The sequence below is a fragment of the Diceros bicornis genome, chromosome 1, assembly GCF_020826845.1.
Source record: "Diceros bicornis minor isolate mBicDic1 chromosome 1, mDicBic1.mat.cur, whole genome shotgun sequence".
NCBI lineage: Eukaryota > Metazoa > Chordata > Mammalia > Perissodactyla > Rhinocerotidae > Diceros > Diceros bicornis.
The window spans coordinates 66692400-66764259 of record NC_080740.1 but is presented as its reverse complement, the minus strand read 5'-3'; the positions used below and the strand labels follow the sequence as shown (position 1 = coordinate 66764259).

The 71860-nt window shown below is 46.5% G+C and overlaps 1 protein-coding gene and 1 non-coding gene across 5 annotated transcripts; one reads left to right on the top strand and one right to left on the bottom strand.

Annotated features, from left to right (window-relative positions):
• Positions 1-15928: 15928 nt before the first annotated feature.
• ARHGEF37 (Rho guanine nucleotide exchange factor 37) lies at positions 15929-69243 on the bottom strand. Of its 4 annotated transcripts, none has more exons than XM_058543830.1 (14): positions 69191-69243; positions 52689-52885; positions 51395-51518; positions 42927-43074; positions 35637-35836; positions 34043-34173; positions 33261-33365; positions 31425-31535; positions 30420-30749; positions 27817-27945; positions 24626-24821; positions 22878-23035; positions 22662-22799; positions 15929-18897 (listed from the first exon to the last, which is right to left on the bottom strand). In XM_058543830.1, the coding sequence occupies exons 2-14, from the start codon at positions 52872-52874 to the stop codon at positions 18688-18690; spliced, it is 2166 nt and encodes a 721-aa protein (XP_058399813.1). In that variant the 5' UTR covers positions 52875-52885; positions 69191-69243; the 3' UTR covers positions 15929-18687. The 4 variants fall into 4 exon arrangements, with proteins under 4 accessions (XP_058399813.1, XP_058399793.1, XP_058399802.1 ...); XM_058543810.1 differs by lacking the exon at positions 69191-69243 and adding an exon at positions 68984-69149; XM_058543819.1 differs by lacking the exon at positions 69191-69243 and adding an exon at positions 68984-69149 and having other exon boundaries at positions 31461-31535.
• On the top strand, positions 44287-44394 carry LOC131410485 (U6 spliceosomal RNA). Its single transcript, XR_009221264.1, has one exon. It is a non-coding gene; the product is annotated as a U6 spliceosomal RNA (small nuclear RNA).
• Positions 69244-71860: the final 2617 nt, after the last annotated feature.

Here is a 71860-nt window from a genome sequence, read left to right as displayed (position 1 = left end):
CATCTGTCATGGAGTGTGCGTAAGAAATATCTTTTCACTTTCCCAAATCCCTCTGAGAAACACCTGCAGGACCAGCCAAATGGAATGTGCCTTGATCGGTAAAGTGGTTTGTTTAATGGGCAACGACTGCACCTGGGGCTGGGACTACAGTATTGTTGACAGTGTGTTTCCAGGCTCCTGCCAACTGCCTCTCAGCAACCAAGCTGCCCTTTTTTTCTTTTGGTGAGGAAGATTTGCCCTGAGCTAACATCTGCTGCCAATCTTCCTCTTTTTGCTTGAGGATGATTCGCTCTGAGCTCACATCTGTGCCAGTCTTCCTCTATTTTGTGTGTGGGTCGCCACCACAGCATGGCTGATGAGTGGAGCAGGTCACATCTGAGATCCTAACCTTCGAAGTCCAACCACTGAAGCGGAGCGTGCTGAACCCAACCACTAGGCCACCGGGGTGGGCCCCCAAGCTGTCCTTTTTAATGTTTTTTGTTGTTGTTTTTATTTATTTTTCCCCCAAAGCCCCAGTAGATAGTTGTATGTCATAGTTTCACATCCTTCTAGTTGCTGTATGTGGGACGCAGCCTCAGCATGGCTGGAGAAGCGGTGTGTCGGTGCGTGCCCAGGATCCGAACCCGGGCCACCAGCAGCAGAGCGCGCGCGCTTAACCGCTAAGCCACGGGGCCGGCCCCAAGCTGTCCTTTTTGAACAGTGCCCTCATGCGGCAGTCCCAGTAACTGCGCAATACCTAATGATCAGGCTTCCGGGTTTTTCTCCTTCAGGAGATGGGACCTAGAATTGCCCCTTTGGACTAAGGAACTGCCCTGAGAGTTATCCTGGGAAGGAAGACCTTCCAAGTAGGGAAAAAGAATCATTCTCAGAAGAAGTGGGATGGGAACTCAAGTCATTCAATTTTAGTAACAAAAATCATGTGACATAGCATCCTTCTACGTGAAAACTGATTCACCAAGATCCTTTGGGTACTAATCTCCTACTGGCTACAACCCACCCAGCCGTCCTTAAATCTGTCTCACAGTTTTCCATCCTGTATGACTGTGAGGATATCACGCACCTGCTTGCCCACTGCCTTGCTCAAGTTCAGACACACTATGTCACTGTCATTTCCTCGTCAAAGAGAGAATTTAGGGGCTCACTTATTGAAGGGAAGAGAGGAACTAAACCCCTGACCTCCAGTGTCCCTTTTGTTCCTGGGGGTGGTTTGTAGGAGACCCACATTGCACTGGGAGTCGGGAGTCTTGACCCTGCGTCCCAGCTTAGCCATTAACTTGTGTGATCTGGAGCAAGTTGCTGGAGCTCCCTGAGCCCCACATCCCTCCTCAGGTAAATTGCCTCTGCACTGCCCACCTCAGGGCCTGCTCATTGGTTCAAATAAAATTAAGGTTGTAGAAACCTACAAAAGACAGAATAAATAAATTGTCATTAACAATAAGTTAATGTGGGGAGATTTTCTGCTGCAATATTGGCTTTTCTGCGTCTGCAGAGTTGAGGAACTAGGAAATAGGGTTCTGGTGCAGAAAAACAGCTGTTAAGTGATCTTTCTGTATGTGTGCGCATGTAGGTGTGCGTGCGTGTGTCTGCATCTCTCTCTGACTCCATGTTTCTCTCTGTGTCCCTCTGTCTCTCTGTCTCTTCTTTTGCCCCACTGCTCTGTATCTCTCTGTCTCCCCCCTTCCCTGCTCTTCCTCCACGTTTTCCCAGTCTCAGCCAGGCCAGAGCCGAAGTGTTTTCACAAACGGCAGCTCAAGACTCTTTTAGACCAGGTCTGCCGTCCCCTAATGGCTGTGCTTGGCAAGATCAGACCAAGTCAAGACAGCCTCTGGGTTTTTCTGGGGCTCTGGCTCCAGGTTTGGAAGGCAGAGCATCTCAGTCTCTTGCAAGTTGCAGTCTCAAGCAACTCTTGCAAGTCTCTTGTGAAAACGGGACCTCAGTGGCAGATCAGGGCAGAGAGGCCCCAGGGGGTGGTGGGGAGAGGGAGTCTTCCAGCACTTGGTGACTGATGGCTTCAGGCCAAGGTAGACAGCACTGAAGCCCCCAGATCTGCCCTGCTTCCTGCCTACCGATGGCCTCTGCCAGCTGTCTTGCCAGTGCAGCCTCTGGGGCTTAATCCATATGTGCCTCAGTTTCTTTTTCTATAAAATGGGAATATCGATCGTTATTATGGGTTGTTTTGAGGATTAAATGAGTTACTATCTGTAAAGCACCAGGACCAATGTCTGCACACCAGATTATGTAAAGGAACAAATGAGATCATGGAATAATTAAGCATGTATCTCGTGTTTTGGATTTATTAGAAGTAAAATCAGAAGGCATGGTGGCTTTGTCCCTGGGGCTGTCCTGGGCAACATTTTTTTTTGTCGGACACTCGAATGAAGTCCTCCGATGTAAGACGGTGGAATGCACAGAGGGTGTGCCAGGGGACAGCAGTAGCTGGGGAAGGACAGAATCTGATTCCCAGTTTAGGAAAGTGGAAGCAGTTCTCCCAAGGTGAGAGAGGGTTTGGAAGAGTTGAGGTGACCAGGGAGACATGACATCGTAGCAGCTTGTATGACGTCCATTTAAACACAGAACATAATGTGCTGCCACCAAAGTGAATGCAATCTCGGGCTGCATTAATAGAAGTAGTTCTTATAGAAAGAGGAAGGTGATGTCCTTCCCTCTACTCTGGTCAGCCTATGTCCTATTCTGGGCAATTTAAGAGGGATGTGGACACGTTTGGTGGTATCCCCAGATCTTCTCATCAATTGCACTGGGTCTCTCCCCTCCCTCATTATCCCTGACCGTCAGGAGCTGTTGAGAAATGCCAGTAGCTCCTGCCTTCCAAACATTCTCAGTTACGCAGAACTCGCAGAATTCACCCAACTCTCCTCTGGTGAAAGCATGCCTGGAGCATGAGTCCTGCTGTAGGTCAAGAATTCTGCTTTATCAGTAGCTACAAAAACATTACCCTGATCCCAGGGGCAAAGTTTAGCCCGTTTGGCAACTCCTCGTATCACCTGGTCTCAGGAGATCCTGTGTCTGGGTGGTCTCAGAGACTAGGTGGCCCATCTCAAAGTCTTCAAGGCCCCCTGCCACCTTTCTGCAGCCTAATTTCCCAAGCTGATCTCCCATTACTCCTCTTTATACGTATACAACTCAGCCAAAGAAGAACACAGTTCAGCTTTTTCAAAAGCACATGCTATATTAGTTGTTTTTGATTGCAAGGGGCAGAATGTTAACTCCGACTGGGTTGACCAAGAAAGGAAAATTTATTGGCTCATGTGACTGAGATGTACAGGGTTGTCTGGCATCAGGCCCAGTTGGATCCAGCACCTTAGGGTCTCTGTGTCTTGATCCCTTGGCTCTGTGTTAACTTCATTCTCAGACTAGCTTTCTCCTAGGAAGCTGCAAAATGGTTGTTGAAAGCTCCAGACTCAAATCTTGCGGCTCATCAACCCTAGTAGAAATAGAATCTCTCTCCTGCAAGAGTTTGAGCCCAAGGCCCAGGAATTGACAATCATAGAACAGACTAAGTTTATCGTCCTTCTCAAATCAAGTCTTGTGGCAAAAGGCATTGAACACGGTGATTGAACAGGCCCAAGGCACATGCCCCAGGATGCAGGGGAAGAGACCCCATAAGAGTTGAGGCTACCATGAGGGTCAGTGTTGCTAACAGCACATGGCTTGAGAGTGGGAAAGGGTGGGTCCCTAAGGCACAAGGTTCATTCTGTAATTAGATGCAGGGAAAGTGGGTGATGGGCAGACCACAGCATATGCCCACCACCATGCATGCTGTATCAGTCCTCCCAGCAACCCGGTGAACTGGTATCAGTCCAACCGAGAACAAAGGAAGTAAAGCCAGGAAGGGCACCTCTGGATGTTGAAGGGAAAGTCCCGCAATTCTTCAGGATGCCTTACTGGCTATGGGAGAGGACTGGAAGAAAAGACGAGGGAGCCATGAAGAGGATTTTGAACTTTGAAAGTTGACCTTCCTGCAAGGATCATGCCTAATGAAAAGAGAGATGCCTCTGGAACCTGGGCCCAGAATCAGGGAGGGAGACCCAGGGAGCAGGAGAGGAATCATGCGCAGACACTACCCAACACCCTTTGTTCCCTTCCTTCCTTCTTGAAGAGCCCTGCACTGTTCAGGTGTCCACTCAGCCCAGCCTCAGGGTGAATCGTGATTGGTCCAAGCCCATCACAATACTCACACCCCTCTTGCCAACCACTGGACTAGGTGTAAACATGTGATGTGATTCTGACCAATAATATGCAGGGGGCTTTTCAGAACCATTTTCTTCACTGATAAAAAGAAACACACAAGAAGAAACAGACCATCCTCCTATGCTGGACGTTGTCATGTCTGGAAGTGCAGCAGCCACCTTGTAACCAAGAAGAGAGCCAGCCTGAGGGCCAGTTGACACTCAAGGAGGATAGAGCAGAAAAATGGAAAGAATCTGAGCCCTTGGTTATGATGCTAACCCACTGAATTAACCAACCCTGAAGCCATCCTACTTCAGGACTTCTTAGAAAGTATTGTAATAAATTTCCCTTATTGTCTAGGCCAATCACATTGGAGTTTTCTCTCCAAGGGTCTCAAATAGGCTTTGCTTATTGAGAGGGTCCCTGAAGAGAGAGGACGTTGTCAACACCAGGTGTTGAGGCTCTAGGCAAACCGCATGGCCATTCTGGGAAGTGTAGAATGATGGAAAGAGGATGACCTTCAGAGTCATAATCCTAGATCCATCACTTACTAGCTGTGTGCCCTTGAACACATTAATTCACCTCTCTAGACCTCGGTGTTTTCATCTGTAAAACGGGAAGAATAACCTGTGCTTCATCAAGTTGTCGTGAGGATTGAGACCATGTACAGAGTCCTGACATACAGTTATAACGGTCATTCATGGAAGGGTCACTTTTATCCGTACATCAGGATCAGGATCTCAATGATGACCAAACAATGATTTACAAAGTGGTGACATTTTATCAGAATTTCCTCAGAAGCTTTTTGAAAAATCCAGATTCCTGGACTCCATCCATGGAGATCATGATTCAATAGATCTGAGATAGAGGTCTAGGTATTAGTCAGAATTCTCTCTGAGTTGCAAGTAGCAGAAACTCAACTCAAACTGGCTGAAGCAAAAAAAATAAATAGCAATTTATTGGCTCCTGTAACAGAATAGCCCAAGGGGATAAACTTCAGACCTGGCTGGATCGAGGTGCTCATAACATGTCACAAGGTGTGTCTGTCTATCTCTCTCTCTCTCTCATCCCTTGTCATGGTTTGCCTCTGTGTTGGCTTCATTCTGAACCAGCAGTTCCAAGCTGACAGCTCCAGCCTAGGACCTCCAAGAAAAGAGAGCATGTCTTCCTCTACAGCTCTGCCAAAATCCTGGGGCTGCTGCTCCAGCCTAGCTTTGGCCCTGGGCTGATCACTCTGTCTGTTATTGGCCAGGACTGGGGAACATGCTTGCCCCTGGAGACTGAGTGAGCGGGGTTTCCATCCAAACCACATGGGTTGTGTTCGGGCCAGGGATGGCTCTCTAAGGTAACACAGGGGCTATCCTCAGGGGAAGAGGAAATGGGTGCTGAGCAGGCAAACACACTACAGGGCTTAGAATCCGTATTTCTTACCAAGTCGCTCAGCTGATTCTGATGCACAGGCAGCTTTGGGAATGACTACCAGAGAGATCACTGGTTTCAGGACGTCTTAGAGTCATGGAATCCCTTTCTTCCTAGGAAATCTTAAACAGAAGCAAATAAACAAAATAGATCCAAAAATGGCCCTGCCCTGGTGGAGGGAGGGGTTTGGGGGCTTCCCGTATCCCCCAAGCAACCCCTAAGGCCCCCAGGGGCTCCCTGAGCTCCCCGATTTCATTGGTCTCTGAGGTCCCTTTCGCTCTGACGCTCCAACCTTGCATTTGGTGCAATGGGCAGGGCGGGGTGGCTGGGGAGTCTGAAAGAGCTCACCTAATGCTTTTTCCCCCTCCAGCCCACGCCCCTGCCTTAGAAGCCAGTGCCAGAGCAGTAAATAGGGACGGGAGGGGCCAGCGGCTGGCTTAGAAGGTGCGTCAGACATGCCACATGAGATGCTTCTGGCTTTGAAAGCCCATCCTGGCCTGAGGCCAAACAGCTTCCTGGGCTCTGCAGAGCGCTGGGCCCTGGGGCCGCGTAGGCGGTGATGATCCGCCTGTCTGCCAGTGACAGAGGGGATGGCGGCAGTGCTGCATCATTGTAGAAGAGGGAGATGCTACGGGGACACACTGGCTGGGAGACGTGGTGGAGGGTGAAGTCAATTTCACACTTTATTAGTCAGTCCGGGGCCAATTGAGGCCATCCTGAGACTGGGCTGAGGCCCCGACTCTCCCTCCTCCCTTCTCCAGCAGGAAAGGCCTCTGTCGCCTGAAACTCTTCTTGTCGAAGGAGCAGTATTTTTTTCTACTCAAAACCCCACAGCATTCAAACAAGGAGTTGGGATCCCTTTCGTTCTGCAAGAGACTGCTGCAGCTGAGAGGTAGACAAATCAGATGGGGGTGGGGGGCGGTGTTGAGCCACGTTGTTTATTTATTCATTTATTCATCCATCATCCATTCAACAGACAATGTAATGGGAGCCTACTGTGTGCCAGCAAACTGAGTTTGGTGCTGTGTAATAAAACATAACGCCCTCAGGGAACCCTCATTCCTTCACCAGCTTTCCACTGAGCACCTACCATATACCAGACACCATGCCAGGCCCTGGGGATGCAGTGCGAATAGGCAGACACGGCCTCTGCCCTCACGGAGCTAACTCGGTGGGAGAGATCCTCCAGTAAAAAGGCAATTTCAACAGAGAGGGAGAAGGATCCGAGCAGAGGCATACCCAAGAAGAGTACTTGAACCAAGCAAGGAAGGCTTCCTGGAGGAAGTGACATGTCACTGAGACTTGAAGGATGACTTAGCAGGGATGAAGGAGGAGTGGGGAAGGATGTACCACCCTGATGAAAGAGCAAGTGTGAAGGAGACCAGAGAGAGCCATGTGGAAGATTCAACTCAGTCAGAACACAGCGTTCAAGGAGGGGGAGGGATAAACAGGGGCCAGACCGTGAAGCCATGACCAGGAGCCCTGGGTTCGGATCTGTATTTCTGAAAGCTGACCTTGGTGGGGGCCTTGTGAAGAACACAGGGAAGGCGGGAGGAACTGGAGGCAGCATATGCGGTCAGAAGCTGTTGCAAGATGGCAGGTGAGTGCTCATGGAGCCCCAACCTGGGTTCACTGGCAGTGGGGATGGTGAAAAGTGCGTGTCTTTGGGAGAGCTGAGGGATGTCATGCTCTGTGGGGGTTCTCTGTAGGTCAGAGTTTGGGTACAAAAGATAGAGACTGGACTGGGAGTCAGATGAAGCTGGGTTCAGAATCTGCTCTATTCCTAAGACCAATGTGGCCCTCGGCAAGTCCTGAACCTCTCTGGGCCTCCTTCATAAAATGAGACTCTGTGCCCATCTAGTGAGATAACAGTGCATGGAAAGGCGTGCACACGGGTCATCCGTAAGGGACATTAAGGAGCTTGTGAAGAGAACGGGAAGAACTCAAAACTCAGTGCACAGGAAAACATCTCAATGCAATCCGTCCGCTTCCCTCAGGGAACGCTCATTAACCTTTCATTAATGCCAACAAACACAGATCCAGTGTCCTCTCTTCATAAACTGGGGGTGAGATCCTAGCTCTGGCCCTCTCTCTGTGGCCTTTCTGTCACATGACTTCTTGGAGCCTCAGTTTTCTCATCTGTAAAATGGGGATAACAATACCATCATGGCAGGGCTGTTGTGGGGATTGACTGAGAAGCTGTGTGCAAGGTGCTCAGCACAGTGCCTGGTACATAGTAGGTGTTGATAAATGGTGGTTAGGACTCTCATTAATATTCTCCAGTTTTATCACCACCAGGTACCATGAGCACTTCCTTTGTGCCAAATCTGATGCCTTGCTGGGCATCAGTGATGAGCAGAAAATAATAAAAATGTCTGTAAATATTTATTAAACGCTTACCCGATCTAAGTGCTTTTTGGGTGCGTGTGTGTGTACGTTAATTAATTCCCCATGGCAGCCCCATGATGTAGCTCCTATTATTATCAACTCCGTTTTACAGTAGAGGAGGCTGAGGCTCAGAGAAGGTGAAGAACTTTCCCAAAGTCACACCATGGTTAAGGAGGAATTGGATTTGATCCTGATCACACATATGATGCCATCAGCCTCTTAAAGTCTGGGGTCAGCAGTCCAGCGTCGAGCTGGTCTTTCTGCTGAATCTGCTCTACTGGAGAGCCACTCAGGACCTCCTTGATTCTGAATGACAGTGACTCCACGTAGTGGTCGAGCACTCTGGTGTCCGACAGCCTGGGTTCAAATCCCAGCTCTGCTGCTTGGAGTCTGTGTGACCTTGAGCACATTACTTAACTTCTCTGTTCCTCAGTTCTTCCTAACACCTCATAGAATCATTGTGAGGTAACAGCATAAATGAGATCGTGCATCCAAAGTGCTTGGCCCAGTGCCTGGCACACACAAGTGCCCAAGAAAGGTTGGCTATTATTTTGAAGTGAAAGGGGAATTTATTGGTGCCTGTAAGCCTACGAAGTATAGGAGGGACAAGGGTGGAGCCGACCTTGGATCACTGAGCTGCAGGCCTTGAACACTCAGAGGGCGTCTACCTGTGTCTGTGACTCTTTCTATTTGTCTCGTTCTGTCTCTAGCAGACTCTCTCCCTCTCTGTCTCTCTCTCTTGTTCACTCATTCTCTATTGCTATCTTGTCCTTTCTCTGTCACTCCTCCTTGTGTCTGTCTGTCTGTCTGTGTCTCTCTGTCTCTCTCTGTCTCTCTCTCTCTTTCCGTTATCTCATTTTCTCTCTTCTCTCCTTCTCTTCACATGCTGGCTTCATTCTCTTGGCCCACGTTCCCAAGATGTGGAACCATGGGCCTCAAGTAGGTTTGCTAGCTAAAATACAGGGCACCTAGTTACATTTGAATTTCCGATAAACCATGAATAATTTCTCAGTACAAGCATGTCCCATTTGGGAATACAGAAGATTATTTGAATTTGGCTTTGAATAAGAGGGATAAAATCCCAGCTTTGAGGAGCCTGCTTTCCAATGGGGGAATCAGACAACAAACTAACCAGAAAATGAGAGCTAGTGGGCCGGCCCCGTGGCTTAGCGGTTAAGTGCTCGCGCTCTGCTGCTGGCGGCCCGGGTTTGGATCCCGGGCACGCACCGACGCACCGCTTGTTCAGCCATGCTGAGGCCGCGTCCCGCATGCAGCAACTAGAAGGATGTGCAGCTATGACATACAACTATCTACTGGGGCTTTGGGGGAAAAATAAATAAATAAAATTATTAAAAAAAAAAAAAGAAAATGAGAGCTAGAGATCCCATCGGTAATGGCAGTAAGACAGGGTGATGCAGAGTGAGGGATGGGGTCAGTCAGGGAGGAGTGGAGGTTACCCAGATGGAGTGGTCAGCCGAGGCATCGCTGAGGAGCTGACCCGTGTGGCAGGAAGCCAGCCGTGGGCAGATCTGGCGGAAGAGCATCCCAGGGAACGGAGGGCCAGTGCAGAGTCCCTGCGTCAGGGACGAGCTTGGAGTACCTGAGGAAGGGAAAGAGAGCGAGCAAGCGTGGCTGCAGGACAGTGATGGTGGGGGGGCTTGACACAGTGGGAGGGAGGCGGGGGCCCGCCACACGGGGCCTTTTAGGTCCGAGTAAGGATTTTGAGTTTTGTTCAGTTTTAAGCAGAGGGTGACATTCTCTAATTTACTCTTCCGAAAAATCACTCTGCTCTATGGACAGTGAGCTGAGGGAGGACAAGAGTGGAACAGAGTGACCATCAGGAGGGCCCTGCAGGGCCAGGTGAGAGATGCTGCTGCTTTGCCTGGAGTGGAGGTAGTGGAAACCTGGAGAAATGGACGGATTTCAGGAAGGTTTGGGAGGTAAAGTTGACAGGCCTCGCCAGAGGACTGAATGTGAGGGGCTGAGAGGAAGAGAGGAATCAGAGTGAATCCCAGGTTTTTGGCATGAACAACTGAGTGGATGATGGTGCCATTCACCGAGAGGAGATTGCAGGAAGAGTGGCTTTGGGGTCGCGGTTGCAGGCTAGATATTTGTTGGCTCTGTACCTTACAGGAGGTGAAGAAGTGTGACACACTCTTGTGGGAGGAAGTGATATAATTCAAATTCCATATTCAATTTTATTAAAAATAATGTTAACTGCCTATTGAAATACATTAAGAAAAACAACAAGCCCATTATCATTGCAATACAAACTACAGAAAGTAAATCTGGACCAAGTGTTTTAGGCTGGAAGCTGTGATTCTCCACATGGGGGTGGGGGACACATGACTCCTAAGGGGAGTGCCATATCTTGGACTCTCTGGCCTGGGAGGTGGCCAGGGGGTGGTGTGAAGGGGCAGGAGATGAATGTTGAGATTTTTCCAATTGTGTGTGTGTCATTGTGTTTGTGTCTTCATTTAGGCTTGCTGTTCTGCCACATAGCTTTTGGAGGGGGCGATGAAAAACGAGTTTGAGATATTTAGAAATTAAAAAAAAAAAAAGTAGGGAGAAGGTATGCTCACAAACACCAGCCACAGCGGCAGGCTATCTACAACTGCTCTGGGCTGATGGGGAAGCGCCTTGAGAGAGCGCGGTAATTCAAGACGGCGGACTCGACTCACCAGAGAGTATCTGAGGACGTGGTCACAGTTAGGTTCCCAGGGGAATAACTTTGGCCTCTTAAGACATCCGCTTGCTTTCAGTTTTGAAAGAGCTCACATAGTGAGGGGGTATTTTTCGGAGTCTGAGGTGGTGAAGGGTCAGGAACACAGACATTAGAGGAAAGGTTGAAAGAACGTGGCGTGTTGGCCCAGAGAAGAGAAAACTCGGGTGCGGGGTCGCTGTCTGCCAAGTTTGGAAGAAATACCTCAGCGGGGGAAGGAGGGAGCAAAATTGGCTTGTGTGATCAAGGATCAATCCTTTATTAAGCACTCATACGTCCCAGATACAGTGACAAACGCTTCCATGCCTTATCCCATTTCGCCATCCCAATCCCTTGAGGTAGGACTATTTCTTGGTTTACCCACAAAGAGGGAAGCGAGGTTTTCGAGGGATGAAGTAACTTGTGCAAAGAGGTCACGCAGCTGGTAAGTGTGGAGCTCGGACATTTTGCAGTGTGAGGTCTGGGCTCCTGACCACCACCGCCTCGTCATCCCTGACCTCTCCCAGGTCCCGCCCACCTTGCTTCCTAGGTGCAGTCCTGCCCTCAGATGGGAGGGTTTCAAGCAGCTCTAGGCAGCCCCCAGGGCTCAATACGAAGTCCCTTGTGCTGAAAGCTGGACCCTAACCTTGTGCCCAGCTCTCAATTCTGCCTCCTGCCAGGATTTCCGTGTTGTAAGCGGGCCTGATCCCTGAGTCCCCAGGGCCTGGTACTTGAACCTCAACCCAAAGACTGGGACCCTACTGCCCACTCTCTGCCCTGGCCTTGATCTCTGTCCTGCCTGGACACTGGGAGATACCTGTCCTCAAACGTCCCCCTGGGGCACCGACCACCTGCTGGACACCTGCTGCCTCCCCCCACATCCCTGGGGAGTGTGCCCTGAGATCACCATGCCCTCCCAACCTCACAGCTCCTTACCTGACTCGACCCTCTTCCTAGCCCTGGCAGCTGGATCTGCGTTCCCAGCCCTGGCGCCGCCCAGGGGAGAAACCATCCTAACTGCGACATCAGCTTGTCCTGTGAGATGTCTATGGGATGAAGTCCACAGTGACGGGCTGCTGTTGAGATTCGTGTTTGTTTTGTAGCTCGCAGCTCTTAGAGCTCCTATATGCCAAGCACTGGGTTGATCATGTAAAATGGATTCCCTCACGTAGCCTCAAACAGCCCTGTGAGTCGTGGATAGAAGCTGCGCTGATTGCGGTTAACGCACAGGTCTTTCAGAAGGATATGCAACTATGACATACAACTATCTACTGGGGCTTTGGGTGGGGTGGGAAGGAGGAGGATTGGCAATAGATGTTAGCTCAGAGCCGGTCTTCCTCAGCAAAAAGAGGAGGATTAGCATGGATGTTAGCTCAGGGCTGATCTTCCTCACAAAAAATAAAATAATTTGGGAGGAGGTTACACAGGTGAAAGAAGATCTGAGAAGCACCCCAGAGATTCACAACAGCAAACAGACACTCCGATCCTTAGGCTGGAAGAACTAGAGAAGAAGTAGTGTTATTAGCGTCCAGGATCTGAAGCTACGTGACAGAAACTGGAAGCACACCCAGGCCAGCCCTATAGGACCTGACACCACCAGGGAGGGGCTGTCTGGTGGGACTGGAACCATGGAGAAGACCAGCACAGGCAGAGATGCTGCCTGAATGAGAGAGGGAGAAATACCTTGGGTTCTCCTCTCCTCCCTCCTGCCAGTGCCTCCTGTTGGCCAAACTCACCAGGAAATCAGAGAGCAAAGGAGCCTGGGAAGGAGTTCCCTGCAGTATGAGCAGAGCAGGGCAGGGAATGAATGTGAGAGCAAGCAAGCAACTAACCAACCTCTGGTGATGTGAGCTGCTCAGAAGGGGTGGCTGCAACTCCCACACCCGCTCTGGCCCAACCTTCTGGAGCTCAGGGCTGTCCCAAACCCGCAGCCACTGTGTAGAGCTCTCTTTTCATTCACAGGCCCTAAGGATGTCCAGACCCCTGATGACAGGCAGATGGGCCTGAGACGGGGAACCCAGAGCCACCCTGAGATGTTCTGGAAACATGAGGACTGCCTGAGATCTCAGTGTTAACTGAACAGGGGCAGCTGGTGCTCCTGAGCCCAGCTGTGTTAGAGCCCATGATGACAAATCTGGTGCCCTCTTCTCTTTGTTCCCCAATCTGCTACTGGAGCCTCCAGCAAGGAACCTTGGTCCCCAAAGCTGCTGGGTCCCCTAGGAACACGCCGAGAAGATGTTCCTGGCTACAAAGGGCCCTGAGCCTAGGACCAGAGTTGCTGCCCCGGCAGTATCAGTGTGTCTGAGTACATGCCCCACTTGTCTGTGTGCCGTGGAGAAAGCCCTACAGCTGGAGAGAGGCTGGAGAATCTGGGCCTCTCGTGCCCATGAGCATTACCCTGGATGGAAACCTGCCCACCCTGACCCAGTGGGCAGCACCAGGGATGGCAGAGAAGGGAAAGTCCCAGGAATGCTTTGGGGTGTGACAGGAGCCTCTGAGGGAAGGGCTGTAGCCAACCTCAGCCAGGCCCTCAGGGGCCGGGACCAGGGGGCTTCATCTACATAGGGGAGTGGCCAGGCCTTGTCCCCATCCCATATACAGGGAGAAAGACAGGCCCTGCAAACCCTCCTCCAGATTTCATGCCATCTCTTCTAAAGTCCCGATAATAATGATGACTGAGCACTAATGATCTGGGTGCTGGGCTAAGTGAATTTATATCAGTAGCTCATTTAATCCTCAAAAGAACCTTGTGAGATAGGGACTATGGAGATCCTCAGGGTTGGGTCAGAAAGTATGGCCCACACTCCAACAAAAGTTTGAAGACAACAATGACAGTAACAATAGCATAAAAGGAAACAGTGCTTCCCGGAGATCTAAGGAAGTAGTGAGAAAGTGGAGACACACGAAGGCATTTCACAGGAAATACAAAGATATGAAACTACAGCCTTCCCTCAGTATCCCCAGGCGATTGGTTCCAGGCCCCCTGCAGATACCAAAATCCCAGGAGCTCAAATCACTTACATAAAACGGTGCAGTATTTGCATATAACCTATGCACATCCTCCCTTGTGCTTTAATCATCTCTGGATTACTTATAATACCTAATACGGTGTAGGTGCTATGTAAATAGTTGTTGTATTGTTTAGAGAATAATGACAAGAAAAAAAGTCTGTACGTGTTCAGTACAGACGCAACCATCGTAGGCCTTTCTATCCGCGGTTGGTTGAATCCACGGATGCGGAACCCATGGATATGGAGGGCCAACTAATTCTTCAGAGGAGATTCTCCACCCACGACAGTCAACCCACTCAGGCAGAAGATGCAAACAGGAGGCCTGTCGTGGCCCGCACAATCTCCACATAGATTTCACATCAAAAAATAAAACAAACATACAAAAACCCTGATTTCTGGCTTCTCTTAAAAAATCAGAATGTCCGGCACCACTGGGCCCTCATTCTGATGTGGCAGCACGGGTTGGAGCCAAGAAGCTGCAAGCTCCTTGAGACCGAGCATGTATGCTCGGTCCAACACAGTCCCCACCACTCCCTAATGTCTTGCACCTGGCCCTCCCTCTCATTTGCACCACCTGCCCAGCACCACTGAGCATTTCAGTTTGACCCCATGGCATCTCCCAGTCCTACCTCAGCTAATCGGTAGAGCCCTGCTGCCACCTGGTGGTCACAGTTCACATGTTCTACCTGCACAGCAGTGATGCTGCCGATGTCATCCACGACTATTCACGCCGATTGTTTCATTTAATCCTCTCACCCGCTCTGAGAGAACAATTGTACCCATTTTAGAGAGGAGAAAACAGAAAAGGTAAGTTCAGAACATACCAATAAGAAAACAGATGAGCAAGGTTAAATGAATGGATTGTTCAGGATCCCAGCTCCTCTGGATGTTGCCAGGAGTAGAATCCCATTCTTTCCTTAACTCTAGTCCAGGGTATTTTAGTGTCTGCCCTACCACAACAGGCCCTAAAATGACCCTTCCTCGCTGGAAGTTAGGTCCTGGTGGAGGGAGTCAGGGGCTCCTTGATAAGCCAGAACTCTACAGTGAGTACTTTTGAGGACAAGCACAGGGCAGGCTGGGGGCCCTCATCAAACTCCTTCACATGCAGAAATCATGAGAAGTGCATTTGCTAAGTTCAAGTAGACCTTGAACTCAGGTGTTCTAAGTCCCAGTGCTGGGCACTTTTCACGCCACCTGCCTCCCGGGCCTGAGCAGCCTCTCGTTCCCTTTTGCTTTCCCAATCCTACTTATCCCACAAGGCCAGCACCTGCCCCACCTCCTCCAGGAAGCCTCCCTGACCACCTCAGCGACCCCAAAGCTCCCCCTTGTCTGAGCACCTACGAGCCTGGTCCATAGCCCTCCTCTGGGTCTGATGGCATCCTGCCCTGTGGTGCCAGGTAACTGCCTAATGCTCATGTCGTCTCTACAGCTGACCAGGAGATTCCTTGGAGGCAGGCTTCAGTGTTCCCATCCCCTCGGGGATGTTTCTCTGAGCAATATGTATTGCACATCTATTCCTTGAAACACGTGACAGATGCCTAGGGAGATTCTGGGATGAACCAGGGCTTGCATCCTAAAATACAACCCTGGGCGTGTCACTCCTATGCTTCAAACCTTTCAGTGGCCCCCACTGCCCTCAGAATAAAACCCAAAGCTCCTCACCATGCTGACCTCTCTAAGCCCTCTCTCACTGCACCCACCACCGCTTCACACACCTGTCTCCTAGCTCTACAGCATTCCAGTTCTCCGATGAACGGTGCTCGCTCTCACCTGAGGGCCTTTGCATGTGTCCTCTGTCCCACCTTCACCTAACCTAGTTACCCATTGGGCCTCGGCTTGGGTACCACTTCTTCCAGGAAGACTTCCTTAGCCGCCAAGTCTGAGTCAGGGGCAGCCCCTGTCCCAGGCTCCAGTAGCATCTGTTATTGCTCTATCCTAACACACTGTCTGCAACTGACTAATCTGCCTCCCTCACCAGACTGTGGGCTCTGAGAGGTCAGGGCCCCCATCTGCCTGATTTCTCACTGTATCCCCAGCAGCTAAGGCCAACTCCGGGAGGCCCCAAAGGTGTGCATTAAGTGAATGTGCTCGTTAAGTGAACATCCGAATGAATGAGGTGCCATTTTTATGCACAGCAAGCGTCCAGTGAACAGATGTCACACTGGGGCATCTGATTATCCAACGGTCAGAGTCACACCAATTCCAGAGACAATTTCATCTTTGAAGTCCTTTATTCCCAGTAGTTCACATCAGTCATTCACCAAGCTAGAGCTTGTTATATTAACCAGGAATTCGCCTTCTTTCCTTTGAGAGTGTGATCTCGGCCTCACGTCCAATACTGGGTTGGGGCCCAAAAGGGTTAAAGAGCTCTCACTCCATTGCAGGAAGCAAGGGGCGCACTTGTGAATCAGTCTTCATCTCCTGGAAGTCCCATTTGGTTCAAAGGTAAATATCTTAGCAAGTTTAATACATGACAGCTCAACAGCAAAATAAATAAGACATAGTGCAATGGTTCTAGGCATTTGAGGGGAAAAAAGGCACATTACACAGAGTACCCTGGAGAAAATTCAGGCCATTCTCCATCTTCTCAATATGCATTTCCTCACCCTTCAGTGACTTTTAATCTCATCCCTTGGTCTACGAGAAACCATAACCCATGTGCTACTGAATCCATTTTTATTTTCCCTTCATGAGACAGATTTGGTTCCAAGTGTATTTCGGTTTTCTCCCTTATGCCTACAAAAACATCCAATTTTGTTCACGTCCCTTTTAATGGCACTTAATAAATATACATTCTGGGACCTGACAGAACAGGCTGTCCTCTTCCAAACCACCTCTAAAGCTGCCTGTTTAAAACATCGGAGCTCGTACAAAGCTCAGACGGGCACATCTTCGCTCACAGCTTGTGGCCACTTCTAACCCCAGGTCTATCTCGTCCACCATTGTGTGGGTAGGGCAGAGGTCCCCAACCCTGGCCACACACTAGAAGCACCTGGGGACCTTTCTGAACTCCTGAGGCCCAGGCCACACCCCAGACCAATTACATCAGAATCTCTGGGTGGGATGCTGGCATCACTCATAGCTGAAAGCTGCCCAGGTGACTGCAGGGAGAGGCCACGTTGAGAAGCCCTGAGCTCGAGTTCCTGCACACAGAAGCTCTCATGAGCATTGTGGAACCCACCAATGGGTTCCCTGTTTTATCATCTGCTCCCCAGTGCTTCCTATTCGTATCAGAAATCGGAGCAGGAAAGAGGAAGGAAAATGAGTCAAGAGGATCTTGTACAGTGAATCTGGTGCTGGGAAGGGATGGTGGGGACTGAGTTTCTCTTGCATTACGTGGTCTTCACGGTTTCACAAGCCCAGAGGAGGTAAGTTACGGACTGTCTGACACAGACATGTATATATTTCTTAAAAGCTCTCCAAAAACCAGAGCTCACAGCTTTAGCACTACAGTTATAACACAGAGATGTTCTTAGAAAAAAGTCTAAACTGCCACCTGCTTTTACACACACTCTAACTTGGGCTGGTTCCAAAATTTGTAATTCATATTAAAGATCAGGCTGGATCACCTTTTCCCTCTTCTATGAATCTTGCAACTTATCGTACCCCAAAGTGACAACCTAGAGGTGATGATCCAACAGAAGCTGCTCCCAAAACTGCCCCAAAGGGTCAGTCTTCCTTGAACAGGAACTGCTTTTCAATTTCCAGGTTCCAGAAAGAGATGACCATAGGTTTGATCTCACCAAGTTCAAGAGATTGGCCACCTAGAATGCGGTATTGAGAAGGATGCCATGTTGATTAACAATGTCGGCCGGGGGCCTGGGCATGGGGCATGGCAGCAGGAATGCTTCCCGTGCAGCCTGGGCCGGTGGATGCTGGGGCCATCCTGAGACCACTTCTGGCACATCCTGCTACCAATGGCAATTTACCTTTATATCACACTTCATGATTCGCAAGGAGCTTCCACATCCTTAGCCTCATGTCATTCTCACCACAACCCTGCGAGTTAGGGCTTTATGGATGGGAAACTGAGGTTGTGTCCCATGTCTAAGGTCCCACAGCAAACTGACATCATGTCCACTGTTGCCTCTAGGACTCAGCAGCCTCCTAAAACCACCGGAGGTTCCCCTGCTTCCAGAAACAGGAAATCAAGCCACTACCTAACCTCCCCCACCCACCACGCCTTTAAAGCCATCTGCTTCACAGTTTCCTCTGTGATTTGCACGCCCCTCTGTCCCCTAGTCCAGAGAACACAGCAGCAGTGCACAAATGCCGCCAGCAGCCTCACACACCCCACCTAACACACCTCCAAAGTCCCTTCTTCCCTGGAACAGCCTCTGAATTTGCCTACACACATTCCAGAACCGTGACTTGGTCACACCCACTCCCAGGCACAGCCAAGAGTCTCTGGGAACCTCTCCACTGCCCCGACAAGCCCTCACTCCCCCGCCAGAGAGGGCTCCCAGTGGTTCACTACCCAAGATAACTCAGCTGCCAGCACGGAGAAATAAAAGGTGCCAGGTCAGCTATGTATCTCCTGATACACATGTGGGAAGGGAACCGTCGGCCAGGCATTTCTGGACTTCTCCTGTGCCCCTCCCTGCAACCACACAGCACACAGGTATCATTCATCCAGCATTCATCCTATGGGTGGGCCCAGATGGGGGCACAAGTAGTTGGCCATTAGCTATGACAAGTCTTTATCAACTTGACCTGCCATCCAGGGTGTATGACTCCAGGTTGGAACGACTTCTTAAGCAGACATAATGAGGGGTCCTGGCTGAAGCCTTTCATGCCCACCCACGCCAGGCAGTCTGCAAGGCCCCCCTCCTCTTCTGGCTGCCTTCTGGCTGCCCTTCACCCCACCCTCGCCTGATCTCCCCTTCCACCCCTGCCTTCTCTTTGCTTCTCTTCCCACCTGGGGTCACAATCTCTAAGCCTCCTCCATCCCTTGGCAACATGGACTCCAAAGAGGGCACCCTAAGAGGGCAGACTCCAGCCCCACGGAGCCGGGCCTGGTGCCCTGGCCAGGAAGCTGGAGGGCACATATCCCCGCTGTCCGTTCACTTCCACAAGGCTCCACTCCGGGTTCCCCTTCTTGTCCTGGGCCTCCAGGACAGTCACCGGCTGGCCTGCCTGCAGACTCACTTCATGGCTGCTTCTGGCCACAAAGGGGTACACTGCCACCACCTGAAACACATGAGGAGCGACACAGAAATGGTCAGGGAGGGAAGACAGATAAACCCCACCAGAGAGGCTGTTTATCCTGTTCCCTCCCACCTGACTCAGCCCCGTTGTGGCGCAGTCATCGCCTCCCAAGCACATCCTTTCTGCTAAAGACACGGCTACTTCTGCTACTACCTACTACGTGGCAGGCTCTGTTCCAGCACTTTGATCTTGATTTTCACAATTCTATTATTCTCTTTGCCTCATTTTTCAGAGAAGGAAATTGAGACTCAGAGAAGTCAAGAAACTTACTCAAAATCACACAGCAGTGAAGCTAGGCCTCTCTGGCCTCAGAACTGGCGCTCTCAGGCCACGGCAGCCATCTCACTGAGCAGAGGACTCAGCACCCTCTCCCTTCCCACTCCCCCAGATCTAAGGGCATCATCTGCTCAGGCCAGTTTCCCAGCTTGGAGTAGAGACAGGAGGTTCGATGACTTGGTTATTTTTTAGGGAAAAGCATCAAACTGGAGAAAAAAATTGGAGGGGAGGGTATTTATTAGGCTAATATTTCATGTTTCATCATCTGCAAAACGGAAGCAATGATATCCTCCTCTCCAGGTAATTGTGGGAATTGAATGAATGAATGCCTGTGTCTGGTACACAGTAAGGGTTCAATAAATGCAGGCTGCTTTGATTATTTTTACCATTACTGTTATTACTGTGGGCCAAGCCTCAGGAACAATCAAGAGCAAAGGAGGATGGCATGACGCCATGTGAGGCCCACTGAGCAGCCCCACAAACAAAGAGGAAGCAGCTGATGTGTCTGGGCACATGGACAGCTGAGCTCACCCACCTGAGCCCCCCGGGGGGGAAGAGGTGTTCTCAGAGACACTGCCCACACTGGTCGGGGATGGGCGCGAGTAGGGTGGCCAGGCCCTCTAGTGGGATCCTTGAGGGTCCTTTGCTGATAGGTGGGAATGTCCAGCAGGAGCCAAACCTGGTGCACGACTTCTGGCTAATGCTCCAGGATCTCGGCCTGAGAGCCTTCCTGGGGGCGTGCCATAAGCGGTACTCCACAGCTCCTGCAGGCTTCTATGCAGCCCTCACGCAGCCCCGTTCAGGCTCCTCCGGCTGCCCTGGCCCAAGGCATCCCATGGGTATTCACTGCGAGCCTGTCCTCAGTGCCTCTGGACTCCCGTCCCGCAGTCTGGGTCCTCTCTGTCACCTGCAAAGCTCCTCCTTTATGCTGATGGTAACCGTGAGTGCAGCCTCCATTCACTGAGGTTCACACAGGCCCAGCCCGGCTTTACTACCTCATCCATCCTCACAGCGACCCCACTCAGCTTCTTCCACCTTGAGGATTCCGTCCCTGCAAAGCCAAACTCTTAAATGGCTTCCCATCACTTTTTTAAAATTTTTTATTTATTTATTTTTATATTTTTTGCAGGGAAAGATTCACCCTGAGCTAACATCTGTTGCCAATCTTCCTTCCCTCCCCAAAGCCCCAGTGCATGGTTGTACATCCTAGCTGTAAGTCCTTCTGGTTCTTCTATGCGAGCCACCACCACAGCACGGCAACTGACAGGTGGGTGGTGTGCTTCCGTGACCAGGAAGCACACCTAGGTCACCGAAGCGGAGCGTGCCGAACTTGAACCACTAGGCCATCAGGGCCGGCTCCTCGTCACTTTTTTTCTGTTTTGTTTTGAGATATGAGTCACATACCATAACATTCACCTTTTCAAGTGAGCACTTCAGTTTTTAACATTTTCACAAGGTTGTGCAACCATCACCACTATCTAATTCCAGAACATCTTCATCACCACAGAAAGAAATCCCATACCCTTTAGCAGTCATTTCCCATTCCTCCTTCCCACAGCCCCTGACAACCACTGATCTACTTTCTGCCTCCAATGCATTTGCCTATTCTGGACATTTCACATAAACAGTATCATACAATACCTGGCCTTCTGTATCTAACTACATGTACGTGCCCTTCATTTTTTATGGCTGAAGAATACTTGATTATATGGATATGCTACATTTTGTTTATCTATTCATCAGCGGATGGACATCTGGGTTATTTCCACTTTTTGGCTAATATGAATAATGCTGCTATGAACATGCATGTACATGTTTCCATTACTTTTAAGAGAAGGACTGACACCCTTGCCAAGGCCACAAGGCCCTGCTGGCCTGGCCCTGCCCACCTCTCCAGCAGCACCTCACTCCCCCTGCCCCTCACTCTTCCACGGCCACACTGGCTTCACTAAGTTCCTCAGGGACCCCTGTCTCTCCCTGTCTCTGGGCCTTTGCATTCTCTGCGTACGCTTTCTGGAGAGCTCTCCCCATCCACAACCCAGCACACCCCTTTTATCCAATTAATTCCTACTCACCCTTCAAATCTGAGAAAAAGCATCATTCTTCTCAGAAGAAAACTTTCCTGAACCCCTCCCACACCTAGAGCTCTGACACTTATCACTGCTGCAATATTGTGACTTATAAGAAATATGTATTGGTCATTCAGATGACAAAAATATATTTCTCGTACACATTTGGCCTTTGTCCATAGTTCCTGGCCTTCAGCTCCCAAAACCCTTTGTATTTCCAAAGTGTTGAGAGAGATAAAGGTCTCTTTGGTTATGTTACCGAGGTGACTTTTGGAAGCACAAGGATGGGGGCTGGTTGTCAGGAGAACCAACCGTGTGATCCGAGTATGGGAACTTTCTTTTTTTTTTTTTTATAATATTATTTATTTATTTATTTCTCCCCCATAGCCCCAGTAGATAGTTGTATGCCATAGCTGCACATCCTTCTAGTTGCTGTATGTGGGACGCGGCCTCAGCATGGCCGGAGAAGCAGTGCATCGGTGCGCGCCCGGGATCCGAACCCGGGCCGCCAGCAGCGGAGCGCGCGCACTTCACCGCTAAGCCACAGGGCTGGCCCAAGACTATGGGAACTTTCAATCCCATCCTCCAACCTCTGGAGAGGGGAGAGGGGCTGGAGATTGAGTTCAATCACCAATGGCAATGATTTAATCAATCATGCCTACCATGCTGCATGCCTATGCAGCCTCCATAAAAACCCAAAAGGACTGGGTTCAGAGAGCTTCCAGGTTGGTGAACACGTGGAGATTTTGGCAGAGCGGAACGTCTGAGGAGGGCATGGAAGCTCCCTGCCCTTTCCCCATGCCTTGCCCCATGCATCTCTTCCATCTGGCTGTTCCTGAGTTATATCCTTTCACAATAAACCAGAAATCTAGTATGTAAAATGCTTCTCTGAGTTCTGTGAGCCGTTCTAACAAATACATAGAAGCCAAGGAGGGGGTCGTGGGAAGCTCTGATCTAATAGCCAGTCAGTCAGAAGTACAAGTAACAGCCTGGACTTGTGAATGGTATCTGAAGTGGGGGAGGAGAGCAGTCTTATAGGACTGAGCCCTTAACCTTTGGGATCTGATGCTATTTCCAGGTAGATAGTGTCAGAATTGAGTCGAACTGAGCTGAAATCCTGGACCCCCTGCTGGTGTCCGAGAACTGTTTGTTGGTGTGGGGAACCTCCCTCCCATGTTGGAAATTGGGTCCAGGAACCTAATTTAACTGCTATAACTTTATAATTATTCATATGACTATTTTATCAATTGCTGTTTTCCTCACCCACCACCCCCATCCCCCCCCAGATTACAAATGTGAGGAAGGCCAGGACCAAGATTTACTTTTGCTCATCATTATCTCTCTCATCTACCAGTGCCTGGCAAATATTGACAAATGAGTGAATGAACGAACCCCACTCACCATGCTGTTGGAGAGCGAGGGGTTAGCTCTCTGTTGTTGATGTGGCAGGGATGGAAGGCTCCTTTCTCTGGTCCCGCCCCTGGCCAGGGCACTGGTGTGGCCACTGATCAAGGCTCTGGCCTCACAGGGTGGTGGTTCCTCCAGATAGAAGGAAAATCAAAGCTCCACTCCAGGTGGCCATGGGGAGGCAGACCCCCACCCCTCTCCCAGACTCACCTGGGTCACGGTGGGGACCGAGGGGACCGGGGCTGGGGTGGGCTCTTGTGTTAGATGACGGGAGTCCTGGTGAGGCCCCACCTGCCCTGTGAGCTCCTCCTCCCTGGGGACGACACGGTACAGCTCCAGTTTCCCAGCTGGCACGTACCCTCGGTGTCCTACAGAATGTGCAGAACGTTACCTGGCTGCAGACCACCTTCCCCATCCCTTTTGCTGGGAGAGGCAGTCACCACAATTCATGGATGTGAATGCCTCCAACAGGGCTTCTCAGCCCTAAAAAGGACCTGAAAAGGTCATCTAGGAACCTCACAAATCCACCCCTACCCTACCCCACACTCACTGTTTTTAGCTACTGCTTGCATACCCCCAGTGACAGGGAGCTCATTCCCTACTGAGGCAGCCCACTCCATTTTGAACAGCTCTGACAGAGATAGAAAGTTTGTCCTCTGATTGGTGTGAAAACTGCTTTCCTGGTGCTGGCAGCGCTGGTCCCCTTCCCCTCTAGTGGTGGCCCAGAGTGAGGCTGCATCCAGAGCGAGACTGCGACCTCGTCCCAGGACAGCCGTCCCAGAAGGCAGAAATTGTCTTTCTCCTCCCCAAAAGCCCCCAGTTCCTTCACATGTGGCGACTACTCCATTGCTATTCTGGCTGCTATCGTTATGAATGGCCATCACTTCCCGAGAGCTTGCTAGGCGCCAGGATTGGCATTTGATTATCTAGCCTTCACATTAACTCTCCATTTTATGGCTGAGCCAACTGAGCTCAGAGAGGCTCCGTAGGCTCTCCGAGATCACGCAGTTAGTAAAGCGGCGGAGCTGATGTCCAAATCCGGTCCTCTTGACCCCAGGGGCCTTGCTTTAATCCCCACTCAGCAGTTTTTCAACTCGAGTTATGGGACTGCCCTTTCATGATTTCTGCCAGATTTGTAGTTTTCTTAATTTTTTAATAGACTCACTTTTTAAAATTTAGTCTTGCATGATACAATAATATGAATAAAATCATATTCTAATTAAAATATAACTAGTACATATAACTAGTACAATTAAAATATACTAGTACACTAGTACATGTACTAGTTATATTTTTTCTAATACACATTAAAATACTTAAGTAACAATTACAATAAACTGTCTGAAGTGGGAAAAACTGTCTGTAGATCCCCTCCCAATAGTCCTGTGTAGCCTGCATCTTGCGGGTCACATGCCCCTCTTTGGAAGACATTTTGCTGAGCCATCTCCTGCTGGGTTCACGGTGCCACCTGCCTCCTGCCAGTTACACTGGGGCACCCAGAACTGAGCAGCACACCTGAGGACGTGACCAGTGCAGAGGGGACAGGATAACACCTCCCTCATTCTGGACATCAGACATCTGTCCACGCCGCTGGGATCCAAGCATCCCTGCTCTGCGTATCTCCATCTTTCAGGGCGGTGCTGAGGTTCTCTCCATAGATCTCTGTCTACCCCAACGGGCTCTGAGGTCCCCAGGGCAGGGTCCTTGTGTCCCTTGCCTAGCACCTGGCAAACAGGTGCTTGATAACATGTTGCAATGAAAGAGTGAATTCCTCATTTTGGTATTTCACGCACCACACTAAGCCGGCTGTGCCCCAAGCCCTGCATTTTCACCTCTGCTCATTCCCATCTAGGATTTGCACAGCCAGCCTGGCCCACAGGAGTGCCCGTGTCTCCCCACCCAGTCCTGCTGGGTGGTTTTCCCAGAGGGAGGAGAAGCGCCCACGAAGTCCCACGTACCCCCAGTGTCCACCAGCCAGCGGCCGCTTTTGCCTTTGGTGTCCTTGTTTTGAAGGAGGGCCACAATTTGGCCCCGTGGCAGTGTCAGGTCCAGAGTCCCAGCCCCGCTGATGTTGCTTGTCACCTGGTACAGCTTTCCCGGGCCATACCTGCTCAGGAGAGCCTGCACCTGGCGTTCAGCCCCTGGAAGGAGCGGCTGGGGGAGGAGGGACAGAGACAGACACAGGCGTTTGAGTTGGTGTGTGAAAGCCACTCCAATGGGTACCCACATGCTGAGAGCCAGGAGCCCTGGGCCCACTCTACCTCTGCTGCTGATGGGCCCATCCCAGTCGGGGCAACAGTCTCATCACAGACGGCTGGGTTAGATGAGAAGCACACGCTCTTAGTATCCAACGGCATCTCAGAAGAAACTTCTAATTTAACCTCTAAAATCCTTCCCAAGTCTACACTTCTGGGATTTTCTAAAATTCTAATTCAGGTTCTTAAATTTCTCAGTTACAGAACTTCAGGATTGGACCCCAAATTCTGTCCAAAGCATCAAGCTAAGTTATCCCCAGGAAAAGGCCTTGCACAGGTCTTTCAACCCCAAGAAGCAAGACTGTGAGCTCCATGCAGGCACCTGGCCTTACTCGTCTGGCATCTTAAACAGCCAGCACACGGCCGACACATGCAGACCCTCACACACGTGGGAATGAAGGGAATGCTATCTTTTATTCCACAAGTTTTCAGTCCACAAATATTTATGGAGCACCTGCTGTTTACAAGGCATGGTAACCCTTGTGAATGGTGTAGTAGAAACACAGAAGCAAGTTTTGCCCTGATTGAAATTGCCATCTAGCTGGGGAGAGAGATTCAGTGGCACCTTCAGTTCATCCAAAAATCTCCTGGCATGGCCTTTGTTTTTTCATTCACTGCTTCCAGTAGAACCATCAACAAGAAGGGACTCAGGGGTGATTGTCTCCTTTTTGTAAAACAAAGAAGAAACTAAAAATGTTGAATACAGATTTACTATATACTATCTCTTCTAGATAGACAGATAGACAGATAGATAGATAGATAGGTGTATACATATTTACCATGTTCTATATGGTTATTTCGGGGTGGGAAGGTGCTGGGTGTAGGGCTGCCCTTCAGGGACATTTGGGCACAGACGCTGCCATCACCGCTACTCCAATGGGTTCATTGAATGGGTTCAGGATCAAGAACCAGGAGAACCCGATGTTTCTAAATAGGCCCTTAAACAGAAGTGTGGAGATGGGGGAGTTTTTTTTTTCAGAACAGTGGTGTCAATGTGAGTATAAAAGCCAGTGGTGTAGCCAACACTTGCCCTCTTTCTCGGGTCTGGTAGGCCTCTTCCTCCAGTTCCCTGGAGGGACCGGGGGAGGCGTGTAAAGATATCACTGGGACTGCTCCTGTCCTGGGTGGCCACCTCACTTCTGCAGGTTCTGTACCCTTAGCAAATAAGTCAGAAATCTATGAGAGGTGTGTGTGTGCGCGCACATGTGTGGTTGTGGGGAGAGGTGGGGAGGCGGGTCTCGTCTCTTCCTACCAATTTACCATACACACTGGGATTACGATGTTCCCGTTTGTTTCCTCTTTTTGTTTTTCTGTATTTTCTCTTTTTTCTACAATCAGCATGGATTGCTTTTCCAATAAGAAAAATGTTATTTTGTTTTAAGCAGAGAGGAGGTTCCCCAGACTCATGTGAGTGGCTGCTCTGTTCTTCATTTTCTGCTCCTTTCCTCTCCCCAAGTTGGAGGACCCATGCCTCACACCTCTGCTGGGGCAGCCTCAGCGTGGCGGAGGAAGTGGGGACAGCTGTGGCCGGAGGAGGCGTCAGCCCCCTCCTGGGAGCAGACATGCATCTCTGACGGTCTTTGGCGTTCCCTGCACTCTGGCTGGGCGAGAAGGCCGCCTGTATCTGCCCAGCTCTGCGGGGCTCCTTTACTTGTCTCTATGTCTCCCAGGCCCCCTTCTCCCTTCTGGGGAACCTTGGAGCTGTTTCCTGACCCCTCACTTCACACCTCCCATGGAACTCAGTACACAGGTTCAGTTTTCTCACACCCCGGTTTTGTCATGCTCTGGGAGCCCCTTCCCCTTCCGGCTACTTGAGTTACTTTTAAAATAGATATGACCTGGGTCTAGTCTTCAAGTGGACTGGAAGATACCCTTTCCTTATATTTTAGAGGAAAATACTTTACCAAAAAAAGCATTTGGCTAGCCAAAGCTATGTAAACCATAATGCTGCTGAAATACTGTCTTTTGCAATTAAAAATTCCACAGCAAAAAAAAATTTAAGTGACCTTTTCTTTTTTTTTTTTTTGAGGAAGATTGGCCCTGCGCTAACATCTGTTGCCAATCTTCTTCTTTTTTTCTTTTTTTCTTCCCAAAGCCCCAGTACACAGTTGTGTATTATAGTTGTAGAGTTGTAGCTCTTCTATGTGGGATGCCACCTCAGCATGGCTTGATCAGTGGTGAGTACCTCTGTGGGGGACCCCAGGCCACTGAAGAGAAACACGTGAACTTAACCACTACGCCACCAGGCTTGGCCCCTAAGTGACTTATTCAAACGTTTTATTCATCTTGAATGCTGGTACAGTCATGCATTGCTTAACAATGGGGCTACATTCTGAGAAATGTATTGTTAGGCGATTTTGTCGTTGTGCAAACATCATAGCGTGCACTTACACAAACCTAGATGGTATCGCCTACCGCACACCTAGGATATATGGTACTAACCTAAAGGGACCACCGTTGTACATGCGGTCTGTTGTTGACTGAAACATTGTTATGTAGCACATGACTGTATTGGAAGGAGGTTCAGTGAGAAGGTGGTGAGGAAATGGTAAATTCTGATGAATAATTTGAAGTTTCAGGTTTTTGGATGTTAACGCCACTTGCCCATTACTATGTCTAATTTCACTTAATATTAAAATGTTTGGGTTTTCTTATTCTTGACCTAAGAGTTCAGTTCTGCTCTAACGCTTACTGGCCATGAAGAGCATGTGTGTATGTGGGTGTGAACCCCACCTGATCCGTCCCCCAGCTCACCAGGAGAAAGGAGAGAGGGAAAGGGGAAATGTTTCTGCGGGTAACAGGAAACCCCGGGAGACGAAAAGGCAAAGGACTGGGCCTCACCCCACCAGCAGGTGAAGGATGGACAGTCTTTGTGGGGAAGGAGGGACACTTACTTGCATGGTGGGGGGTGGCTGCACTTTCTCGAAGTTCTTTTGAAAGGAGTGAAGCTGGTGACTGCTCTGTCCTAGTGCATCCTCCACCAGCTTCCTGAAGGCCGGCTCAGGGATGTGGTGGTGGGGCAGCTGGCGGGGGGACAGACACCATCAGCAGAGCCTTCTTTGGACAAGAGTGGACAGGGAGACCCTGGCAGTCCATACTCTAGCTCCAGGTACGTTAAGACGGGCCTTTTTGTGAAGGTCATCTGTTGTTTCTGTCTGCCCACTGCCCCACTCTCCTTTAAGAAAGCATCCCTCTAGGGGGTCCAGTAGTATTGCCCATCCTGGTGCTCCAGCCTGGAGCTCCAGCTCCATGGAATCCCTTCTCCTAGCCAACGTGATCAGTCCGAGGATTGGACAATGGACTCGAGCAAGGCCAATCGGAATCCTCCCATCAGATTTAGAATATGAAGGCTGGGAACGAGAGGGTCACTCTTCCTTTGGATCCTGAGATGCAAAGGCAAATGCTTGCAGCTATTGGGAGTCAGTTCTCAGGCAGGAAAAAGTCTGCCTGAGAATAAAGCCAACCCAGAGAGGGAAACAGAGCCAGTGAAAGTCAGAGTCCTGACAACATTATTAGTACTGAATGCAGACGGGCCTGAGGCTGGATCCCCTCATGGCCTCCCATTTATGCAAGTCAGCACATTCTTCTTTATGTTTGAGCTGGTTTGGAAGCCACGGAGTTCTGAGTAATGCTCCATCCTGAGACCTTGGTGCTGTTAGGCATCTCCTATATTCTCATCAGACAACCTAGGGGTGAGAGAGACCCCACAGCTAACAGAGACGTGTCCTCTCTGCTTGTCACCAAACTCACTGCTCTTGGTTCCGTCTTAGAGGCCCCTGTCCACTCCCAGGATGCAGGGAGACTGAGATTCTACCATGCAGGCCCTTCCCAGGCTCCACAGGACTCGTCCAGGTGAACGGGCCATGGGACACAGACAAGGAAGGCGGCATCAATCACCGACAGGCCCTCACATTCTATACTACAGGAGCAACCAAGAAATGCCCTCTTTCTGCTTTTATAAAGTTGACCTCCCCACTACTGGCATCCTCTAACACTCCCAGTCCTGCACATCCCCTCTAAATAAAAAGGGGTCTGGCAGCCCTGGAGAGAAAACCAGAGGGTGGAGGGAGAATGAAAGAATCATCTAATCAGATTTACCCTCTGCCTTCAGGAAAGAGAAACGCTTCTTTCTGCAGATGGCTCAGGCATAATTCAATTCAAAAACAGTGTCTGAGACAGAACTCTGGACTAAATGCTGTGAGGGCTAAAAGAAGAAGCCCACAGTTCCAGCCCTCCCCAATGGGGAGAAACAGCTTCATCCATCACCCTAGCAGTAGGCAGGCTCTGATAAATGCTCAGCAGAAGCACATCCTAAGGGCTGCTGGAGGATAGAGCATGGGGATACAGGTTCTCTCACCTGGGGGAAGGGGATTCTGAGAGCTTCATGGAGAGACTCCTTCATCCGTCACATATTTGCCTACACACTGTGAAAGGCATAGCAGACAATGGGGAGGGGCATTCCAGGCTGAGGAAGGAGTCTGTGCAAAGGGACTAGGGTCACACTCAGAGGTGGTGTGCTGGAAGTGGGGCCTACAGGCATAGAGTGGGACTATGGGCTGGAAAGGTAGTGGGGGGGCTGCAAATTTTACAGGAATCTTCACGCAACAAACTAGATAGGAAAGCTGAGCTGGGCAACGGGAAGCACAGGAGACAGCATGTGGTATGAGGAGTACTGAAATTGCTCTGGAGGTTGGACCCACAGGCCATTCAGCTCTGATGTTGATATCAGAGAGATGTGAAAGCAGTTGAGTACTCTTTCCTATATCAACCCCAGTCTCCAGAATTCTAAAATCAAAGTTTGCACTTGGAGGTTTGTCCAAACCTCTCTGTGACTTATTTATGCTTTCAGCAGACAGCCCCTCTTTCACAGGCTGTCGAGTGTCGTGGTTCAGAGCCCATGGTCTGGAGTTTAACTGCCAGGGTTCAAATCCTGCTATTGGCTGTGTGGCCTTGGGCAAGCTGCTTAAGTTCTCTGTGCCTCGGCTTCCTTTTGAAAGGAGGAACCCAACTCTACAGGGCTATTGTGAGGATAAGAGAGAGAATACACAGAAGGTACTCCAAACAGGTACACAGTAAGTACTCTCGAGGAGGCAGCTGCTAGAAGTAGTGATAGTGGCAGGAACACCAGCTTGAGATATTTACTTCTGATGGTATAGAAGGGACCTTGCCTCTGTCACCAACTCCTGATACACTCCAGGGACCGGCCTCAAGCTCTGTTATTTTCCCAGCATAGCCTCCTCTGCTTCTGAGTCCCAGAACCAGGGAATGGCCTGGAGTCCCAGTTCTGTCCTTGCTTTTTCATGCTCTGATGCCATTAATGGAGGGAGAACAGGCTTGAGAGAGATCCAGAAGGTCCCAGGGCTCCTCCCAAGCACCTGATGGCCTGTTTGGAAGGCCCAACCTGACTCCACCCCAGCCCCCACAAACAGCTGGCTGAAGGGGCTACGAGGCCTTGCCTGGCTCTTCCCCAGAGGCACCCCAGTCCCAGAGGCCTTACCTGAGCCAAGGTACCCTCTGCCCTCTGCAGCACTTGCTGTGCAAGGTCCCTCTGGAGGGCCACGAATGTGCACAGGATCTGGCCCAGCCACTGCACGGCCAGCTGGTTAAACTGGGGGAGCTCGGTCACCAGCAGGGAGTTGAGCGCCTGGTACGTGTGCCGGGCCGCCTCCTCCTCATAGGACACGCTGCCCACCTCCAACAGCTTCTCTTCCACCCGCTCAAAGTCCAGTAGTTTGTCCAGACGCTTCTTGATCAGGTTCTGAGGGCCAGCCAGGGCTTTGGCCAGGCTGCACAGTGGCTGCCACACCAGGCCTTCCAGCCGCTGCTTCTGTGGGGACAGGTGAGCTTCGGAGTCGGGGAAGGAAGCGGCAGAGGGAGGCACTGGGAGAAGGGGCTCTGGAGGTAGGCACGACTAGGCTCCAGTCCCACCCCCACTGACTAGCTGTGGCCTCTGGCATGTTATCTAACCTTTCTGGGCCTCAATGTACCCTTCTGAAAAATGGGACAATACATGTAAGGAGCTTAGCAGAGTGCCTCACAGAACAGGTATTCAGTATATGTCACTTCTTAATATCATTCCCCCGCACAGATCTTGAAAAAGATTTTGTATAGAGTGGCGTCAAAAGCATAGTCTTTGGGGCTCAGATCCCAGTTTACCAGTGACCACCTGAATAACAGAGAGGTCACCATCTCTGAGCCTGAAGCTGTCGTCTGCAGAATGCAGCTATTAATAGTATCTGCCTCGTAAGCCATGTTGTGAGGATTAAATGAGGTGAAGAATGTAAAGGGCTTAGCACGGTGCCTGGTGGATAGAGAGGCTCAGTAAACTTTAGCTGGGGCTATTTTTATCAGGAAAATGCACTGATAATAATCTCCGCCCTGCTGACTATCCAGGGCAGTTATGGATGTGACAATCGTGTGAAGTGCCTGACATCTAAATATTATTCCTACAGGCTCTGCCACCTGCCCGCCAAAGAAAGGAGAGAGGAGAAGGTCCACTCACAAACTCCGGGAAGGCCTGGAGCTGGAGGTCTCTCACCAGGTGGCAGTACTGCACCACAGGTCCCCCACAGATGTCCAGATCGTACTCCTGTAGCCGGAAGCGGAGGAAAGCCTGGACCCAGGGCAAATGGGGGACAGCCAATCACAGCCCATCATGGCCTTCTCACACCTGAATCCCCTCCACCATAGCCCCAAAGAGGTTGTCCAGGCTGTCTGCATACCCGCAGTGACAGGGAAGCACACAGCCTATTCTGTCCTTGCGCAACTTGGGTGATGAGGAGGTTCTTCCTTAGACTGAACCAACATCTTTCAACATCAGTGCTTCCTAAACTTCACACATTTGCACACCACCTTTGTGATTTCTTTTTGCCATGTCCATGTTCCATATGTTCTAGTAATTCTTTTCTTTAAATCAACTAACTGTTCCTATTTAAATCAATGCATTAAGAAAAGAAAACACCTTATGACACTACCATAAGGGGAAAACCAGTAATAATCACCATAAATAGGCATGTATGAATAACTGCTATAAAAACAAACACTGTTATTAAGCTCTGTCTGGATGTCATTGCCTACTGAAGGCTCGCTCTGCCTGTGTTAGACACGCCAGCGGAAGAGGCTTTTCTCAGTCTTGGAGGATTGAAAGAGGGAGTCACTTTCTGGCTATGGGATTCCACGTCAACACTGTATCTGTCGTGTCAAGTGCTGCATCTGAGGAAATGCTGCCTTAACGTTCCCAGATATCTGATACTCTGCAAAGCCAGATGTGTCTCTCGTGTGCCTCTGGTTTCTCTCTCTCAGGCCACACGATTCTTTCTCATGACACGGCTCTGAATGCCTTTCCCTTCTGGTTCACTGTGCTGTTCAGATCCTTCCACTGGGGGCCCAGGATGGAGCAGGAACGAGCAGCGGGATCTCCCCACGCAGAGGAGCATGGAACTACGACCTCCCTCCTTCCGCGTACTTCCGACAAGGCCACCCCAAATCCCATTGTCTAAAGAGCGTGTTATCATCTGACCGAGCTGGTCTGCACAAACAGATGTGACTGACAACAAAACCACATAAAAGGGACAGAGTGGACGAAATGAGTCAGCATCGATGACAAGAATGAAGGGGGATTTTGGCACAAGGAAAAGGATGGGCTGGATGGGCGTGCAAACTGGTGTTCCTGTGGGCTGAATGCAGTTTGTAGAAATATATTTTCTTGGGCCTGTATAGCATTTATGTTTTTATTTAATTAGTTGCTCATGTGGACACATCATGAGATTTCACCTGAAAGTCTGAATTTCCAGTTTTTTTCCTTAAAATCAGAAGAACTGGCTACACTGAGCCTACATTCCCACACAGAACGTAGCCAAGTAATAGTTGCCCCTTTAGATTTTATTCATTCAGTCATTCAAATTCCAAATATTATAAGTTTAACTCTACTGAAAAGTCTTATAAACAGCCTGTTAGACATTCAGCCTCACACACACACACACACTTCACTCAATGATATTACCTGCCGGGCCCCTTCAGGCACCTGAGTTTGCCACCTGCTCTAGGTGCTGGTCTGGCAGGGTCCCTCTGGAGGACTCTAAGCCCAGTGAATTTTGACCCTGCCTAGTGAGAACCTCACCCTCTGAGAACTCGATGGGCTGCTCAGAGCTCAGTGCCCTACTCAGATGATCTGGGGTCTGAGGAGCGCTTGCCCGTAGCCCTGCTTCTGGTGACTGGATGCCCACTTCATTGGGCTCCTGCAGCTGGTGCCTTTGCCAGTTTGTCCAGTGAGCCCTGCGTACCTCCTGCCTTGGGAACCCAGCCCAGCCCCGCCTATTATTAACTGCAGGATCCTCACCTCCAGATTAGCCAGGTAAGCAGCCACGTTGTTCTTCATCTCGTTTACGCACAGCGACACCCAGTGGAACCTCTCTTCTAAATCATCAAATTCCTTGTCTTCCGTCTGAGAGTACAGTTACGCTTGTGAGGGCTGAGAATATCCACATGGGGGCAACGTACGTCCCGCACCCCTGTCCTAAGTCCTCACTGGGCATCACCTTTCAACAGACCAGCCCGTCAGAGCCAGTACCTCCAGCCCCAGAGCTGCGGCGGACAGTTAGAGGCAGTGAGTGCAGCTTAGTGGTTTTGAATTCAGACCATGGGATGAGACACAGGAGCATATGAGTTCTGGTTCATTTGTTTCCTAGCTGTGTGACCTTGGGCAAGTGTTTTACCCTCTCTGGGCCCATTTTCTCATCTGCAAAATGGGGTAATAAGAACACCTACTTCACTGTGTGGATCAAGTAATACCTGGTTTAGAGTAAGTACTCAAGCAACCTGAGCTGCTACTAGCAGCTCCTCAAGGCTGGCTCCTTGCCCAGACCCAGAGATTAGCTCTCCTATCTGTATAAAGAGATACTCAGAGAAAGAGCAGCACCAGATGCAGTGGAGAAAGCCCTACTCTGGCTCTTCAGAATCAAGTGGCGGTGCCAGCTCTGCCTCTTCCTGGCTGTGCAATGCTGGGAAGTCACTCCACCCCCTTAGCCTCATCTTCACAAGGAGTCTAAGCCCCCGCCCCGCCCACTGCACAGTCTTGCCTCTTGGGACAGCTGGGACGTGACCCTTCCCGCCCAAGCTCACCCTGGGCACGAGCCCCGCCTCCTGCTTCAGCAGCTGGCTCAGCCGGGTGGTCTTCTTGGAGAGGCTGTGCGTGTTGATGCGGGCCAGCCGCTCCCGCAGGGTCAGCTGCTCCACCTTGGTGTACTTGGAGGCTGCACCGACAGAGGAGGGGAGGCCACGGGGACCAACGCTGACCCAGGAAAGCAAGCATCCTGACACACCTGGCTAGGCACCCGCTTGCGCCCACTTCTCCACCATCAGGGTCACGCCCATTAGAAGGCGGGCGGCAGAGGAAAAGCACAGGGCTCAGTCTCCCACTCGAGCAGGAGCCCTGGCTGAGGAGCTTTCCGCCTGCTGGACGCTGGCAAGTCACCACGTCTTGAGCCTCAGTTTCCCCATCTGTGAACGAGGTTAGCCACCTCACAGGACTGCTGGGGGATCACATAAGATGATGGGTCAGAATGTACTTTCTAAAGAAGAACCACAGCCAGGGACGATCTGCCTGAGGTCCCTCAGCCAGTGTGCGCCAGGCCAGGCTGGAACCACTTTCCCACCGCTGGCTCAGGCTTTGCACCGATCTGCCACCTCCTGACCTGGATGGGGAAGCAAGTGGGGGGGAAAGGCGAGACTACCAGATGCAGTACAGTGTGGGAGTGAAGACCCCAGGCCTGAGTGTGGACCCTGGCTCTGCCCGTCACCAGCTCTGCTACCTGGAGCAGATGACTTAAGCTCTCATTGTGCCCAAGTGTGAAATGGTGCTCACAGTGCCAACTCCAGAGGGCTACTGTAAGGATCAAACAAGATTACCAATAAAAAATGTGTCATAGCTAGCCCTTAGTAAACGTTAGGTAAATTATCATTATTATATGCCTCACTGAGCACATATAACAATGTGCAACTGAGTTTCTGTCTACTTGGGACATGGCTTCATTTTCCAAATCTTTCTGTTTTCACAACCTGACAGGCAGAGTTCCCCATCTCCCTGTGGCCCCCCACCCCGGCCTGGTATATACACAGCTCTTTGCCTCCCCGGTATTCATTTCTCCTCCACAGTATAGCAGCCATGTGGTTTGGATAGGACTAATCTCACTTTAGTTCAAGGAGTGGGTGCTGACTGGTATAAGCCAATCCATATAATCCCATCCCCTGGACACAGTGATTGGTTCAAACAAGGGTACATAACCCAAGCCTAAGCCAATCAGGTAATGGCATTCCCCTAACCATGGTAATTGGTTCAGGGTGAGCACACGATCCAAATGAATCCTATCAGAGTGATGCTCCAATTTAATTTTTACTGCTAAGGATAGAAAGGTCCTGTCTTATCCTGGAGGGTGTGGTGTGCAGATGTGAGTCTTGGAATAGCAACAGACATTTACTACTAAGAGGTAGGCTAGCCTGAAGAGGAAGGTGACATACAGTAAAGAGCAGAGACAAGAGAATTACAGGGAAATGAAACCAGCACCCCGATCAAACCCCACCTAAAGCCCACATTACCTCTGGACTTGTGTTAACATGAGCTACTATATTTCCTTTATTGGTGAAGTTAGTTTGAAATGAGTTTTTTGCAACTAGAAGCATTCTCACCGATCTATCCCCTAAGAGCCCCAGTTCTTACCCACTTCTTTGCGTCTCTTATATTCATTGATGTTGGTGTTCACGTCCTGGAGGGCAGAGGTAGCCCTCTGAAGGACAGGGTAGGCACTGGCATCAGGGAGTGTGTTCTCCAGGATTTTCTGCAGCAGCAATGGGTACTTGGTAATCCTTTGCAGAGGGATTACCAGTAAGAAACTGAGGCCTGAGGATCCAGCTTGCGGCCTGAGGGAGAAGGCTGGTGTTAGGTACGTAAAGCTCATCCTTGGGGGCACCAGAGGGCCTGGGGTCTAGTCCCAGCTCTGCCAACTGTGTGATCTCAGGCAAGTCCCCCTCCTTCTGTGGTCCTCAGTTTCCTCATTTGTAATTTGTGAGGTCTAGATGTGAGACGGGTGCTGCTAGTTCTCACTTTTCCCCTTTCTGGGCCTTGGTTCCCTGTCTGTACCAAACGCAATGGTATAAAGTTCTTTGCCCTCAGCTCACTCGTCCCGCAACAGCAGACACAACTGACCACTCCCTCTTTCTTGAAACACTTTGCTCTTTTGGCCCCAGAGACATCATTCATCCCGCTTCTCATCCTCCACAGGCCTTCCTCTTGGCCTCCTCTGCTGGCCTCTCTCCAACGCCAGAGTGCCCTGGGGCCTCCTCTCCGCCCTCTCCTCGCTCTCTCTTACTGACCTCACTTAGTCCCGTGGCTTTAAACACATCCCAAACCCAGATGGCCCCTTCCAACTTCTGCCCAGAGCTCCAGACTCACAAGGTCAACTGCCTGCTTCACATCTCCACTTGGATGCGTCCCAAGCACAACTCTACATGTTGGACATCCACCTGATATTTCATTTAATAAAATGGTTCTGCTGCTTTGAAAAAGAAAAGTTTTCGGGGCCGGCCCGGTGGCGCAAGCGGTTAAGTGCGCGCGCTCCGCTGCGGCGGCCCGGGGTTCGCTGGTTCGGATCCCGGGCGCGCACCGAAGTACTGCTTGGTAAGCCATGCTGTGGCGGCCTCCCATATAAAGTGGAGGAAGATAGGCACCGATGTTAGCCCAGGGCCGTCTTCCTCAGCAAAAAAAGAGGAGGATTGGCGGATGTTAGCTCAGGGCTGATCTCACAAAAAAAAAAAAAAAAAAGAAAAGTTTTCAAAATCACAGGAATTTAATGTTTAGATGTGCATCTAAGGTATTTAAGGGTAAAAAGTCATAATATCTGTATTTTCCCTTAAATAGTTTAGCATAAAAATAGATGAAGCAAACAGCAAAACATTAACACTGTTAATTTCAGGTAGCAGGTATGGGAGTGTTCATTACATTCTTCTACAGGTTTGAAAATTTTCATTAAAAAAAGTAAGGAATAAAACAAAACACAGGAACTAATAGTGTCAAGGTCCCTTCCAGATGCACCATTTGATGCACAGATGACTATGTGTAGTCCCCTTCTTGATGACGTCTGGAATTTGCAGAAAGAGTACCTAAGTCAATGGCATCTCAGAAGAGGCTGCAATAGTCCTGCCTTGATCAAGACCAGACCCATCTTCTGAGAAACCCAAGAGGGCTTCAAATCTCAATGTCCGAGCACCCCTCCTCCAAGAAGACTCACAAATGCTGCTCAGGACTGTTCTCTGGCCCCCTCTCCAGGGCACTCTCGCCTCTTGTTCATCTTCCCACGGAAAAATCTCCACACCAAATGTCCAGGAAAGATCAGCCACGAGGCTAAGAATAGGTAGAGCAGGTGGGAGCCCCCTCATTAGCTGCAGGGGTGGGATTATCTGTCAGGACACGCCTATACCAACCATCTGCTCTCACCAAGGGTTTTCTAGCGCTTGGCTGACCGTGGGCAGGGGAGGTGGAAACAGTTGCCAGATACTTACAAAACTGTCCTCTGGGCTTACTTTGCGTGGGAAAGGGCCAACTACCTCCTGGGGACAGCTGTCACCTCACAAATCAGAAGGCAGGGGGTCTTCAAATAGATGATCACAGCTCTTCTCCACAATCATCAAGGAGTCACTACAGAATTACAGCAGCCTCTTACATCTACAGCCTTTTTAAGGTAATCTGGAGAAAATGTTTGCTGCAGCCTTTCAGATAGGCAACAAAAATTGAAAGACAATCCCCAGAGCTGGGTGAGTGCTGGGAAACAGGCCCTCCTACATTCTCCTGGTGGTAGTATCTATTGGTGAGATCTTTTTGGAGAGCAGTTTGGCAATTTGCGAAAGGTACAAACCCTTTGTTTCATCAATCCTACTCAGAAATCTACCCTCAGAAATATCAACTCAAGCGAGCAAGGACAAAGGTAGAAGTTATTCTGCAACTCTATTTATAACAGTAAAACACTGGAAACAACCCAAAGATCCATCAATAGGGGAACGGTCAATTAAACCTATGAGTTGCCATGGAAAGTTTAATGCATTCATTAAAAAGAACATGGTAGAACTATTCATACTGTCATAAAAAGATATTCATGACCATGGTTAAGTGAAAAAGAAAGTTCTAGAACAGGATTTATAGTAGGAACCCCTTTAAAAATTCATTCTATTTATCCATCCATCTGACCATCTAGACTTTCCTGTGGAATGTCTGTTTCCTGTCTGACTGTCTGTCTGCCGGGTCTGCCTGTAAATATACAGAAGAAAATTTGGATGGAAAATGTTAACTACTAGAGGGAAGGATGGGGAAACAGGAGGCCAAGAAGGAATGGACTTTTACTTTTTACTTTATGTACCTGTGTATTGTTTGAATTTTCCTTTTTTCAATAAGCATATATTACTTTTATATTTAAAACAAACAAAAGGGCCGGCCCCATGGCTTAGCGGTTGGGCGCGCACTCTGCTGCTGGCGGCCCGGATTCGGATCCCGGGCGCGCACCGACGCACCGCTTCTCTGGCCATGCTGGGGCCGCGTCCCACATACAGCAACTAGAAGGATGTGCAGCTATGACACGCAACTATCTACTGGGGCTTTGGGGGAAAAAAATAAAAATTAAATTAAATTAAATTAAAACAAACAAAAACTGCCAATAAAGAAAAACAAAGGAAGTTATTTGCCTTCTCCAAACACTCTGCCTCAGCCATCATTCCGGAACTGCAAGTGCTTTGTGCTGGACTGATCTGCCTCTGCAGGGCAGCCACACACACACACACACCCGCCCCGACAGCTACACCATTAGAATGCTCCTACCTAAGGCAGCACTTCCCGCCCGCTGCAAGGACGAACCTTTGATCCCCTCGGCCCTCAGGTGGGAAGCTCTGCCTTAAGAGACAGGATAAACTGAACACCCCACCCACTCACCCACCCACATAAAGGGTAGCAAGAAGCATGCGTTTTGCAATCACTAAGAATCTAATTAGATGGTGCCATTTATCCTAACTGGCTGAGAAAGAAGCATTTATGGCAGATGTGGTGATTCTAGTGGCCAAGTTCCAGAAACAGTCCCATGATCATCAGCACAAGAAAGCCAGGATTACTGTGTCAAGAGGGAGGAGAGCAGCAGTCATGCTGACAGGAAGAATGTCATTCCTGGTGAAACACTAGACCAGAGGTCCTCATGGAAGGCGTTTTGGAAACGCAGGCTCCAGGGTGCTCCAGGCATTCAGCAGGCAGGGAGCAGGGAGGCAGGAGAGTCCTGCACTGTGCAGAACCGTCTGTGTCGCATATGCCCCTCTGAGCACTCAGAGACTGAATGAAGGCCTCGAAACATGCTGCAATGTCAAGAACTGAGATATTTTTGTGACACTTCAACTCCAGCCAGTCACATATCATAATATTGGGAACTATTATGACACTACCTTCGATCAATAAGACCCAGATCACTTGCAAGAACCTCATATGTCTTCATTGCCTCTGCCTCCCAGGATGTGATATTATCCCTACTTCAACCATGTCATCTCCTTCTTTCTCTTACTATACACAAGGAAGTCAGGCTTGTTATCACCGCTAGTTGTTATTCTAGCGTACACACATTCTCTGCTGTTCCATTTTTCTGTACTTCTCATACAGAATGACTTCCGATTTTTCTTTCCTTAATCCAGACTTATTTACTATAAGTAGGTGCAAGCATCTAATTGCTCCACTATATCTTCTAGTGTAGTGGTGCCCAAGCATTTGCATGCTGAAATATAGATTACTTTATTAGAAATTATTTTCTTTTTATTTCTTCTTTTTGTTATGTTAAGCCATTATACAGATTTTTTTCCAGTTACATATATAGGTAGGAGATATGTATTTTTTCCCCAGAATATATCTTAAGATAATAAATTTATTTAATGTTTGTTATAAAAAGGAGCACCGGGACTGACAGAGCTGAGAACCACAGTGTGGTCTCAGAGAAATATAATCCCTGCCCCGCAAAGACAACTGTAATAGCTGAGATTTATTGACTGTCACTTGTGTGCAATGAGTCAATGTCCCCATGAGGTGCTGTTACGTTCTGAGATGAAATGGCTCTGCCAAGGTGAGGAAGGGGCGGAGCTAGATCCACTGCCAGGCAGCCTGTCACCAAAGCCCCTGACAAAAGCTGGACTGGCCTGGCTGGGAAAGGCCAGAGAGCAGAGGACACAACAAACAGCAGCCTGCGTGCCAACCAGAGCCCCACACAGTCTTTCTAACATGTCTGAACTAATGCCAGCATTTAATGCTTGGGAGATGTTACATCAAAGTTTCTGGCTTCACTTGAAAAATCAGAGCATCTGGCCACAGCGGACTCACATTCCTACGGCAACTGAGGCAGATGGTTTGCAAAAAATGGCTGCAATTATTCCACTCTCTGTATCCACACCCTTTAAATATGGCTTTGTCTATAAAAAATTGAATAATGTACACCTGAAATTACAAAATGTTATAAACCATTATGATCTCAATAAAATAAGTGAAAAAATATATGACTTCGAAGCTCCTCCCATCAAGAAGTGGGGTCTATTTCTCCACCCCTTGAGTCTAGTACAGCATGCCAATTCCCAGCCGAGACCTCCAAAGGCCTAGCCACCCCCCCTCTTTCTTTCCATGTGTCTGTCTGTCTCCTCTCAGAACCCGGTGACCACCGTGTGAACAAGTTGGGGCTACCCTGCAGGACAATGAGAGACTGAGTGGACAGAGCTGAGTCAGCTCATGTGTCCCAGATACAGAAGAGAGCCCAGCCAAGATGAGTAAAGCTGACCTCCATCACAGACATGTGAGGGTGTTCAGCCAGGACTAGAAGAATCATTTACTGAGCCCAGCTAAACTGCTAACATGCAGAAGTGTGAGTTAAATAAATGTTTGTTTTAAGCCATTATGTTTTGGGGTGGTTTGTTATATAGCAAAAGCTACCCAATATAGCAACAATCAGCTCAGGCTGGGCTGCAGCTATGCTCTATACAGGGTCTGTTGGCTGTGGTTTGCCACAGTCTCCACTACTCCCTTTTGTCCCACATCTAGCATCTTGCTCCCCCCATTTCGGTTATCCGAAATGTATTTAGTGATCCTTGCTAAAGCCTAAGTTTGTAAGATGCATGAAGGGATGAATCAAAGGGGAAAATGAATGTAGTTTTTCTGGAGGCAGGGAGTGGCTAGGACACGGGTACTTGGAAAAGAGGCTTCAGAGGGTTAAGGGGTGAGGATACGATAATGGAGAGGAGGAGGGGAGGTCTCAGCAGGCTCCATATGAGATAATGTCATCTTCAAGAACCTAAATCCACACTGTCTTTCTCTTGGGTGTAAAGGGAATGTTTGAGTCAGATAAAACAATAGTAATAATAACCTCTGTTCCTCCAACACTATTCTAATTCTCAGAAAACGACCTTCATCTATCTCCATTTGGTGAGCTTGTCCTGGGGAAGATACAAGCCTTTTTAAAACAGAAAAGAAGCAGAATAATTCACAGGGAAGGAAATCCAGATGACTCTTAAATATACAAAAAGATGATCAATTTTAATCGTAAGAAGACACATGCAAAGTGAAACCATATCAAGACACCATTTTTTACCTCTCTCAGTAGCCAATTCTCTAAAGTTTAATAACACACTCTGCTGGTGAGGCTGTGGGGAAACTGACATCCTCATGTGTTGCTCATGGGAATGTAAACTGGTTATAACCTTTACAGAGGAAAAGTTTGCAATATTTATCAAAATTATCAATACATACTTCCTCTGACTTAGCAATTTCATGTCTGGAAATTTACCTAACAGATATATTTGCACTTGATTGAAATGATATACGTTCATGAATAACCACTGTAGCACTGCCTGTAACATCAAAAGAACAGACACAAACCAAATACACATTAATAGAGACCAGTTAAATAAACAGTGCAACAGCCACATAGTGGAAGAATACGCAGCCATTGAAAGGATCATGCATTTATGTATGGAAATGGAAAGACCTCCAAAATACAATGTAAGCGAAAAAAAATACAAACTTTCATCAACAAGGTGGGAAAGTAAGAGTACACCTTTGTATTTGCTTGCATATGCGTAAAGGAACAGTGCAAAGATCCATAAGTAATTTTAAATGGTTCCCTTAACTTTGGGTGTGGGAGTAGTAATTGGGTAGATGAAGGGACACGGTTGGGAAGATTTTTTTACCGCATAAATTTGGATGTTTTAAAGCTTTAGAGCCATGTACCTATGTTACCCATTCAAAATTTTAGTTTAAAAAATTAAATTTCTCTACATATCTCTACCTGGAGCTTCCACTCACTGGTGCCAGCTCTGGGCTGTGATGCCACCCAGGGAAGTTCTGGTCCTATTACATGGGGCAGGAGTTGAGCCATCTGTAGAAGGCCTCCCCAGACACACAGCTGCTTCCCACCACTGTAGCTCACAGCACGTGGTCCCCACCATCTCACTGCCCTTCCGATGGTGGTCATGAGTGCTGTTCACCAAATGTTTCTGCTTTTCCACCTCTGGACACATGGCAAGAGAGCATGCCCTGGCCTCCTGGTAGTTGGACGAAGCCATGTGATGAGATCTGGCCAATGAATTATGAGAAGCAATGGATAGCATTTCTGGACTGGGGCATTTGATTACCAGCATTAGACGCTCCAGAGCTCTTTTTCCCTTTGCTACAGTTCCTGGCAATATTCCAGATGTGGCTGCTGCTGGCTTGGGTCCCAGAGTGAGGAGATGCAAAGAGCCCAAGTCAACCTGCAATGGAGCTTAAGGAAGGTATAAGCCTTTGCTGTTTGAGCCATCAGGAGTCCGGAGTTGTTCGCCTCTGTAGCCCAGCCTATCCTGACTGGGACGCTCCTGAAGCGGCATGAGCAGCACCAAGTCGGGGTGAGACCGTAACAGCCCCTGCCCTCGGGGCCAACGGCAGCAGGAGCGAGTGCTCACTGGTCATTCTACTCACACCACTGCCTCAACGATGCCCTGGATCTCCCGCTGCAGCTCTGGCTCCTTCCGGTAAGCGTCCACCAGCAGCAAGGCCTGGTCGTAGCTGGCACAGTAGACCTTGTAGACTTGCTCCAATTCCTCTTGGAATTCCAGGAATATGTTACCTGGCCGTGAGAAAGTAACAAGGAGTTCTCAAAGGCATGTCTGTATGTCCCCTTGCTTGAGACAGGGAGGCGGTGAGGGAGACGGCTAAGCACTCCAGCTCTGCAGTGACTGCCAGCCTCAACCAGCCTCGTCACCTTGGGCAAGTTACCTCATTTTCCTGAGTTTCCATTTTTTTCACCACACTTTCAAAAGGCTGCTGCAAGGATTAAGTGACAGAATGATGTAGAGCTCAGGCTGGCTCACTGTAAGTACTTAATAAATGGTAGCCATAATTATGGCAATAATATTGATAATTCTCATATTTGTACAGTGCTTTACAGTTTACAAACACACTCATGTTCTATCTCTACAATTGTATCCTTACAATTATCATGTGTGGCAAGTACCACTCCAAGCCCCCTGGATGACAAGGACATGCTCTCACACAGCACAGGCAGTCACAGCACGGCCTTGGAGTCAGAGAGACTGAGGGCCAGACCTCCTGTCGACCTTTCCCAGTTGTGTAACCTGGGGCAAGCACTTAACCCCTCTAACCCTCCGTTTTTCCATCTACAGATTGGAATAAAAGTTGTAGTCACCTCCAAGTGTTTTTTTGTGAGAATTAAATGAAATAAATGCATGTAAAGCACCTGACACAAACTTCCTTCACCAAATATTTACTAGCTGCTTATTTACTGACTATATGTCAGGCACTCTTCCAAGCTCTTTGAACAAAACAAAGCCCCTGCCTCACCGGGCTTACATTTGAGTGGGGAAGACAGATAATAAATAAATATATTACGTACACCAGGTAGTGATGAGAACCATGAATCAAGACAAAGCAGGAAAAAGAGTTAGAGAGTGGCAGGAGATCTACTGAGGGAAGGCCTCCATGAGGATGTGAATGTTTATCAGCCACTGGAAGGACCCACCCTGGGAATGTCTGGGGAAAAGCAGCACCAGGCTGAGGGAGGCACCAATGCAAAGGCATTAAGACCACTGAGCACTGGACAGGAGGACAACAGTAAGAAGGTGGGTGTGGCTGCAGCAGAGTGAGCGAGGGCACCAAGTAGAGAAAATAAACAGGAGACTGGAGTCAGATTATGAAGAGCCTCAAAGTAAGAACGGTGGACTAAGGTGTTTGGATTTTATTCTTATGGTGGCAGGAAGCAACTGGAGGGTTTTGGGCAGGGGTGACATGATCTGGTTTCTGTTTTATAAGGATCACTCTGGTGCTCAATTTCAGCAGCACATACACTAAAGTTAGAACAATACAGAGGAGAGTAGCACAGCCCCTGCACAAGAACGAGATGCAAATCCGTGAAGCGTTTCATATTTTAAAATCTGAAACTTATGAGACTGGTTATTTGTAGGGGAAATGAAACGGGGTGGAAAGAATGAGCGAATGGGGTGGGGTAGTAGAGATGAGAAGGGAGCAATGCTTCACTGAATGTGCCTTTCTGTACAGCTCTGACTCTCAGAACCATGGTAATGTTTCACTTATACAATTCAGACCAACCAAGATGTGGAGGGTGAACCCCAACTGGGATACAAACAATAAGGAATGAGCCTAATTCTACTACAAATGAATAACATAACCACACTGAAAGGTGTGGGGAAGAAATTAACATTAGTAACTGTTTTTCACAGGGGTTACCAGTTAGTAATTCTGAAACTACTTTTATGCGTAAACTAACTTTGAACAAACAAGTAAATATATTGCAGATGACAGCCATTTCTCCCTGTCAGAGAAACAAATAAGAAAAGGAGGAAGACTAGAATGAATCCTGCGGTGCTGGTCTGGAATTGGAGGTATCAGAATGAAGTCATAGTTTTAAATATATAAATACTGATAGACATAGAAAGAAATGTAGATACGCACATACGTGTATATTACTATATATACGTATATTTGCTAGCTCCATCAGCTGAGAGGGCCTAGAAGCAATGACACCCCAGGAGCAATGAGCACACCTAGAGTCTAGAACTTGGTGTCTAAATGCCGTTCTCCAAAGACAGGAACCAGGGACCCCAAGAGAAATGGCTGATTTCAAGGATGGGCCAGAGAAAATACAAGACGAGCCTAGAACATCTTGTAATGTCAGAAAGTAAGGAAGTGCTCAAAAATTGTTGGAGGCATATTGAAAGGACACAGGAGCCAACGTAAAGGAGCTCCCAACGGCCAAAGCTGGCAAAATTTGAGCAAGAAAATGAAGAATGGGGCCGGCCCCGTGGCTTAGCAGTTAAGTGCACGCACTCCACTACTGGCCCGGGTTCGGATCCCAGGCACGCACCGACGCACCGCTTGTCCGGCCATGCTGAGGCTGCGTCCCACGTACAGCAACTGGAAGGATGTGCAACTACGACATGCAGCTATCTACTGGGGCTTTGGGCGGTGGGGGGAAGGAGGAGGATTGGCAATAGATGTTAGCTCAGAGCCAGTCTTCCTCAGCAGGAAGAGGAGGATTAGCATTGATGTTAGCTCAGGGATGATCTTCCTCACACACACACACACACACAAAAAAAAAGAAAATGAAGAATGATAGAACTGGATTCTGACTCAATGAATAAAGTAAATATCCACATGTCTATACTGATATAAAGAAATAACCGACTAAAGAAATGAACGGGAGAGAAGGGACAGTTCTTGCTTATAGAAGAATTCCAATTAATAAGTGTAGAAGAAATAAGAGAAATATAAAATTACCACTAGAACACCAGTAATAATTATTGTGGGTAAGATCCATTGATGGGTGCTAAAATTAATGGATGAAAGTTTGAGAAGAAACAGAACATAGGCATAGTATCAAAGTTTCTCTTCATAAAATATTTATTAATTACAAAGAGAAAAATAGTAACTTTATAGTGGAAAACCTAGAAGATACCACCTCCTCTCAGCTAAATTATCAGAGTTAACATCATTCTAATAAGATATAGTGACATCATGTGCCCCTGCTATGATGCATGGAGAAGGATAGGACATTGACGACGATATTCTTGCCAAAAATGTATAACCTCAATTTAATAATGAAAATAATTTTAATTTTATAAATCATATAAAACGTTATGAAATATAAAAATTTGATTATAATACAAGTTTATAAAATATACATTTCATATACAGTCATGTGTCACTTAACGATGGGGATACATTCTGAGAAATGCGTCATTAGGCCATTTTGTCATGTGAACATCATAGCATGTACTTACACAAACCTAGATGGTATAGCCTACTGCACACTTAGGCTGTATGATACTTATCTTATGGGACCACTGTCATATATGCAGTCCCTCCTTGACCAAAACGTCATTATGTGGTGCATGACTGTATAAATTTTTATAAAATATATAAAATGATTTTAATTTTATTATTGAAAACCTCAAATTGAGGGGTATTCTACAAACCTGAACACTTCAGAAGTGTTATGGTCAGTAAAGACAAAGGGAGACTGAGGAACTGTCACAGCCTGAAGAAGACTACGGGAACACAACAATAAAATGAAATGTGGTATCCTAGATTGGGTCCAGGACCAGGAAAAGGGTATTAATAGGAAAACTGGCAAAATTTGAATAAGGTCTGTAGAGTTAATAGTGTTGCACTGATGTTAATTTCTTGGTTTTGATAATTGTACTATGGATACGTAAGGTGTTAAAATTTGGGCAAGCTCAATGAAGGGTATATAGAAGCTCTCTGTACTATTTTTGCAATTTTTCTGTAAGTCTAAGATTATTTCCAGATAAAAAGTCTAAAAAGAACTTTGAAGACGTTAACCTAAGTGAAACAAGCCAGACACAAAAGGACAAATATTGTATGACTCTACTTATATGAGGTACCTAGAGTAGTCAAATCCATTGAGTCAGAAAGTAGTATGGTGATCACCAGGGGCTGGTTATTATTGAGCAGGTACAGAGTCTCAGGGTAGGACGATGAAAAGTTCTGGAGATGAATAGTCTGATGGTGGCACAACAACATGAATGTACTTAATGTCACTGAACTGTACACTTTAAAATGGTTAAAATTGTAGATTTTCTATGTTACGTATATTTTACCACAACAAAAAAAGTTTAAAAAAAGATTTTTAAAAGCCCTGCACCCTAAGATTACAGCAGCTTTCTTCATAATTGCCAAAACTTGAAAGCAACCAAGATGTCCTTCGGTAGGAGAGTGGATAAATAAACTGTGCTATAGCCATACAATGGAATATTATTCAGTGATTAAAAAAAAAAAAGAAATGAGGTGTCAAGCCAGGAAAAGACATGGAGAAACCTTAAATGCATATTACTAGACAAAAAGAGCCACTCTGAAAAGGCTCCATACTGTATGATTCCAGCAATATGACATTCTGGAGAAGGCAAAGCTATGGAGACAGTAAAAAGATCAGTGTTTTCCGGGGGTTGGAGGGTGGTAAACAGGCAGAGCATACAGGATTTTTAGAGCAGGGAAACTACATGTGTGACACAGTAACAGTGGATACATGATGTTATACATTGGTCTAAACCCACAGAACTGTACAACACAAAGAGTGAACCCCACTGTCCACCACGGACTTTAGTCAATAATAATATGTCAGTATTCATTCACCAAGTATAACAAACATACCACACTAATGCAAGATGTTAATAACAGGGGAAACTGTGAGGGGGAGAGGCAGTATATGGGAGCTGTGTGTACTTTCTACTTAATTTTTCTGTGAACCTAAAAGTTCTCTAAAGAATAAAGTCTAGGGCCGGCCCCGTGGCTTGGCAGTTAAGTGTGCGCGCTCTGCTGCTGGCGGCCCGGGTTCGGATCCCGGGCATGCACCAACACACCGCTTCTCCGGCCATGCTGAGGCCGTGTCCCACATACAGCAACTGGAGGGATGTGCAGCTATGACATGCAACTATCTACTGGGGCTTTGGGGGAAAAAAATAAATAAATAAAATTATAATCTAAAAAAAAATACATAAAATAAAGAATAAAGTCTATGAGATCTATACCATGTTAGACTAAACCGGGGTCAAAAGTGGTACCAGGAACGGCTGTCAGAAGGCTACTACAGATACCCAGGCAGGAGCAGGTGGTCATCCATCTAGGGCGCAAGTGGTGAGGATGAAGAGACATGTATTCACCACAAGACGGAGGTAGGGAACCCTGGACCACAGGAAGCCCAGCTGACCCCACTGCCTGCTGAAGCTGTGGCCTGTACCCCTGACCTGGACCAGGCCCCCCTTGGGATGCACCAGATGGTGCCTAGATCAGCGTGGACTCCCATGGCAAGATTACCACTGCAAGACCAAACCCCTCCCCCAGGGCTGGTCTAGCCAGTCCTCAGAGATAACTCCCTCAGGAGAGGGAGCTAGGGAGAAAGCGCTACGGAGAAAGTGGCCAGGAAAGATCCCCCAAAACTGCAGCTGCCAGGGAGAAAGTGACCAGGAAAGATCCCCCAAAACTGCAACTGGGGAGAATCTGAGTGATAGTGAGATCAGCTAATTGCAGAGACGATCCCGCTAAGAGACAGCTCAGGCATAGCCTTGAGACCTAGGGCGGCTCCCACATTCTCCCCAACATGGGTGCTTCCACGGGACGTGACTGATGCCACAGAAACTGTGTCATAGCAATATGGCCAGGGCAGGGGCGTTTCAGTAACTGAAGGGCGCAGGAAGGCAAACTCCACAGAGCAGAGCTGTCCAAAGAGGCAGGAATGCCAGGGACACCAAAGTCAAGACTTATTTCCTCTCCTCCTGTCCTCCTACAGTCGCAGATTGTAAAGAAGTCACAGCAGCGAAGAAACTACTCCAGGTATCAAAAGAACACTCTACCTCTAGGATTAGTCAGGAAGAAGAGAAAGGGAGGCAGGATGGTCAAGAGTGAGGGTTCTAGAGTCTGAAAGAGCTGGGTTCCAATCCTGACTCTGTCTGGTCAAGCTGTGTGACCTTAGGAAAGTTATTTAACCTCTCTGAACCTCAGGTTTTTCTTTAGTAAAATGGGAATAATAATAATAATCAACACATAACGGTGTTGTGAGAATGAAAAGGGCCACTACATGTGAAGCACTCAGAGACCTAGCCGGCATGGAGATGGGTACTATTTTCATGCTCATTTTAAAGAGGCAGAAACTGAGGCTCAGAGACATGAAGGAGCCTGTGGGTGGCAGAACCTTGCCAGTCAGACTCCAAAACCCCTGTTCTGAACCACTAGACCTGCACTGTCTAATACAGTAGTCACCAGCCACAGCCACAAGTGCCTATTGGGCACTTGAAACATGGAGAATCCCAACTAAGATGTGCTATCAGCATAAAAGAGACTGGATTTCAAAGGCTTTGTACAAAGAAAAAAAGTAAAATATATCATGAATGATTTTCATATTGATTACATGTTAAAATATTATTTTGAATATATGGGGTTAAATAAAATATATCATTAAAATTAATTTCACCTGCTTTTTTAATTTTTTTTAATACAGCTACTCAAAAATTTTAAACTAAATTGTGGCTTTATAAATATAAATTATATTTCTACTGGACAGCACTGCACTAGAGCATGGTGTCTTGTGGTGATATGACCCTGTGCAGGAACTCCTGTGAACATCCGAGTTGTGTCTGGAATCACCCATAAGGACAGGGGACCTAATTCATTTGGAAGGAAAAAAGTCTGTTAGAGACAGTGATGCTTGTGGTCCAAAAGTCTTTTTAAATGCTATGGCTACGGGATTGGGAAAAAGGCCTTCCTTGCATGTCAAAGCCTGGGGGCTGGGCGAGAACTAGAGAAAGGTGGCAGGAGCCAGAGCAGCGTTTACCCAGCACATAGTTGCACCTAGGAGAAGAAAAGCCACGTGGATTCTTTGTGCCCTTTTTTGGCTAGCCACAAAGAGCAGAGGATGAGGTTATTTTCTGTAGACTCTGTAAAGGCCAGGGAATAGGGTTGACAAATTAGGGAGGAAAAATACAGGACGCTCAGTTAAATTTGAACTTCAGATAAATACTGAATAATTTTTTAGTATAAGTATGTCCCAACTCAGACCATATCTCTTTCCTGCTGAAAACAGTCCAACCACTTCTCATTATACTTAGAATAAAATCCAAACTCCTTACCATCACCCAGAAGGTCCTGCATGGTCTGGTCCTTCTCTGCCTCTTCTATCTTATCCCCAGCACTCTCCCCTCACTAATTCCCCTGGAGCTACATCAACCTTCTTTCTGTCTGTCCTTCAAATATTCCAGGTTCATGCCTGCCTCAGGACCTTTGCAAGGCTAGTCTCTCTACACTCCCTCCAGATCTTCTCCGAGTTGGCTCCTTCCTAACATTCAGGTCTCAGCTCAAATGTCCCCTCCTCAGGAGACCTTCTCTTATACCGAAAAGTTACTACAATTGTTTTTCTTCAAATTACAAATTACTACCTAAAATTCTCTGGTTTATCTATTTATCTTCTGTCTCACTAACTTGTCAATCCATAAGAACAGAAGCTCGAACCCTCTTGTTGATGCTGTGACCCCAGCACACAGCACAGAGACTGGTGATACTGGCTCAACACAAGGTTCACATACCGGAAGCCATATTGTAGAAAAGAAATCACATTGTAACTTTGAATGACCTGTGATTAACTAACCAAGACATGCTCTGTAGATTTTACGGCCCCTCCCAGCTGCTATCAGTTGATAACTTTGTTATCTTGAGTTTCCTAGAATGTGATGACTCCTGGGCAGAGAGTCTATGCTGATAGCCATCATGGATGACAACTGAAAGCTCAAGGTATAGGGCGTTGCTCCGGTCTCTGATGCATATCCAGTAAAAAAAAAGACTATCGGGAACTAAGATCAGAGGCCTCCCCCACCCAGAGACCAGCCCCCATATAACTGGCCTGTAATCTCTGTTCTGTAAGACGGTTCTTTCGGTCACTAGTCTGCCATCTTCCCCCTAGCTAGCAAGCTGTAACAAAAAGTCCTTTCTCTTCTACCTCCTTGCCTCTTGACTGTTGGCATGTCTTCTGGTGGGCAGACGACCGCCCCCCTTGGGCGCTAAAACTGGCACACTGCAGGTGCTCAGTGAGTACCTGTTGAATGAATGAACGCAAAAGGGCCCCAGATGAAAGAGTCAGGTGTGCCACTAACCAATTATGTGTCCATGACGATGTCCCTCCCTGTCTCTGGGCCTCAGTCTCTTCATCTGTAAAGTGATGGGATTGGACTAGATATTATTTGAGGGTTCTGCCAGCTCTGATGTGCTGTGTTTCAGGGATCCCAAAGACAGACTCCCATTGAGCTGTATTTCCCTGGAACTCTGGAGACAGTTCAGCAATGACCACATGCTGAGGACAATTCCACGGGAATCTAAGGCAGACAATCGCCTCATCTTTTGCTTACCAATTAGCTGCACCTGTTCCTCTTCCCTGGAGGCTGTCTCCTGCAGATCATGAAGAAATCTGCTGTTCACCTTGATGACATCATCGATGTTTGAGAACAGGACATCCAGATCTCCCTGCGGCAGCTAGAAGGAACAGAGAAGCCATGGGAGCTCGCTGGGAGTTCCGTAGAGTGACTTTATTTGCAAGCTTTGGAGAGTAGTCCAGAACACTCACACCATCAGGGTCCCATCACTCTTGGGGAGACTATCCCTGTGGAATGTTTGCAAGGACTCTGAAATTCTATAAATTAGGTATTTTTATTACTTTACAAGAAGAGAGGAAGAGATGGAGCACTCAGCATGAAAGGAAAGCTGAACTGGGGTTTTACCCCCAGGTCTGCTGGCAACTCTCATTTTTCTTCTCTCACTTTTTCCATCTGTCATATAAGGGTGGGAAGCTGGACCTCACCACAATTATCTTGAGATATATCCTGACCTCTAATCCCTATTAACTAGGCTATCCCACTGTTAAAAAGGATGCAGGACGTCTATATATATGCATGGGTATACACAGGATATATACAAAGAGAGATGTACTGGACACAGGATCAAGTGGGAAAAGCTAACTGTAGAAAAATATATGGAGGACACTCTTATTTTGTTAAAATAAGTAACAACCTATATTTGTTTGTTCAGTGCCTACAGAGAAAAATCCTAATTTCTAGAAAGCAAAATATGAGAGGACTTTTACTTTCTGTTATCTACTTAAGTATTTCATTCATTCAAGAAACACTAGTTGAAGTCCATTGTTTATGTGTTAAGAACAGGGATACGTTGAATTAATAGTCTTTCCCCTTACGGAGCTTACATGCTAGGGGATGCTTCAATTTTACAGAGAGAGGCTATACTATTTCTGAAATCAGGAAAAAAAAACATGTAAAAAATGAACCCTAAAATAGAAACCCATCATAGTGATGACTTTTCCACGTCACCACCCCCGACAGGAGACAATCAGAACGTAGGTCAGTTTAAGCAATCTGTTCTAACAAAGGGCTACTTTACCCATGACCTCACTTAATTCTCTGAGGTGATTACTCCTCTTCCTATTTAGCAGATGAATACACTAAGGCTCCAAGGCCTTGCTGAAGGTTGTGTGGCAATAGATGGAAGTACTGGGGCTGACATCCAGGCGACTTCATATCCACCACGCCTTCCCCTCCATCAAGCCAGACCCAGGAACAGATGTGAAGTCTCGAAAGCAGAACTCACGTGTGTCCCTATAAAGACAGGCTGTGTGTGGCCCCACCCAGGTACCTGCTGCAGGCGGCTCCTGATGTCCGAGGCACAGAGCTGGAGCATGCGCAAGTAGGAGACCTCTGTGTCGATGAGCTCCCTGACGGCCAGCCTCTGATGGAGCAACGATCTGTCTGCAGAGACCCGACCTTCCCCGTCCGGACTCCCTGTCCCGGAGGACGGCTCATCAGCCCCATGATCGGCCATGTCAGCAGGTTCTGGGAAAGGCAAACATATCCCGACTCACTTCTGGGAGCCCTGCTGGAACATTCTATCTCCAATCCAAAGACAACTCTTCATCAAGTGGCCTAAAAACATCATTAGCTGCATACAGAGTCGAGATGAACTATGTATCAGCATTTGTGGGCAGGATGTGAACAATCTTAAAAGGTAGAACATAGCTCAGATAATTGTTGATTTACCAGGATTCAGACCATGTGCTTGCCTGGCTTTTCTTCTGTTTCTTCCCCCAGCTCTTGACCCAGATTTCTTTATCTGGTTCAGCTGAGTCTCTCCCCGCTCTCTCTCCCAGTGGTTCTCTCTTCTCCACCCCACTACCCCATTCAGGCCATGTACTACCTATCACCTGGGCTATTTCCACAGCCTCCAGGACTATCTTTCCAAATCCAAGCCCCTCTCCCACCTGCAGCCACCCACGCCCTTTCATCCTGGACATTCTTCCAGTTTAAACTTCCTGAAACAAAGCTTGTGATCATGGTATTCCCTGCTGAGAGACTTTAATAGCTCTCTGCTGCTCCGTGGTCTGGCTCCAACTCCATTTTCCTCTTCTCAGACACACTCCAGTGAAAGAGAGTTATGTGCTTTTCTGCATACCTGCATGGTCATTTTCTGCCTCTGTGCTTTTGCGCCTGCTGTGCCCCGTCCCATGTCTCTATCCTCTGACATTTATCTTCTCTAAGGCCTTTCCTGATCCTCCCAGCCAGATGGACTTTTCTCCTTTATCTCTAAGTTTAAAAAGTACCAATGGCAATACTGTGAACAAGATGGCCTGAAAAATCTCCCTACTACAAAATACCTGGGAATGCTGGATCAGGTACAACAAACTCCCTTTTCACTGCATGGTAGGGCTTGCAAGAGAGTAAAGAAAATCAGCAGGCAGGGCCCCAAAACAGAGGGCACTGAAAACCAGAGCAGGAGCAGCTGACCTGATATAGCTGTGGCCAAAGTGGATGGGATGGGCAGGAAGAGGGCACTGCCGAGCTCACTGAACCAGGCACTTGGGCCTTAGTGTCCAGGCAGGAACAGGAGATAAGCTCCTTCACAGAAGGGGACCTCAAGACTCCAGTGAAATGGTGATTCAGAAAAAAATGTCCCCCTACCCATACAGAAGATGACAAAGATGTTTCTCTATCTTGGCTTGGGTCCTGGGTGAGGAAAAAAGTCTCCTCTGAAAATTCATAACAACAGGCCTACTTTCACCGGGTTTTAGGTTCAAATTGATAATACACATGTGGTCCAAGTAGCCCAAAGCTGAGAAATTAACAAAAAAATTCTGGACTAATGCTACTCTAAGTGCGCAAAGGATAAATAAAATGTCTCCAAAAGGACACATCCTTAACCTAAGCTACATGGTACTCTAACAGATAATCTTGTCCTGAAAATGAGCTTAAAATCCAAAATTACAAGAACTCCACTGTGAGTGAGCATCATCAGAAATAACAAAGAGCAAGATTAGACCCCAAGAACATCAGATAATCAAACGATTAGATAGAAAGTATAAAATAAGTAGAAAAAGAAAAAACATTATAAAAAGAAATAATGACCTATATGATTTTTAAAAAGCACCAAATAGATTATAGAAATTAAAATTTTAGTCTTTGAAATTAAAAACTGAATGGACAGATTAAACAGACATTTAGGAAAGAGAAACAGTAAAGAGACAGATAGATCTGAAGAAATTATCCAGACTACCAAAAAGAGAGAAAAGCATGGAAAATATGAAAGAGAATTTAAGGGATCTGAATATTGAAATAAGAAGGCCATGGGGCCAACCCAGTGGCATAGTGGTTAAGTTCGTGCACTCCGTTTCAGCAGCCTGGGGTTCGTGGGTTCAGATTCCAGGCACAGACCGACACACTACTCATCAAGCCATGCTGAGATGGTGTCCCATATACAAAATGGGGGAAGATTGGCACAGATGTTAGCTCAGGGATAATCTTCCTTACCAAAAGAAAAAAGAAAAAAAGGCCAGGTATCAAATCTGAGTTCCAGAAGGCAAGAATAAAGAGGGTGAGGAGAGGCAATATTTAAAGAGATAAGACTAAGAATTGACCAGAATTTATAAAAGATATGAATTCTTAGATTCAGGAAGTACAAGTCCCAAGCAGGATAAGTTAAAAAAAATCAACATCTAGGGGCCGGCCCGGTGGCGCAAGCGGTTAAGTGCGCGCGCTCCGCTGCGGCGGCCCGGGGTTCGCTGGTTCGGATCCCGGGCGCGCACCGACGCACTGCTTGGCAAGCCATGCTGTGGCGGCGTCCCATATAAAGTGGAGGAAGATGGGCACAGATGTTAGCCCAGGGCCGTCTTCCTCAGCAAAAAAAGAGGACGATTGGCGGATGTTAGCACAGGGCTGATCTCCTCACAAAAAAAAAAAAAAAAAAAAAAAAAAAAAAAATCAACATCTAAACAGGATGAGGAGAAATTGCAGAACTGGAAGGCCTAGAGAATTTACCTTGTATAGTCACGTTCTCAGGAAACTATGGGGGAATGTGCTCCATCAAAGTAGAGAAATAAATCAAGAAAGAGGAAGACATGGCTATAGGGAACTAATGATCTAATATGGGAGAGGCACCGAGGAAATCCCCAGGATAGGAGATGGGAAATCCTAGGATTGATTGTTGGCTACTGGCAGACAGCAAACAGTCTGGATGAGAGTACTTCGGAAGGTACTAGAATATCTTGAGAACACATTTATTGAATTGATAGAGAATATGGTGTTTACGTAGGCATAATTACACAGACAATACATATGAAACTAAGAAACAAACCAACAGGGCCGGCCCCGTGGCTTAGCGGTTAAGTGCGTGTGCTCCGCTGCTGGTGGCCCGGTTGGGATCCCGGGCGCACACCGACGCACCGCTTCTCCGGCCATGCTGAGGCCGTGTCCCACATACAGCAGCTAGAAGGATGTGCAACTATGACATAGAACTATCTACTGGGGCTTTGGGGGAAAAATAAATAAATAAAAATTATAAAAAAAAAAAGAAACAAATCAACAAACAAAAACAAAACAATTGTTAGAACAAAAAGTTGTGCAGAAAAGATGAAAGTAGTTATATGTTACTACCTGGTTCAGTCATAAACAGAATTTACACACATAATGCAAGTGATCTAATCAATATTATGGATAACTATACAGAGAGGATAGGGTAATAGGAAGGCTATACCTGTGTGGTGAAAGAGGAGTAAAAAATAGCTAAATCCTCATCTTCCACTGTGGAAAGTCAAAGCAATATCTAAACTGAAAGCTCAAGAAGTAGCAGTATATGCATGCTATTTAAAGATATGGAGGGGGCCGGCCCCGTGGCTTAGCGGTTAAGTGCGCGTGCTCCGCTGCTGGCGGCCCAGGTTCGGATCCCGGGAGCGCACTGACGCGCCGCTTGTCCGGCCATGCTGAGGCCGTGTCCCACATACAGCAACTAGAAGGATGTGCAGCTAAGACATACAACTATCTACTGGGGCTTTGGGGGGAAAATAAATAAATAAATAAAATCTTATAAAGATATGGAGGTAAATACTAAAATAATTAGCTAAAAATGACAGAAGGAATTGCCTGGTAGTGGCTGGAGCAGGAAGGAAAGAGAAGAGGACAGGCTGTTTTTCACAACAAACACTGCAGAATTATTTGTCTCTGTTTCTTATAACAAATGTAGAACTATCCATCTCTTTAAATTATATGCCTTTATAGCTTTGATGTGAACTAAAAACTAAATATGAGAAAAAGTGAGAGTTCCTCAATTTTGCTGGAGATCAATACTCAAAAATAAATCATATTTCTATATATGCCAACAATATTTAAAAGCACAACTTAAATGCCAACAATATTTAAAAGTGTAACTTAAAGATAGCAGCATAATAATAAAAAGATTTAATAATATAACAAAAAAGAACTATTTATTCCTTCCTAAATATCTTAATTTAACAAAAGATGTTCAAGATTTTTATGAAGAAAATTATAGCACCTTATTGAAATACATTTAAGAACTAACTACAAGTAGAGATACACTATGTTCATGGATAGGAAGAATCAATATCCCAAAGATGAAAATTCTCCCCAAACATATTCAGCACAATTCCAATAAAACTCCCAACAGGGTTGTTGTTGTTTTAGCAGAACATAATAAAATGATTCTAAAATACACAAGGAAGAGTAAGAGGTTAAGAATAGCTAAGGCAATTCTGAAGAACAGTGTAGGGGGACCTGTGCTACCAGATATCTAGATCTATTTGAAAACCATAATATTTAGCAGTTTGGTATTGACACAAGGGCAAACAGATCAGTGGAACAGATTAGGGAGCCCAGAAACAGACCATAGTAAATATGAGAACTTGATATACGACATAAGTGCCATTATAAGTCAATAGGAAAAGGGTGGTCCATGGGATAATTAGCTTTCCATATAGGAAGAAAAAAAAAATGCAATCCCACATCACACCCCAAATAAACTCCAGATGGATTAAAGACATAAATGTTAAATATGAAACTCTAAAATTCTTAGAAGAAAACATAGGAAAATATTTTTATGCTCTCCAGATGAGAAAGATTTCTTCAATAAGACATAAAATGTACAAACCCCAAAAGAAAAGATTTATAAAGATTGATCAAACTGACTACAATCATACTGAAACATTCTATTCAATTCTGTAAACAATTCTACAATCAAAACGGAGAGGCCTCAGATCAGAATACACTTATAATGAACGTAACCTGCAAAAGTTTACTATCTAGACTATATAAAGAACTTCTATGAATCATTAAAACAAAGCAATCTAAAAAGAAAAACAGACAAAGGATATTGTTGCAAATACAGCATTTGGGTTCATTCTACGTCAGTTTTAACCTCCTCCTATTAGGTCTTGATGTAATGCCGAAACTGGAGAGATAAAACCCAGCTTCCCAGACTCCCTTGCAGCTAAGATTCCAAAGATGTGTTTTCAGCCCCGTCAATCAGATGGTCTTAGGTGAGTCCTGAATTAGGAACTGAGCTAAGTAAGAAGGGAGGTGGTGTTTGAGGTATCCATTTAATGGGGCAGGTACTGCATTGTTTTGAAGTCAACAGTTCTGGCAGTAGATTAGGCTAAAGTCACGGAATCCTGAAGCCAGCAGCTTCCCAATTCTCCAGTTCCCTGATTATTATAGAGGGTAGCAGCTCCTTTGGAGGGCCTTTCCTGTAATATTGCTTTGGGACTCATTCCTAGAGGCCCATTCTGTGGCTTGCTTCTCCAGCAACACCCACCCCGGCCCCCACCAATGTGGTAAGCACCTAATGCCCTCTTTTAATGCCTTTCTGGTTAAAATAGAATGATCTGTGTTATCTCCAATGCTGGCTGATGTAGGTATGAACAGGTAATTAACAAAAGAAGAAATTTAAATCGCTAATACACAAATGAAAAGATGCTCAATTCACTAGTAACTAGGCAAATGTGAATAATTAAAATCACAATGAGATACCATTTCATGCCCATCAGATTGGCAAAATATAAAACTAAAATGTTGGTGAGACTGTAGAGGAATGGGAAGTCTCATATACTGATATAATAATATAAATTGTTGCAACCACTCTAAAGAGCAATTCGGCAATAGCTAGAAACGCTGAAAATGCACACACTGTCAGGCCAAGGAGTTCTACTCCTAGATATATTCTGCCTTCAAGAAACTTCTCCACATATACATAAGGAATGTAGACAAGAATGTTCACTGCAGCACTGTTGATAATAACAGAAAATTAGAAAGAAACTAAATGTCCCAAGGAAAGTGGATAAACAACTTGTGGAATTCTGAACAACACTGAAAATGAATAAACTATATACTCATGTATCAACATGACTAACCTTGCAAACATTGTAAAGACGAAAAAAAAAACAAAACCCCAAGTCCCAGAAGGGTACATAGAGCATGCATGATACTATTTTTTTAAAGTTTAAAATATGTAAAACAATGCTAGATATTATTTAGGGATATACATATGTAGCACAGGTATTAAAATTTTCATGGAAGCGATTAGCAATAAATTCAGGATAGTAGTAACCTCTGGAGAGGGATGCAGAGGAATGGAATTGGGGAGAGTATCAAAGGAAACTTAATGGCATCTGAGGGGGTTTTTAGTTAAGCTTTTAATTTTGAGATATAGATTCATATGCAGTTGTAAGAAATAATACAAAGGTTCCATGCACCCTTTACCCAATTTTCCCAATGGTAACATCATGCAAAACCAAAGTACAATATCACAACCCGGATATTCACACTGATACAGACAAGGTACAGAATGGTTCCATCACAAAGGTCCCTCATGTTGCCTTTCCACCCACTTGGCTCCAGACCCATCCCATCCTTAACCCCTGGCAACCAGGAATCTGCTCTCTATTTCTATAATCTTGTCAGTTCAAGAATGTATATAAATCATACAGTACATATATATGAATCATACAGTATACGACCTTTTGGGATTGACTTTATTCAATCAGCATAATTCCCTGGAGATTCACGTAAGTTGTTGCATGTATCAGTAGTTCCCTCCTTTGTATTGCTGAGTATCTGAGATGTTTTATTTGTTTAAAATAAAAACAAAACCTGAAGCAAACACGGCAAAAATGTTAAAATTAAACAAAGCTAGATGGTAAGAACACGGGCATTTGCTGCATTGTTCTTTATTCTCTTCTGGATGGTTAAAATATTTCCTAATATTTAAAGTGGAACGCATCCCATTCAACCATGTACTGGGGTTATTTAGGGCTATGCCTCATCTCCCTGGCTAGATGCTAAGCTCTTGGAGACAAGATGAGCACCCATTCATCTTGTGTCCTCCTCTGCGCCTCACAATACTGGTGATTACTACATATTTGCATACATAAATGGTCCTTTTGGATGTATCAGTAGCAGTAGAAGTTCCTGTCCTAGGTCATCAGCACCGACCTGTGGATCAGATAATATGTCAACTGAGTGTTTGGGGACAACAAAGTTATTCAGATGGCAAGGGGCCCAGAAAGATCCTGGAATGCATCCACCTGACGCACAGTTCCATTCCAGCTCCTAAACACTGCCTGTGGTCTGCTGACCTCCTCCTGACCTGAATCACTGACACTCACCACTCTGCGCACAGCTTCTCTAGAAAGATCCTGATAGGATTTCAGGAGAGCTACTCAGGTTCCACTACTCAGAATTGTTGCTAAATAAACAAAAAGCATAAGTAATACTTTAGCGAGAACTACTAACTATTTAAAATAGCATTAATTTGCACTTAGGTTAATTGCAAGCTAGATCTCCAAGCGGGCCTCGCAAAACCTCCACAGCAGCATTTTGTTATCTCTTACTTTATACCCATGTAATGGAAAGAAACATACTTTTATTTCTTTAAAAATTTTATATATTATTCGGCAATGAAAAAGAATGCAGTACTGATATGTGCTACAATATGGATGAGTCTTGAAAACATTATGCTAAGCAAAAGAAGTCAGTCAGAAAGGACCACATATTTTATAATTCCGTTTATAAAATGTCCAGAACAGGCAAATCTTTGAAACAGAAAGTAGATTAGTGGTTTCCAGGGCTGAAGGGATAGGGGTTTAGGGTATGGTGGCTATTCAGTGCAGGGTTTCTTTTGGGGAGGATAAAAATGTTCTAAATTTATTGTGGTGATAGTTGCACAACTCAGCAATATACTAAAAACCATTGACTTGTACACTTTATTTATTTATTTTTTTCCCCCCAAAGCTCCAGGAGATAGTTGTATGTCACAGCTGCACATCCTTCTAGTTGCTGTATGTGGGACATGGCCTCAGCGTGGCCAGAGAAGTAGTGCGTCAGTGTGCGCCCGGGATCCGAACCCGGGCCGCCAGCAGCAGAGCGCATGCACTTAACCACTAAGCCACGGGGCTGGCCCTGACTTGTACACTTTAAACGGGCGAATTATATGACATGAATTATATCTCAATAAAGCTGTTACCAAAAAATATTATATAACACTAAACGCTGGCAAGGATGTAGAGAAACTGAATCTCTTACGTATTGTTGGTGGGACTGTGAAACGGTACAGCCACTCTGGAGAATAGTTTGTCAGTTTCTTTAAAAACTAAACATACACCTACCAGCAATCACACCTCAGGGCATCTACACCAGAGAAACAAAACCTACCTCCACATAAAACACCTGTCTACAAATATTCATAGAAATTTATTTGTAATAGCCAAAATCTGAAATAACCAAAATATTGTTTTAATAGGTGAATTTAAGAGGTGAATGGTTAAAAAAAAAAAAAACTGAGGTGCATGCAATATCACTGAATACTCAGAAATAAAAAGGAATAAACTATTGATACACTGCAACAACTTGGACGGTTCTTGAAGGTGTCATGCTGCCTGAAAGAAAACCAATCTCAAAAGGTTACATACTGTGTGATTTCATTGATATAACATACAATTTTGTAGAGACAGAGAACATTAGCAGCCACCTGTTTGGGATGAGGGTGGAGGGCCGGTGGGTGTGAGCATAAAGGAACAGCACCAGGGAGAACTTTGTGGTGATAAAAGAGATCTGTATCTTAATTGAGGTGGTGGTTACACAAGTCCACAGGTGATAAAATGGCATAGAACAATCATTCACATATATTATACTAATACCAACTTCCTGGTTCTGATATAGTGCTGTATTTAAATAAGACGTAACCATTGGAGGAAGCTGGTTAAGGGTACACAGACTCTCTCTGTACTATTCTGGCAACTTCAGGTTGATCTATAATTATTTCAAAATAAAAAGTTAAAAACAAACAAAATATTATATAGTTTAAGTTATCCACTATCTTTGCAACACTCTCGGGACAAATGCAGTTTAAAAGTCTGGGAGAGCAAGCTGGGTGCCCTTGTTCCATTTCCTGGTCTGACCTGATTAGGAGGTTTATCTTGGAGAACAAACTGGAGAAAACGTGGTTTTCCTTATCGTCTGGTCCATGCTCATTTCTGAGATCTCTTTGATGTCCTGTGGTAGGCAATTAAGAACTAGAATCAGTCTAGCACTTGCTAAAAAAAAAGTCTGTGGAATGTTGTGCAGCGACTGCTTCTGACTCTAGGATAGGATAAAACAGTTTATTCTCTTTTCCTCTGTCCACACTGGCACAGAGGAATTTGGGCATTCACACATTCATTCAACAAATATTTGGAGCAGCTACATCATGCCAAGCATTTTCCTGGATTCTGAGGATATAAAGATCAAGAAAAAATGGCTCTACAACAACGATAGGATATTTAAAGTAGCTGGTTATTTGCTCCTCCACGTTTCATTCCACTAAAAGCAGGGGAACTAAGTAAGTAAATGTTACGGACCTCCTGACCATTTCATCACTTTCAAGACACAAGAAGTAACAAGGGGAAATGATATTCCAACCTAATTCTGACCAACCAAAAGAACTGAATGGAGAGACACAAGTAAGCAGATGCCTAGGGCAAGTGAAACCATCATCTCAAAGTTCTTTCTGAAGGAGAGAAAGTTGAATATCCATTAGCCTCCCATCCCAGGTTTTAGGGGAAGGTCAATTTAAACATTTAAGAGGAAAAAAAAAAGGAAGTAAAACCTCTGGTCTGAGACTCTAGAGATTAGGATTCATGGAAGGCTGTCAAAGGTGAAGTTCAACCATCACGATAGGTAAAAGACTCTGTTGAAGAATAAAGGGAGGAAATACCGATAGAAACAAGAGTGGCCACACAGAGATCCTGGCTAATGAGCCTGGCTTATAAAGATAGGGGAGGGTCCTATACAAAGAGTTTCCAGAACTCTAAAACCCAGAAGGATCTGGGATTGACAAAATTGTAAGAATAACCTCCAAAGTTTTGCCCTGGACTACGATTGCCAAGTATATTTTAAGATTCATGTTCAGAAAAAGTAAGAAATAGGCACACTATTTGATGGCTTTGCTTCTCTCTTCTTAGCCCTAAAGAGTGACTGTGGGAGGCACTGTGAAGGTTTGGAGCCCAGACCCTGGACCCAGAAAACCTGATTTCAAATTCTGATTCTGTAATCAATTGGCTGGCTTTCTTGGGATAATTATATAACCTTCCTTATAGGGTTGTTATAGGGTTTCATAAGATAACCCACGTAAAGTGTCTAACAGAGTGTTTGGTACATGGTAAGCTCTCAATAGTAGCTGCTGTTTTTGTTACTATTATTGTTACTATTACTATTATTGTTAAACTGGAAAGAGTAGCAATACCATGGATCAGATGGATGAAGAAGTTGTCTAAGGACACTTGGCTGATCACATTGAAGCAGATGATGAGGACAGCTAATCATGATGATAATGATAAGTAATAAGAACTACACATCAGAGCCTAAGTGGCAATACAGCTAACCCCAAAGAAATGGAGCTGAGAGATGGAGAGACCATGAGAATGAGCCCTGATGGCATTATTCAATCCAGCCATGATGGAGACAGATGCCCTTTGGATTTTTTTATATGAGCTAATATATTTTCATTCCCCACCCCACTGTGGCCTAAGCCACTCTGAGTTGGGTGTCAGGCACTTGATTAAAACAGATGGTCTGTCAGCCCTTGGAAAAGGAAACAGATCACTTGGAGCCAGCACAGGTTAACAAAACAAAACAAAAAAAAACAGGTCATGCCAAACTATCCTCATTTCCTTACTGAAAGTCAACTATATTAGCAGATCAAAGGAACGCTCTAGGCCAGTGTAACTGGACTAGCGAGGTATTGACCATCTCTCATGACATCCTCACATATAAGGAATAAAATGCAGTGATGGAATAAGACGTGGTGATGGAGGCTGGGAGTAGGGGGTGGCAATAGGACAGTAAGGTGGACTAAAAACTGATACAACTACCAAATTCAAAGAGTGTTGATCAGTGTCAACCTCTAGGGTCTGCCTTGTTTTATTAAGGATATGCATCAGTTGATTCGGTGCTTTCCATCTCTAAGACCACCTGAGTCTAAACCTCTACCACCTTTCTCCTGGACTAGTACAACAGCCTCCTGACCGGACGCACAGCACTAGGGTGGAGTGGTCACTCAAAAACATGGAACTGACTGCTTTACTTCCCTGTTCAAAACCCAGGCATGTCTTCCCTGACTCTCAACCTCCTTCCAAAGAACCACTCCTTCCCCCCAATAATTATTTTTCTTATTCTCTTTGTTTTACTGGCTGATTCAAGAGCATGTGAGCTCCACAAGGGCAGAGATCATGTCTCTTTTATTCGTCAACGCATCACCTGGTATCTACTCTAGATCTAGCACATAGTACGTGCTCAATTAATTGAATTAATGAATGAACGACACGGATGAACACGGGCAGAATGATGATCAGATTGCCAGTGACACTATTACAAGTGGAATTAGACTAATATGATCATACAGAACTCTAAGAAGCCACCAAAAATTTGAGGTCAGGTAAGAAGCAGCAACTCCCTTTGAATTTTGTATAAATGGAATTATACAGTATGTACTTTTTTAAAAATCTGGTTTCTTTCTTTCAGCAAAATTATTTGGAGAATCCATCCATGTTGTAGCATGTATCAATAGTTCACTATTTTTTAATGCTGAGCAGTATTCTATTGTACTGATATACCACAGTTTGTTTATCCATGCACTGGATACAAAATTGGTTCTTTCATGTTTCTCTGTTATAATAAAGCTGGACCTAGGAATGGAATGTCTGGATCACATCATAGGTGTATATTTAACTTTTTAAGAAAAATGTCAAACTTTTTAGTTGCAGGGTACAAAATCAACTTACAGAAATCAGTTGCATTTCTATATGCCAACAACGAACTGACACAAAGAGAACTCAGGAAGACACTCCCATTCACAATTGCAACAAAAAGAATAAAATATCTAGGAATAAATTTAACCAAGGAAGTGAAAGACCTATACAAGGAAAACTATAAGACATGATTGAGTGAAATCAATGATGACATAAAGAAATGGAAAAATATTCCATGCACATGGATTGGAAGAATAAACATAGTTAAAATGTCCATACTACCTAAAGCAATCTACAGGCTCAATGCAATCTCAATCAGAATCCCAAGGACATTCTTCACGGAAATAGAACAAAGAATACCAAAATGCCTATGGCGTAACAAAAGACCCCGAATAGCTAAAGCAATCCTGAGAAAAAAGAACAAAGCTGGAGGCATCACAATCCCTGACTTCAAAACATACTACAAAGCGATAGTAATCAAAACAGCATGGTACTGGTACAAAAACAGACACACAGATCAATGGAACAGAAATGAAAGCCCAGAAATAAAACCTCACATCTACGGGCATACAATGGAGAAAATCTCTTCAATAAATGGTGCTGGGAAAACTGGACAGCCACATGCAAAAGAATGAAAGTAGACCATCTCTAAGACCACCTGAGTCTAAACCTCCACCACCTTTCTCCTCCTTTTGCCATACACAAAAATTAACTCAAAATGGATCAAATATCTGAAGGTGAGATCTGAAACTATAAAACTCCTGGAAGAAAATATAGGCAGTACACTATTTGTCATCAGTCATAAATGGATCTTCTTGAATTCCATGTCTACTTGGACAAGGGAAACAAAAGAAAAAATAAACAAGTGGGACTTCATCAGACTAAAGAGCTTCTACAAGGCAAACAAAACCAGGATCCAAATGACTAGGCAACCCACCAGTTGGGAAAAAATATTTGCAAACCATATATTCAACAAGGGATTAATCTCCATAACATATAAAGAACTCACACAACTGAACAACAAAAAAACAAACAACCTGATCAAAAAACGGGCAGAGGAAATGAACAGACACTTCTCCAAAGAAGATATACAGATGGCCAATAGGCACATGAAAAGATGTTCAACATCAGTAATCATTAGGGAAAAGCAAATCAAAACCACACTAAGATATCACCTTATACCTGTTAGAATGGGAATCACCAAAACCAAAAATAACGAATGCTGGAGATGCTGTGGAGAAATGGGAACCCTCCTTCACTACTGGTAGGAATGCAAACTGGTGCAGCCTCTATGGAAAACTGTATGGAGATTCCTCAAAAAATTAAAAATAGAAATATCTTATGATCCAGCTATCCCACTACTGGCTATCTATCCAGTGAATCTGAAATCAACAATCCAAAGAGGCTTATGCACCCCTATGTTCATTACAGCATTATTCACTATTGCCAAGACATAGAAGCAACCCAAGTGTCCCTCGAATGATGAGTGGATAAAGAAGATGTGGTATATATACACAATGGAATACTACTCAGCCATAAAAAAAGACAAAATCATCCCACTTGCAACAACATGGATGGACCTGGAGGGTATTATGTTAAGCAAAATAAGCCAGAAAGAGAAAGACAAACACCACATGACTTCACTCATAAGTGGAAGATAAACCAACACAGGGACAGAGAGAACTGTTTGGTGGTTACCAGGGGCAAGGGGGGTGGGGGGTGGGCACAAGAGGTAAAGGGATACATTTATATGGTGACTGACAAACAATAATGTACAACAAAAATTTCACAATAAAGGAAAAAAAAAGAAAATGTCAAACTTTTTAAAAGTGGTTGTATCATTTTACACTCCCAATAACAGTATATAAGAGTTCCAGTTCCTCCACAACCTCGTCAACACTTGGTGTAGTCAGTTTTTTAAATTTTAGCCATCCTACCAGGTGTAAAGTGATCTCTCACTGTGGTTTTAATGTGCATTTCCCCAATGATTAATGATCTTGAGCATCTTTTCAAGTGCTTATTTGCCACCCATATATCTTCTTTGGACATCATGGGTTTATTGTTTGTTTAAATTACAAAGGAGGCACTCACTTATTACATAACTAAACAAACAACACAGAAATTTATAAAGAATTAATAGTTCCCCACTACCAATCCCCATCCCCCCACCCCCACCCCAGGACACACATGGGTACCAAAGATGCATAAGAATCACCAGGAGCACTTATTAGGCATGCAAATTCCTGGCCCCCCCCCTTGAAGATTCTGATTCAATAGGTCAGAGATGGGACATTTTAACAAGCTCCTTGGTGATTCTGATGCAAGTGGTCTGTAGATCATTTCTTGAGAAATTCTGCTCTTAATCCTGTCCTACTAAGGAATGGTTGAAGGAATGAGGCAGTGAGTCTGGAAGGGAAAACATAGGGAAGGGGTGCATGGGCTGCCTTCCAATAAGGAAGGGCCTTTGCCTGAGAGTCAGCATGTTTGCTCTGTGATATAACCATGGGGCACTGAAGTTGGAAACCTAAAAGTCAAATTAGAAAAAACTTTCTCACAGAGCTAGAAAGGGAAGGAACATGCCAAAGTCACCAAGCTTGCATAAAAAGGACTTTGGATTGAAAAATGACTGAGTGGGGGTGAGGTAGAAAGAGAGCAAGAGAAATTCCAGACACATACATAGCCATTCTCTCTCTCTCTCCTCCTGTCCCCCTCTCTCTCTGAGGAAAAACTCCTCTTTATAAAAACATGGAGAGGAATGTAACCCACCAGACAGGTAGTGTGTGTTAACCTAAATTAAATAGTAGCTATTTGCCCTAAGCCATATTTCCCTGGCTCTAATTGCAAGGCCTAAAATGGTGGAAAAAGAAGACAATACAGTGTTTTGTAAAAGCAGTTCTTTTTACAGATAAGTAGGCCTGCCCAGGCCCTGTCCTCACAATTTTGGAGCCATAGATTTTAAAGTTCTTAAGCCTGTCAACAAACAAGCAATAGGTTTGGACAATCAAGCTTAACACATGCCATTTTGCGTTAGTTACAGCCCCCAAAGACACACACCCCCATCAGTTAAATAAAAAGCCGTTTATTTGATCTGGAGCAGAATCAACCAAGTCACTGTTTACCACAGCAAGCTGCTGATCCAAGAGGGATGTGAGCCAACTGCCAAGCAACTCCTGTACCCTGGCAGAAACTCAGCCCAACCTCCATTGCCAGGCAAGACTGGGTGTCACCCAGGTCCCCATGTATGTCCTCCTCTTTCCTCTCATTTAAAAACTTACCCAGATGCTGGCTCCATTCAAAAGAGGCAAGTGAGTCCCAATAAACAGTCCTCATTAGAACGTCTAGTAGTTTCTCCTTTCAGCATTTGACCTTGGGTCAAATATCGAGTGTAGCGCATTATTCTAAAGAAGTGTACTCTTATTTAGGTTACTATCACCAAGGTATATGCCAGGTTGTACGTCATGAACAGGGTTGACTTCATATTTGCACGTTTATAATTTTTAAATTTTTGTTTTATTTTATTTCAGATACAGCCCAATTTCCTCCAGGTCATCACCCTTTCCTAACCGGCACAGCTGTTAGGATGCACTGGGTTATGTGCACCAACACTTTTGTTGAGCATCTACTACGTGCCAGCACTAGGATCAGCGTCCATTCTTAAGTCTGACAATAACCTGAAGGACAAAGCAGACAATCTTATCTCCATTTTACAAAGAAAACTGGGCCCTGGCGAGGTTACACTCTGTGTCCCAGATCACACAGCTGGCGGCGTCAGGACGCTGTGTGGACTCACAGCAGGCACTCAATCCCTCACCGGAGTTCAAAGCAGCAAATACACTGCTCTGAAACGGCCTGGGCGCCAGCCGTCAGTCGTTCCTTACAGCAGGAACGCTTCATGTCAAATCTGAAACTGTATGCAAGGTTGTGTGTGAACCCCTCTGCGGGGAAGGGACCCAGATTTCTAAGGAGTCAGTGATCCCAAGACTAAGAACCCGTGCCTGGGCAGGCTGTCAGCTTCTCTTTCCCCACAAGTTCCTGGGGCTCACCATGCAGGGAGCACTAGGGCGAGCGCCCGACGTTCTGGCTCCTAGCCCCAGCTGTGGTACTACTTTTCTGAGGGCCTCGCCCAAGGCTGCTCACCTTAGGGACCGCACACTTCCGTTCTCTTTTTCCCTGGCCTTGACTATTTATAATTATACTTTCCTTGGCAAGGATTCTTTACCATTGTTGGTATTATTCCATTGTTCTAATGTATGGATTCTTATTAACAGTCGCCCCAAATCCTACACTGAAGTAGGTAGGATAAAAACAGACACAAAGAATACCAATTAGTTTTTACTAGAGCAGCTTACCTCTCTGGGCCTCAGTTTCCCACCTGTAAAACGACGCGGTTGGGTCACGTGCATCAGGTTGCTTGCATTCCCAGAAGGCTCAAGCCACAAAGCCAGCCACTAGCAACCTGGGACCGGGTGTCGTCGCTCCCCGGCTCCCCCGTCTCCCTTTTCGGATCTGACCGGCAGCTGTTTTCCGGCGCCCCTCTCCGGCCGCATCCTGCCGGCCCCAATCGCCCGGGCGGACTCACCGCGCGCAAGGTGCCGGCGCTCACGCGCGGAGCTCGGCCGCCGCTGACTGCGCAGACCCGGCGGGAAGGGCGCGGGACTCTCCGGACCCGCGCCGCGCCGGCACCCGGGCGCCGCTGTTCCCACGGAGGGCGCGGGCGGGCGGGGCTCTGCCCACGCTGCGTGCGCGCGTGCGCCGCGAGGGGGCCCCCCCGGTCTCTTGCCTTTGTTAATTGTCTGTTTGGAGTCAGGTTGTTTTCCCCTCGCTGCTCCCGGGAGTCGGCCGCGGCTGGGGTGGACCTGCCCCAGCCGGGATGGCCCGGCGGCCGCAACAGCAGCCGAGCGCTGGTCGGTAGCCAGCGCGAGGCGTTGCAAGTGGGTGTCAGCGCCGCGCCTGGGGAACCACCCACCCGCGGCTTCTCATTAAGCCGTCTTCTCCTTGCTCGGGCTCGTCACTCCGAAAACAGGGGCCAGCACGTAGGCCACCCGGTGGGAACGTTGACTCTGAATCACTGGATATCTGTGCTCCTGCACTAATTACCAAACTTCAGGGCTGGACCTTGATTTAATTCTAAGTGTCGGCTGCCCAGGACCTCTGAGTTCTTGTCCTAGCTCTCCCGGGAGCCCTGTGCGCAATTTTAGACAAACCTGCCAGCCTCCCTGCACCCCGGTTTCCTTTCTATGATATGAAGGTGTTCGTCCATTCTCTCACTATTGTGAGCGGGACATTGGTCTAGGCAGTAAGTATCCGGCAGTCAATACGACAGACAAGGTCCCCGCCGTCTTCGGGGTGGGTCAGACATTGAACTACACAATTGAAGGTGATAATTGCTATGTAGAATATGGAAAGTTTCATATCAGGGCAACCAAACCTTATTTGTGGACTCATAAATGGACTAGATTAACTTTTCTAAATCCTCCTGGTTCTAACATTTATTCTCATTGTCATTATTAAGGTTTGTTATTTGTTATTATTAGTGATAGCAGTAATATGGCTTATTAAGTGCCAGGTACTATCCTAAACATTTTACTTGTATTTTCTCATTTATCTCATTCACAACTTCTCTAAGAGATAGGTATGCTTCTTCTCTTTATTTTTATTATTATTATTATCTTCATTTTAGAGAGAAAAACTGAGGCTAGAGAAATGAAAATAACCTGCCCACTGTCACCCAGCTACTAAGTGACAGAACCAGTATTCAAATGCAGACTGTCTGAGGCCTCAGGATGCTTAACCACTACTCTATACCCGTAACAGAGTGAAGACCAGAATGGTGTTGTATCTTGAATGTGATGATTGCAAGCAATAGAAAAGGAGGGGGTGGTTTGAGCCTGCAGACAAGAAAAGCAAACGAAGTTGAGAGCTTTCTTAAAGAACTGTCAGTGGATTAGACTTAGCCGATATGACAGGTCACTAGCATGGGGAAAGCTACAGGGAGACACATTGCAAATATGTAAGGAAGAACTTCTCTAACAATCAGAGCATTTCAAAAGTGACATCAGTTGCCTGGAGAGAGTGAGCATCTTGTCACTAAAAGTCAGCATTCAAGCAGAGAAGTTTATTGGGGATGCTTCAAAGAAGAGTCATGTGAAAGTTAAGGACTGGTTTATGTGATCTCTAAGTTTCCTTCCAATTCTGAAGGAATTCTGAAGGGAAATTGAGTCCTAGAGCGGTTAAGTGACTTGTCCGAAGTCCCAAAACCAAGTCTGACTTCTAGATCAGACCTCCTGTTTATGGATAAGGGTCTTGTGAGCACTCAGCACCTCAGTTGCTCCTGTAAAGTGTGTGTGTATCTGTGTGTGTGTCTGACGGGGTGTGGAATCATCTGATTTACCTGTTTTACTTTACATTACTAATGTATGCCCTTCTTCCTTGCTTTTATTGAGTATTCTGTGTTTTCAGATACAAGTGTCAAAACCCCTGGGCAATTGCTATATTATAGGGGTCCCAGAGGTAGCAGGGTCCCCACTCCCCTGGAGAAGTGTTTATTTGGTAATTTGAGGAAAAGGAGACAAGCTGAACAGTGTTTTCGTTTGAAAGTGATGTTTCTTTGATTCTATTTTAGGACTCTGAGTTATCTTGAGTTAAATTTCTCATGCACTGGCACTAATTCCCCATCTCTCATCCTAGCCACAGCTATACTGATGAGCAGCGATCTAGCTGTCAGCTTCAGAAGAGGCATTCTTTTCTCAGTGCTCTAGGGAGCTACATGTTTGTTTTCAACTGGAAACTTCTAACAAAGGAATCCAGTTGCCTTTTTGGACTGATTTCTAGAACATTTACCGAGAAATGGACATCATCTTGCCCCCACTGGCAGTAACTCAGGGATAAAAAGTTTCCCTTCACTTCTACCCTCAACAGAGTGAGCAGTTTTTAAACTCATTTTTTGAAAAGAAAGTATATTTGCCTGGTTCGAAATTCAAAAGTATACTGTGAGGGCTACGGCTTATTGATGTTTGGATTCCTCTCAGTGCCTAGCACTTTGCCTTGTATATAGTAGGTGCTGAATAAGTGTTTATTCACTGGGGGATGAGTGAGTGTGCATCAAGAAGTTGTGGGAGACAGAGAAAGAGGTGGTTTAGGGTGGGGCAGCAGACATTTTGCCTGAGGTGCATGGGCTTAAGGGAACCCCGACAGAGCTCACAGACCAGTCGTAAGTTTGACCATGACTTTATTCAGAGATTTGTACTAA

What these genes read in the sequence shown, in the direction of transcription:
- ARHGEF37 (XM_058543810.1), bottom strand. Translation starts at nt 69,014, where the DNA reads ATGCACGTGACCCAACCGCGTCGTTTTACAG. An exon ending in TCAGGAGCCGCCTGCAGCAG is followed by an intron (nt 51,519 to 52,688) that starts GTACCTGGGTGG and finishes TGTTCCTTCTAG; the next exon opens with CTGCCGCAGGGAGATCTGGA. An exon ending in CCTCGCTCTCCAACAGCATG is followed by an intron (nt 18,898 to 22,661) that starts GTGAGTGGGGTT and finishes CATGTGTTTCAG; the next exon opens with GTGGTGGCAGTGTACCCCTT.